The following is a 51203-nucleotide window of genomic DNA, read 5'->3' as shown; positions in this document are numbered from 1 at the left end:
GCACAGTCACTGGAATGCGAATAAAAGAGGCTGCGAGATGTCCTTATACGTACAGAGCACCGAGGCTAAACATGACGTGACTGTGAGCGTCTGCGCTAAATATGATGTGCCGTGTGACGGCCTCGGGAACTCTGCCTGGGCTTGTGTGTGTGTTGTCCTACGTCATTGCAGGTTTCCTGCCTGGCTTAAGTGAGACCTGCCTCACCCAGGTAGTCTGAAAGCACCCTCTTCCCTGGCACCACTTTAATATTCTGTCTGGATTTGCCGTATTGTTGGCATTATCATCATCCAGATTCACCAGGAAGAACGTTCTCCCACCAGTCTTGGCTATTATTGACCATTTTATTCAGTTCTGCTGTGTGAAATACATACATTTCTTTGTGACTGCTCCCCTAATTTGTTATGGTCTCAGAGTCAGGCCATGAGAACAGCTGGTAGTACAGAATATTTATGTAAAACATCAGCCGGTGACAAAGATCACGTTTGCGTTCCAACCTCATCTAATTAAGGAAGAACAAAAAGGCTCTCGGGACTTATTAGGCAGATGTTCAATTTCCTCTGACTGTTATGCTTCCTGCTAGTACGTCCTGCTAACCAAAGACAAAGTGTAATCAGGAGGTCCGCATGTGTACGGTTGCACCTGGGCTGGACGAGAGAGGTTGTCGGGATCTCGTGTGTCTCATGGTCGGGCTCTGCGTCACCCCAGCAGTGTCTCGGGCTGAATGAGCAAATCCCGGCGTCATGGTAGCATGACTGGGCTGCTTCAAAAGGCCGGGGCTTTGCAGCAACAACAAAGCAAGGGCCTCACTTGTGTTTGGGTGCTGGGACAGCAGAGAGAGAGAAAGAGAGAGAGCAGGTTTGGATAGCGAGTGTCGCTGCGCACCGTATAGTCAGAAGGAATGTCCTGTGTCATCCGTACTCTCGCTTTGAGTGGCGATGAGCCTCGGTAACCTCACAGGTGAAATGTTTGCAGTTGTTTTTTTGTTTTTTAATTTACAAGTGTTGAATGCACGTGTTTCCTTTAGAGAAGTCAAACATGACGCCTTAAGTCGAACAACGATTTTTCCCAGAAATGACATCAAGGCTCCTAAACAGAAGAAGGAAGTTGTATCGTAAGGCGGTAATCTTTCAGAAGACCTTGTGAGCCAGAGGCGCATTCCAGTTATGAGATGACTGAATACAGAAGTGCTGGTCGTAAGGGAAAATGGGGAGACCGCAGGAAATCCTGTCAACAATGGCTAAACAAACTTGAGCGTGAGATAATGTGGATGAGGGCAGGCCTCTCGCCAAGCCTGGTGATGATTTGAAAAGGCTGTTCCTACGGTGAAACACTGTACAGCATGTGTTGCGCTCTCTGGAGACTTCTGAGAGGCAGAAAAAGCCTAAAATAGCTCCATCCGGTTCCTTTCGGAAGTGAGCAGCTGTTTAACATTGCTTCTTATTTCATTCTTAAAAATGCTGGCGTACTTGAGAAGATAAAAGATCCAACTAAAAACTTCCAATATGAGTTTTGCTGAAAGCTTTTGGACTGTTTATATATAAGTGGTTCAAGGATGGTGGATTGGGTTCAAGGGTGGAGCACAGACTGGTGGACTGCACCACAGACGCCACTCTTATTCATTTTTGTCAACAGAGCTGTTCTCAGTCCCTCATTAGATGTGGATTCAAAAACCCCCCAGGCATCGGATTCGGTCATTTGCGCCACCTCTGCTATTTTGGACCAACACATTCACCATCAGTCCGTGTGTCCCAAGCACAGCCGAGCATCAGCACAACAGAGGTTCACACTTGTCCGTCTGCGGTCTCCATAGCAACTGCCTCCGTCTCTCTGCCCCCACGCTGCGTGTCCGTGAGCCCGACCCACGCGTCCGCCCGAGTCGCCGCATTATCTTCCAAGACCCACAGTTCATCAAAACCTTCGGCGGGGACAAATCTGAGTCCCTCTCTTATCCAACTGTTACACATAACAAGATCGACGGGCGGAGATTGGCGGGTGGCAGTCAGAGGAGTAAATGTCAGACTGGGACGGGAGAGGCAAGGAAAATGTCAGAATCTGTTTTGCTGCATTTGCGGAGCCGATATTTGGAAGGGGTATTGTTCAGCTGGCTTTCCATTAGAGCTCCAGCGGTTGTCAAGCTGATAGCAAAATGTGGCATTACAGCAGGCATCTGAAAAAGGAGTATGACCTCACCGTCTTCACATATATACAGCTTTGTACCAACAGAATGCGTGGTCTACGGCATCATAATTATTATTATGCCTTGAGGTTATTACTTAACCAACAACAGAGGGAGGCTTTGTCTCGACACAGACATCAGATTTAGGCCGGAAGGTATGGCGTTGCCGACACTTACACGTGGTTATCACTAGCTCTGAGGACGTCACTCTTTTCCTGAGGGCTGCTTTCTGTAAAGTAGTAGATCATTGCTCGAAAACACAAAATGTCTTCACATGCTGGACTGTTTTTTTTTTTGTTTTTTTTTCTTGCTTTGACTCAGGTTGAAGGCAATCTATCTTCTCCCAGCAGATGTTGAAGTCATGCACTGAGATAAATACATTACAGCAGCTGGATTATGGGCACGACTCTCGGAGTAATAACACGTTTATATTCAGCGAGGAGGCGGTTAATGGAGGTCAAGGAAGGGATTCGTTTGAGTTTATAAAATGCAACCTCCACTGTGTAAATAACCATACTATGCTTTACAAAAGGAATATTTAATAACAGTATGAATGATTACATGAGTGCAAGAGGGACTCGGGAGGAAAAACTAAATTGCAGTTCATATCGGCAGGCTGACTGGTGATTATGAGCTAAAGGGTACAGCTTTGTCCTTTCCTCACTTTTTATTTGAGTGTACTTTGTATTGCCTTGGTAACTAGCAGTGTGGAAGGCAAACGGCGAGCTGAACAGTGGGCATACTGTAGAAAACAGCTGGGCTGTGCCAATTGCCTGTACAACCCCCGCCGCAACCCGGCGTACCCTTGTCTGTGTCTAGGTCTCTCTCCTCAATGCTGAATCTGATACCACAGCAACCGTAGAACAAAATGTCCTTGCTCAGCCGTCATTGAAAAGTTCCCGTTGAGTGGAGGAAGAGTTGGATCAATATCAGGCAGTGTTTTCTCAACAGTCTAAGCCCGAATCACATGAAAAATGAATGCAGTTGCTGTGCTTCTGTGCCACTGCTACCTGTATAATCACCTCAGGTAATTCATGGTGTGAATTCGAATGTAGGAGGCCCATCTTGTAAATCATTTAATGCTGCACAAAGAAGAAAACCCATTATGTTTCTTTAGATTCTTCTCTTTTTTAAGTGCATTACTGCGACTGCCTCTATACTCTACCTTTAGAAGCTGCCCTTGTATTAATATGTAGTGCATTAAATGGAAAGAGAAAAAAAAAAAAAAAAACCTTTCCTTTTGCGACATCTTCTGCAATCTCCAAAAGAGACGAGAAGACCGTGCCTTCGCATATCTAGGACAAGCTCTGCCCGGCTGGTGCTGATACATATGTAAACATCTGTTCTGCCAAAGCATACAGCGAAGACAAACATCTGCTGGAAGATGTATCCTAACTGGCTTCTATGCAATTATTATCTCTTCGGATGCTATTCAAAGCAACACACACACACACACCCACACCCACACCCACACCCACACACCTTTGTGGTCTTGCTGGTAACTTTGCTACCTCACAACTGTAAAAAAAAAACGTGTTTTAATGAGACGCACAACAATCTGAAGGTTTAACGTGTTTTATTGGCATCTAAAGACACCGAAACCGATATTTGTTTTGTATACACGTGAACTTGAAGGGTGTGTTTTCACTGATGTAGTTTTAAATAAATTAAAACATATTAACAGGAACAATTCATTATTAATGACTTCACATTTGCAACAACAAGAAGTGCTTAACTTGGGTTTAACCTTACTGGATATTGCACTGTCTCTGATGTGCAGTAATAAATATGTTTGACAAATGCACATTGGGCGGTCTTACAGCAACATTTGTGTGTGTTCTAATAGTGAAAATGAAAAATAGTTCTTGGACTGGAATAAGCACTTTATATATATATATGTACACAACCCTGTGTGGTAGACCAACCACACATTTTACAACGTATGGGACACAGTTAGCTGTGTTATAAAACTTCTGTCTTGGTGATATTGGCACCACCGCTAGAATCCTCCACTGCTCTGGCAGACGCTCTCTTTAACTCCTCCATCACAAAGCCGCTTGCCACAAATTACAGTTTACATTATGTACATCACTACTTTGTAAGCCTTAATCTAGCCATGAATGGTAATTAATAAAAATTAAGAGCTCCTGGCTTCCAAAAGTCATGAGCTAGGGTTTATCACCTAGGGGTTTCTTACTGTGTCTTTTCAATCCCTTTCATAAAGCTATGGGTTTGGTTTTCAGGCCAGGGCCATGCGTTGCGGTCGTTCTAGGTTGGCACGGAATTTATCGAGAAACCGTGAGGCTAATTCGTCATCCACTAGGCGTCCGTCGCTGGACAATGTAACTGTCATCAGCTGCTGAGTGCGCAGGGTCTGGTCATCCTCGCACAGCCGCAGCTCAGCCCTGGAGGTCCCAACGGCAAGGATGCACGCCTGAGGAGGGTTGATCACGGCACTGAAACCGCTGATTCCGAACATCCCTAGGTTAGATATACTGTCGCCGGGAGAAATGCACCAGGGAGGTAGGGAGGGGAGGAGGTGAGGGAAGAAGACGGTACACGTATTCCAACATTAGTCAAGTTTAGCAGGGAGTAAAAATGCATAGAAATGAACTAAGCATACGTAATGGTGGTACTAAAGCCAACTCCTTGATGCAAAACACTATCATTTAGAGTGATTGAATAAAAACAAAGAGGGTGAATTAGGTATTTAAATATCACTTTCTGTCAACATTTTACTGGTGGTAAAGATTAACACGGCAGCACCAGCCTCCCAAAGTCTCCCTAAATGTTGTGTATGGTAAGTAAGACTGACCCGAGGGCAGTGAGCTCTTTGCCTTAATGAGACTTGTAGCTCAGGGAGCTCAGACGAATAGAGGAAGGGTGTACACATATATCCTCAGGAGGACAAAGAGGGCTGCATCTCCATAGGAATTCATTGCTCCTGTCTGACACAGAAACCTCATTTATGTCTAAATGACACCATTAATTCTAATGAGTTAAAAGGGCCTCCTTTCCGCTTTTCTGCTATTGATGGCGTAGTAACGGATGGCGCTTGTCGCCCCAGACCACGTCGAGTTCAGGCTCACGTGAAATGTAGAAAATGTATAATGCATTGACTATCTGTGAAACTGGAGTTGAGACATAATAGAGGAAATTTGTGGTGCCGTTCTTATTAAAGACTTGCAAAAGAAATTGAGACAGAATGTGAATCAGAGGTGAAAGGGCCATTCCTCATGCGCTGACAAAAATTAAATCAGAGAATTGAGAATAAAGACGCAGCTACACTTACAATTGAAGAGAAAAAACAAAAAGGAAAATAACATTAAATTTGAAGACTTTTCATTGATGAATGTTCAGCACTAAGTTTACCTGAATGAGCCTCCCTGGTACTCCTCAGGCAGAAGTTTCCCATCCCGAGCTTTCTGTGCCAGTGCCTATGAAGAAAATGACAGTTTCTTTTGAGAAAAGAAAACGTACACATATCTTATAAACAAATACTAACATTCTTGTGGCATACAGTATTATGACAAAGCAAACATCCAAATCCAAATGCCACCCACTTAGACCAAACCAGGCACCCCCACCCCATAGCAATGACATTCCTTGATGGCAGCAGCCATCCCCAGCAGGATGCAGAAAATAAATACACAGAAATGGTTTAGGAACAACTCAAAACACACAAAACTGGTGTTGACCTGGCCTCCATATTCCCTAGATCCCAAACTGATCAACTACCTGTGGGATGATCCACAGAGGACCCTCCTCTCAACTCATAGGACCCAAAGCCCCCTACTAACAACATTTTGTTCCCAGACACCACAGGACGCCCTCAGAAGGCCCATGTCCATTCACAACTGTTCTGGAGGTACAGAGGAGACCTACACAGCGTCATAATGTTATGCTTGATCAGTGTACACTATATCTCCTGGTTTGTTTATATGGTTTACAGTAGTCCACTAAATTCAGTGTGAAAAGGGTGCAGTCTTGTAGCCTTGTGAGATCGTGCTAAGCCACATTAACGTTCAGAGCTAAATGCTAAAATTAACATTCCTGAAACTGATTAAGGGGAACTGACCCCACCCAAAAGAGAAAAAAAAATCCCAACACATAACTTCATTACTTCACATTACAAGATTCTTTGAACCATTGTTCCACTACATCATGAATAAGAATGACCAAATGTAACACAACATTCAAAACATAGTGTGAGGTTTGGTAACAATTCTAGTGAATGTCCTTATGATACAAGAAACAGTCACACTGAGTATTAACTCATTAGTTTCTTAAAAAAACCCCGGCTCTATATTATTATGTGAAGAAATAACAAATAGGCTCTTGTTGAAAATGTACAATTAAACTTATCTTTTTCCAAGCTCTCAGTAAGGTCGAACTTTATGAATGTGAACTTTACTCTAATGGAAATGTACCTAAAGGTTAATGCAGGGACACGACCGACTCAGAAAGTCGAGAATGACTCACACGATCATGAGACACAGCGGGACATGGTGGGCACATTTACGATAAGAGCTCTTAGTAGAAAAAACAGTGATATTCAACTCCATCACATCAATAGCCGGCAGCAGGCTCTCTGCGCTTCGGTCAAACCACATGTTGATTTTAATTTGAGACCAATAAGGAGCGGCAAATGGAGATTTAACTCAAGGCAGCAAAAACGGAGCTGAATGTCAGGGGGCGGCAAAGAACACTGTAATGGTTTTAAGTGGGATGAATTGTGCGCTGTGTTGTTACGCATGCTTTAAAGAATCTTTTGTGTGTGTACATGTTAACAATGTTACATTTAATTCACTAATTTCATATGTTGCATATTTCAGTATTTATATTAAAGTTATCAAAAGAGAAGTAAGACAGCATACTGTACAGAAAATGCGGGTCAGGATAGGGGAACGCTAACGTTTAGTGACAGACAAGGATTGCGAAAAGAAGAAGTTCAGTTTTGACTGAAAGAGGAAAGAGTGTAGGAAAAAAAGTAACATCTCATGACCCCACATACGCCCTTTGTTAAAAAGATGGTGGTTCTCTTATAGCTTTTCTCTTATAGCTTTTGTAAGTCAAAAGTCATCACTAAAGAGATTTTTGAGGGTGTATATGTGGAACATTCTTCACTGGCCAAGTCAGCGGGTCAGACCTGAAGACAGAATCAAAAGGGAAGATACAGCGTGTCTGGGTGCAAGACCTCTAACAAGATTATAAATATGATTATTTTGCATTACTTGATGTGCATCTGTCAGCATGATTCATATAAAACATTTAGCTACTTACTACTAAGATCCTGTATAAATGGAGAAGACCCTGATATGATCAGGATCCTATCAGGCAGTCTATAATAATTAAGAGTCATGGAAAACATGTGTACATTTCTCAAGGTGTGTTGAAATATTGCAAAACCATTCCTTTGTGCAATCGCTTGTTTGAGAGGAAGCATCATATCCAACACATATATCATAAGCTACAGTAGCATTAGTGAGTCTGTCCAGACACATTTAGGCTGATGCAACCACACACATCTTGTGCAAGATCTGACCACATGGATTTCATTTTTTTTTTACTAATACAATGCGGTAATTTTGCAAATAATGAAATCCAGTAAAAGTGCGTCTTCAATTTAACCTAAGAGCCCACGTCCTCCCCTACATCACCGCTCCTCGCCCATCAACAACTCTCACTGACACATCAACATGGCTGCGTGGCTGGACTCCTCCAAAACTCCAACAAATTTTAGATTATTTTTTTTTTTATTTCTATTTTTGATGGGGGTACTAAGATATGATGATTAAACAGTGTTTAAGTATAAATGTGCCATTAGGTTGATTGGCCTTCTAGCCATCTGACAATAATTTTCCTCATGGCAGCTGTTTATTTAACTTTTATATATTTGCAGAGCCATAAACACAAGCACTGACCATGTAGGAATCATAGCACTCCTGGTGTTAATTATTTTCAACTTGAGAAATGCATCTGTTTGATTTGTCTGTCTCTTTAATGAGAAGCACTCTTATCATGTGTTTTTCCCGTACGTGCATATCAGACTGTGAGGGAACAGTTGTCAGAAGCTGCTGACTATGATCAGAGTAAAGAGCCGACCATTTGAAACCAGTAAACAAACAAGACAAACAAAATCTAACTACCTTAAATCTACATATCCCTACAGTTGATGGAAATGTTGTATCTACTCAATATACTCCAAATACACTAAAAGCAAACAAAACCCCACTATTTGAATAAAATTGAATGTTAACCAGTAGGCAACCACAACGCTACAGATGTGCACACAGTTTGTTTTCTCATGCAGTCGGGCTGAAGTCAAGGCTTAACTCGCATATCTATCTCCATGTACAAATCAACAAAACACTTCACCTGAAGCAATAAACTGATAGTCAGCCAGCCAGCCAGCCAGCATAAGGTTAGAAAATACTAACCAGCAAATAAATCCAGAGAAAATTATTTTTATGAGAAGGTTTAAGAAGACAAGACACTAGGGCTGAACGATTTTGGAAAATAATCTAATTGCGATTTTTCATGCCAATATTGCGATTGCGATGCGATATGCGATTTTAAAGGTCTTTGTCTTCTGTATTATTAAGCAAAGACAAGCAATACATCATATAGTATGGCCAACACTGTATTAGATTAAAAAGAAACGGTTCTTTCCTGGAAGCCAGACCTGTTATGATGACATGAGGTGATGCAAGAATTGATGACTGACATTTTTATTTGACTAATTCAATCACAATAGTATTTTGAACATACACAATAGTATACTGTCACGTGACCAGAGTGCAGCCTCTGTGATTAGACAATCTCGTTTGCTCACACGTTTTACACGCGCATGTCACGCGCATGTCACGTTGTAGCGGGTTTGACTCGTTTTAATGTTGGGGTGCCAGTCAGAGTCAAGTCTGACAACGTAAAATAAAACAGAACAAAAAAATAATTAGTCAACCCACACAAAATAATAACCACAATTATGATCATCAGTGCCAAAACAAACAAACAAAAAAGGGTGCGCCTTAGTCCGTCTCTTAATTTCAGTTCAGTCCGGTTGGAAAAGTCTGTTTCAGTGTTCCGCAAAATCACAGTTCAGTCCAGTACCTGCGCCCCCACAAAACAACAACTCAAAACTCCGCTCCGGGTTTTACCGCGGGCTCCGACACAAAATAAGGAAATAACTCAAAATAACGAGCGCCTCTCGTCGCGGTGCAGCAAACGGCACATACAAAACAAAAATGCACACCGAGTACTCACGGTACCGAAGTTTTTTAACGTAGTCAGTCAGTCAGTCAGAGTCGGACTTGCTCCACTGGAACGGTATCGGCGGGGGCTCACCGGTGACTTGCACTCATCATAAATGTCCTTCCTGGAGGACGGATTCAAACTACGCGGGAATCGGTGGATTATCTCCATTGGAGTAGGAGATGAATGTGGGTGGATGACGGAGGAAGCCATGAATGGAGGTGTGTTTTGTGATTATGACTTTGCGGGCGCTACAACGTGAGCAAGGTATAATCGCAGCCTTAATCGCAGCCTTTGCGGTTAGAAAATTGCACTTGATCATATCGCGATATTATTGCAAATGCAATATATCGTTCAGCCCTACAAGACACTCACAAACGGTGCAATTTATAGTATATTATAACTTATTAATAAATAATGAACTAGTGTTGTTGGGTTATCCCTGTGATCTTTACCTTGGCACTGGCTGAGATCTCCTGGACTCCTTTGGTTGCAGCATCCTTGATGATTGGAGTAATGAGGCCTTTGTCAGTTGCCACAGCAATTGCGATATGGACTGAATCGAGTGCACGGGGTCCATCGCCAGACCAGGTCACATTCACTTCTGGCATTTCCTAGGATAAAGAGTCAGGGGTCAGTGAGGGTCATGTTTGGTGTTAACAGTGGGAAATGATAAGACAAAGAGGGATAAAATAAAAAGAATAAAGTGGCGTGGTCACGTAGCATTTTGGCCTGATATGACAACCTGGTGACAGAGTGATTTCTGACGTACCTCTGTACTGCTGCCTGTCCTGTCAATTCTTGGATGCTATGGCATTACATAAGAGACTCACATATCTTATTCTGAGTCCATGTGGGATGTTGTACTAGCAGTAAAACAGAGCCCTTGGACTATGAGAGAGACTGTGAATGTGGTGATTTGACATTTTATACTCACATTAAGTGTAAAACCTACAAGCATGTCCCGCATTCCTTGAATTTACTGTAACACATGCACCAAATCACCACTTTTCCCAGATGCTGCTTCATACACCTGTGTTTTTATGAATATCTTCCTACCATCTCTAGGAGCAACGCTAAGCACCCATGATTGTTGGGTAGATGCAAATGCTTGCATTGAAACAGCTTCAGTGTTTCCTGATAACAGACTAAATAACTAAGTGAGTGGACATTATGTTCTTATGAGATGCTGCTGAGACATTCCTGGCTGGAATAACCAAATTACCAGAGGCCGGCGTCTATTTTTAACCCCAAATGCCTTCTACACATTCCTCAAATCTAGCAACAGTATCTTTCCTTGTAACATCTCTATAGCAGAAAACATTAAATGCGATGCAATTTTGCAATTCTAAGATTATTATCCCCCGCAGTGTTTTTAAGAGGCTTAGTGTTGCCTAAGAAATCATTAAGAGTCTGTGTCCACATGCTTTGTGATTCACTGAAGGACATAAAAGATCAGATACTTGAAGGTAAATGCTACATAAAACATACACAAAAACACTGACTTGAAAATAAATAAATAAAAAAAAAGGTTCAAGGGACAAATTACAACAATACTTTGTACAATACTTACTTTAAGTGCAACAGCAGCTGCCTTGATAATGAAATCATTAACGGACACCTTGATCTGTTCTGAAAAGACAAAGAAGAAACGTTTGTGAGCCTGATTCAAGTTCTGACACAAATCTAAAATTTCTGCTTACTGACATGACTGAGACAGAGAGATGACTGAGAAGAGGTGGTCCTAAATTCCTAGGTAGGGTCAAAGATAGATGTGGGGTGACAAAACATTAACATAGGGGAACAAGACCTGCAAAGTGTCATGTTGCACAAAGCAGCTGGTTAAAAAAAAATTAGGAATGACATTATCCTAATTGTCTAACTTAAAGAACTGATACTAAATGTGCAATGAGGCAGGAAAATAAAACACTATGTATGCACTCATCAGAGTTTGCCTTTCTCTGTAGGATTCAGTCTCCAGCATTTGTTCTACTCCCCTCTCCATGTGTAATGTCGACAGGCCAGAGCGGGCTTGGACTGGCATTACTGCCAACTCTTACCAGTGTCCAATAGTGCAGTACCAGACAGTTATGAATGCTGTGAGCGGGATGATTAATGAGCTAACCGTGAAATCGCACTGCCCCTGAACAAAGAGAGCCCGCAAAAACAACCAGAGAGAGAATCCCTCAGCACACACACACAACCTCGCTAATAGGTCTGGAATGGCCATCCCATTTTCCTCCACAGAGACAGAACCCAGAGGGATTCACAGTTTGTTTGACACTAAGGCAAAGTTAAGCTAAATAAAGCCAATTACGTGATAGCATGTTGAACTAAATGTTTTAAAATAGGAAACTGGCAAGGGACTTTTGCTATGTCAACATTAAAAATGGCTTAAAGTAAGCATAGGCTGCAATTCGGCCGTTGAGGATAAATACACTGCTCTTGATAACAAATACTAAGATTGCGAATGCTTGATCGCGAATACTGTGATTTAACAAAGAGATGAACGAGCGATAAATAATTACTTTAGTACGTTACTGCACAAAATGAGCAAATGTTTTGAATGAAAACAGAACATTTTTCTGAACTGGAATGAGCCATTTCAAGCTTGCACAGGCAGTCACCCAGTTAGTCCAACATGAGAAAACCTAAATAGAGTCTAAACTTAAACGAAGGTGTCTTATCAAGACATGACCATGCTCATGCTGTGGTGTAAAATGTGAAGATTAAAATCAAACAGGACATTTTCTGAGACACCATTCAGCACTGTGGAGGTGTTGGTCCCATCTTCAGCCATTTATGAATAATGTCAACCCACTTCAAAACTCATACAGCATGTGAAGTCTCACCTACCCACCCACCTGTACCATGTTTGGTAATTCTTAGAAACCAGGGTTATATTTAGAGTAGTGGGCAAAACGTAATGTGACAGATGCTTTCAAAATAATGAATACCACTTACACCGATCAGACATAACATTATGACCACTGAGAGGAGAAATGAATAACATTGACCATCTTGTGACAATGCAATATTCTGCTGGGAAACTTCTGGATCTGGCATTCATGTGGATGTTACTTGGATGTGGACCACCCACTTAGACCAGACGAGATACCCCCATCCCATAGTAATGACACAATTTAGGAACAACTCAAAAAATCATGAAGATGTTGACCTGGCCTCCTAATTCACTGCATCCCCATACTGGTCAAGTATCTGTGGGATGATACAGAGGCAACTCCCCTCAACCCATAGGACCCAAAAGGCCCCCACTAACAACATTCTGTTGCCAGACACCACAGGGCACCCTCAGAAGGCTCATGTCCATTCACTGATGAGTCACAACTGTTTTGGAGGCACAAGAGAGACCTGCACAATATTAGGCAGGTGGTCATAATGTTATGCCTGATCGGTGTATGTATCAATTAGCTAAATGAAAAGTGGAGTGATGTGAAAGAAATGAGGTCAATACTTGAGGTAGATAAGCATAATACTCGACACATTTCTTTGGATTTAGACTATATCAGTTATTTCTCTCTCTTCATGTTGGCAAGAAAGCTCCCCGTGGCTCATACTATCTGCTTCATGCATTGTTAATGATATTGAATCTAAACATATAGTGGGTAAAACGCTGGCATATTACTGTACATAGACATCAATTTCCATGAGAAAAGCCACACGCTCTGTGGGACAGAGATGTGTATGCTGGTGGGAACCTGAGGAACATGAGGACATGTACCATAGGTTCTCTAAATGCATGAATGAACAGTCATGTGAAAACCCTGAAATCCACATCTTCATGGAAAAATTGCCTTCCGAAGCTTACCGACATTCACTAAAGGACACATGAAGAGTAGAGCCAACTATGCAAGCTCACATTCAGTCTCTTTTTTTTTTTTTTTTTTACCTTTGGCCAGATCTTTGCGGAGCTGCATGACAGCAGCCATGTCACAGTCAATAGAGGCATACGAGTGGGGGATGGTGGTCTTGGACTGGGTTAGCCTTTGAGCAATGACACGACGGACATTTGAGGCTGGGATCTCTGAGAAAGTTCCCTGAGGAGGACAAGTGAAGGATAGTGGAGGCAAATCATTAAATGGAAAGAACAAAATGGCACAAGCTTGTTACAGTGAATTAATGATTGGTTAAACTGGAATAACATCTCATGGTTGTATGCATCCACCAAGATGCAGTTTACATCCATGTCTGTCTAGACATATATATGTAGTAAAGACGAAATTAAAAACTTGGTTCTTCACAGTGAAGGTGACGTCCTTCATGTTCCTTGTGAGGAACCCATGAATGCCAAATTCTGTCAATTAATCTTTGAGCCCAAGTGATCATGTGCATGTTTCTTAGCGTTACCCCAAATAGAGATTATCATTTGTAGAAATGTTTTCAAGAGTGAGTGCTAAGGATGCTCACTGGTGCTCCTGGTTTCCCGGGGACAGAGAGAGGCGGTATATTGGGTCTGCTGCCCGGTGGTGGAGGGGCAGCTGCTGGGGTGGGGACAGAAATCGGGGCAGCTGAGGCAACCGTGGCTGGTGCTGCTTTGGCGGCTGGAGTCTTCTTCAAAAGATTCAATGCGTCTCTGTTCAAGTAAAAAAAACAAAAACAAACAACCATGAGACCGATAAATGAATGAATAGGATAATTTAATATTACTTGAAAGAAGCTGGCAATAAGCTATAAATATATCTGAACCAGTGTGACAGTCAATGCAAACGCACAAGTTTCAATACGACACACATTTAAGGACTGGCTCAGAGCTTGGGCAAATATATTTGGATGAAATATATCCGGATGTAACAGATTATTTGCATCCATTTTTATTAAATTGAGATTGATTCCCAGTCTCAGGCTATAAATAACTTTCCCCTGCATGAAAAGTGCGGTCATTTCTTTATGTTGCTTGGACCATTACAAATGAATTTATAACTGTGTGAAACAAGGCTCCCGTAGCTAATGATGGTAGCATAATGCATTATTCACCCATATGCTTTCACTAGGCTTATAAGCAGCACTCTGATCAAGGTATTTTTATTTAGTTTTACAAGTTATAGTTTACAGTATAACATAAGTCCAAACGAACCGTAAATCCCATCCACCCCCCACAAATACCAGACATACAGAGTTCACAGTATGAAATACATAGTTCAATATACAGAACTCACATAGCCGGATAACAAAAAAACAAACAACAACAACAAAAAAAGAAATACAATAATAAAGATGACTGAGGACAACAACAGAGGTTTACAGTGCTATATTGTCTGCCTCCATATCTTCAACAAACATTAAGAAAGGCTGCCATATGTTATAAAATTTTCTAGTAAACCCCCTGATTGTGTATCTGATCTTCTCCAACTTGATATGGTACATGATTTCCCTAACCCAATGACTGTATGTTGGAGGTGCTGGGTCTTTCCATTTCAATAATATCAGTCTCCTAGCTAGGAGAGAGCAGAAAGCCACCATTATTCTTTCCCACATCTCTAGATGGGAGTCTATCTGAGTTACACCAAAAAGTGCAATGAATGGAGACGGTGCAAGCCTTTTCGCAAAGATTTTAGAAAAGGTCTCAAAGATGGGCTGCCAGAAAGCGCAAAGCTTTGGACATGTCCAGAACATGTGTAGGAGAGTGGCTGGATCTCGCCCGCATCTATCACAAGTGGGGTCTATATCAGCATTGATCTTAGAGAGTTTAACTTTAGACCAGTGCAGACGATGTACAATTTTAAACTGAATGACAGCATGTCTAAGACAGATGGAAGATGAAAAAATTCCCTGTATTATTTTGTGCCAAGTGTCGTCTGTGATTTGCTCATTTAAATCTGTCTCCCATTTATTTTTGAGGAGGTCCAAAGGCATCAAGTTATGAGAATATAATATTTCGTATATTGTGCTAATAGTTCGTTTTCTGACTAGTTTACAATAAGCAGCACTCTACTAGTTGAACATTTTTCTTTGTTTTTGTCAGCCTTGTAGGAAGGTAACTTTCGGTTATCTGCCAGTGGATGGGTGTCATGAGAATGATATATTAGTTACAAACATCATCAGGCCAGACAGGATCTGGTGTGAACCGCAGCAACTTTATTTAAACAGCGGCTTCATGAACCTTCCTGCTGGCACGGTGAGTCAGGGACATCTCCACTCTTTTTATCAGACGCAACCATAAAATACGTAACAGCAAACTGATTCACATCGTGGAAAGCTGCATACTTCTAAGAATTCCCCACATGCAGATTGATCCACATCTAACTCTAGGATTTATATTAATCAAAGAAACTAACCTTACAATTAAATATTAACTTGTTACGCATGACAGGAATTGTATAACGTTTCAAAAAGGCTGTAGAGAAAGTGACAATATCAGCTTGAAAAGGATAGACATAGAGCATCGACAAACAGGGAATAAAGAAGGCAGAGGAAAGATGGTGTAATGAGAAATCTGCCCTGGACTTTTTTCTTTCACCCATTAATTTTGGTCTTAGCAGGAAAAGAGCTGGAAGGGGCAGGTATCAGGTGTGCATGCTTTAAGCTCTCTGGTTCCAGCCCAGTGCACTGGGGTCCACCTACCCACATGCATCTCGTCTTTTGTCTAGACCAGCTGCCCCCGACCCTACCATGCAGCTAGAAACAGTCCGGGCCCCACAGCTATGATCTCCTTGTCCCTCTGTAAGCAGCATTTTTTTTCCCCCCTCTAGCTCCTCCCTCTCACTGATACCAGTTTTTGTTTGCAGAGGGACTGAGGCAACTTGGAAATCCCCCAGCTAACCTGAGAGGACCACATAGAGCGTTTACATATTACAAAATCGAACCAAATCCACCACTAAATCTTATCCCAGATATAAACTGACAAAATATTTCCATTATGATACAAATGCACATCGACAGCAACCTACAGGCCTCTTGACAACGACAACACAGACACTTTTTGTGTAGCTGGCTGAAATGGGATTTTCACAACGGCTATTTACACCCCTACTGACAGCAAAGAAGCTCCCAAAGGGCTAAGAGAAGGTGACTAGAATATTAAAAAGGGGCCAAGGCAGGAAACTAAGACCCAACTGTGCACAGGCACACGAATACTTTGTATTCTACTGCCACCTAGGACAAGCTAAAATTAGATAAAGGACTTTTAAAAAGCATAATATGTGAAAGAGCTCAACTTTAGAGGCAATTTAAAAAACCTGTATTGCTGAAATTTCATCCAGTTTACAACAGGAACAGGATATAGTCTATTTTTTCTAAAAGGTAATCATTTAAATAACAACACTAGAGAAGCATCCCACATTAAAATCCAAACACTGAGTTTAAGCTAATAAAATACTACTAATATGATTACATATAACACATTGTATGGTGGTAAGAAAATAGTATAGTTTGATTAAGTGAATACTGTGAAGTTGCAGCTTCAGTGAAAGCACAGCTCAGGTGTTTTACTTGCCAGAGAGCCAGAGAACAAAAAAAGCCTTTCACTGTTAAAGAATCCCTGTGTTGGTCAAGGTCACTTGTGTCATTATAAAAAGCTTTTTGGCCGGTCCCCCTTGCTATTTCCTTTAACAGTACCAAGATGCTGTGCATTTGGAACAAAAAGTGAAGAACACAACCAGTACAAAATAAAAATAACCCATTTATTTTAGTTTTGTTGCCTAGAAAGGAACAACACACCACATAACTGGATAAAATAAAGGAATCATCCACTACATATCAATATTAATGCTTCTCATGCATTTACACAGTGCAGTCATGCATTCAATTGTGTCTATATGAAAAGTAAAACTATAAAGACGTGGCTTAAGGAAGAAAAAATCACTGAAAACATTGGCCATCTCTACGTTCTTGGCTAACGCATCTCAATGACTTACGATAGAAAACAGGAATGCTTTTGTTAGTAACTTGTCCATTTTCGGTTATGTAACATGCAATGATCTCACTCCTGGGTTGCGTGACCTCTGTTATTCATGCCCGATATAGAGGGGCCACACTAGAGGAGAAGGTGGAAAAGGAAGGGGGGTACGTATTCCCTGGTTTCAGGCTTATCTGATGTGCCAAAGGACAAAGAAAGGGAAATTGGGTATGTTATGCTCTCTTACAAGCCTATGTGAAACTATTCTCAGACGGATATCCGGTTTCTTACTCAGCCTGTTTGGTATCTCAACAAACAGCTATTTATGCTAGCCTATACATAGCATAAGCCATTCTGTGACAGAATATTGCACATCCACTTTGTAAATATCAAAAAGACACTGATTAAATGGTAAATGTGAAAATGCGCATGTAAAGGGTTTGGAATAACTTGGCTAATGAATCTTAGTCCTTAAAGAGTTTTGGTAAATACATGCCTTCGGTAGAGTCACTGGGAGCATACTTTTTAGAGGTTTGGTGCACACATCCCACAAGTTCAAGTGATAATAGTCACAGTAGCAAATGATGTTGTTTCTTTTTAAGTACAATGGACATCGTTAATATTATTGGGTTATTATCATGATTTGCAGAAGAAAATTATGTTTTTTTCCTTTAGCATCGCCATTGCGTCTATTGACTTTCTGAGTCAATTACGTAGCTTATGTGTCATTATGTGTCAAATCATGGTTATATAATTAGAACTGCATTACTAATAAAACAATTTAAACTTCAAACACTATAAATCCCACTGACACCCATAAAGCACACAGTGCACTTTAATTTCTGGACCTTGAGAATTAATTACAGCTTTGTACACAGACAATATAAATATTTACAAACTGCCATGAATACCCCTTGCTCCCTTCCTGCAATTTAAGAAAATTTGGTAAACTCAGTTTTTAACAATCAAGGGCTACATACGTAACACTGGACTCTGGACTGAATAAACCTCTCTAGCTTAATTGGCTAAATCGGTCGGCATTTGAGGCATGTTCACAGCAGTAATACTATTTAATGAGACTCACAGAGCTTTTAAGCATACAAATCAAAGCAGTGAGGCTATAAATCAGTTATATTTACAAGAAGCGATGAACGAAGAGGGAAGACATTGCTGAATTCATATTAAATTTAATTCTTCACACTGTAGTTTGTAAACTTTATATAGACACTCTCCTTTTGCCTATACTGTACGGTCTGCGTTTCTATGGTCACCAGTGGGTCTTAGGGACTGGGTTGCCATGGCGACAGTAGTTTCTTAATGAGATTCCCCAGCAGGGAAGGAGGTGGGTAACGAGAGCATTCAATCAGGTCCCCAGTGACAGCAGGTAGCCATTAAAGCTGCGTGTGTGCGTCCACAGCTTTCTGTAGTGTGAATTCACCACTTAACAGGATGACATGTAAAATCTGCTTGTTCACTCTTTATTTTTTTTTTTCACTTACCTGATCTCTCCCACATTTTTGTTCACACTGCCTACTCTATGACCTGCTTTCCACTGACTGACATCTTTCCTTGAGAGATACAGCAGAGTTGCGTTGGCCCTATTACCACACTAAACACCTACTGCTGACACATCACTTCCCATGTAAACAAATGAGAGGGTGTTGGAAACAAATCATGAATTCTTGATGTATACAGTGTCGATAAAAAGTTTTTGACTTAAACACAAGTCCTAAAAATAGACAAAGAGAACCCAACCACATGAAACGGAAATATTATACTTTAAATGGAGGAGGTAGTCATTTATTCATTCAAGAAAGTGTACGTGGAGGGTAACAGTTGTCACAAATCTCCTTCATTTGGTCATAATCTGTCCGAGTCTGGATTCCAAACTCTTTAGAGATGAGTTTGTAACCTATTTCAGGCCGATGATCAGCAACAACTCTTTGCTGAAGTCCTCGGAAAGTTTCTATGTCCATGTCATCATGAACTTCCGCAAACATATGTTGCTAAGATCAGACTGTGACAAATCCCAGCTATTACTTAAAGAAACCTGAACAGACAAACTCTAATGTAATCCTAGAAGTGCACATACTTTTGCTACTCGCGTGTTTCATTTCTTTAATAAATTCCTTTTGTCTACTTTCAGGACTTGGTTCGATACATTTTTATGCAGATATATAGAAAGTTCTGCAGCACTGTAGGTGTTATTTTTCATCTCTTTGCTTTGGGTCTGATGTACAAAGTTTTTTTTTATTTTATTTGAATATGCTTTCCATGCAGTTTGTCTTAAAGATAACCCATTAAATCACTTACTCCTTGGTGATAAGTCCTCTTGGTCCAGTGGGTGTGGCCAATTTTGGATTCAACCCATGGGTGCCCAGAATGTGTCTCGCTGCTGGACTCAGACGTAACCTGGACAAGACAAAGAGATTGCACCTCAATTTAATTCCAATGCATTGATTAAAAAAAAAAAAAAAAAAAAAAAAGAGTCAAATTTCCTGGAAAGAACAAGATACACTACCTGTCCAAAAAAAAAGTCACCACCTGGATTTAACTAAGCAAATAGGTACGAGCCTCCTACTGGATAATTACTACATGGGCGATTATCTGTCTGCTGGCAACAAGTTATTTAACCCCAACTGATGCAATGAGTAGCTTCTCATTTCTTAAACAACCATGTCGAAAGACACATCCTGTGGTTGTGGGAAAGATGTTAGTCTGTTTGAGAAAGCGTCAAATCATTGGCATGCATCAAGGAGAGGAAACATCTAAGGAGATTGCAGAAACTACTAATATTGGGTTATGAGCTGTCCAACGTATTATTAAAAACTGGAAGCATAGTGGGGAACCATTGCCTTCCAGGAAGAAATGTGGTCGGAAAAAAATCCTGATTGATACCGTGTGAACTGTTATGGCTAATATAATAATTTTATTCATGTATACAGTAAAATGGAACCTGCACACATTTGGCTTTTTCCTCTTTAACTGTCGCTATTGTTTCTTTTCCACTCTAGGGTAAACAAAGTTGGTGTGAAATGTTTATTAGTGGCATGGCATGGGGGTTGACTGCCTATGTACACGTCCTGTTCCTATCTCTGAATAATCTTGTTTACTGCACAACACATCTACCTGTCAACTTTCACCCCTGTCTAGCTGATGTTGCCAAGGAGCAAATCTGAATTTGCGTTAAATGTTTGCATAACAAATAGCAGCTCCTTTAGTTTCCACAAGAGTATTTATTGTGTCAACAGGACTAGGTAGCATCTCACACATTTTGGAATGTGAACAGAGAAAAATATCTGGTTCAGCATGTTAGAGGGTGGAAAATACGGTCAAAATGGAAATGGCAAGGTTGAACACAAAAAAAACATCTCTTTCTCTTCACATATAGTATGTTTATACTACAAAATCAGTGTCTAAAATGTGTCTGTTCATGTCTATCGCACATCTATGAGACATAACCACAACAGCTTCAGCTCTTCACATACACTGATTGGGCATAACATTATGACCACCTGCCTAATATTGTGTAGGTCTCCATTTTGCTGCCAAAACAGTTCTGACTCATCAGAGAATGGACATGGACAATATTGGGATTTTTTTTTCACTTTTGGGTGGTGTCAGTTCCCTTTAACTAGTTTCACTTTGAGGAATGTTAATTTTAGCATTTAGCTCTAAACGCTAAAGTGGCTTAGCATGATCTCACAAGGCTACACAATTGCAGCCTTTTCACACTGAATTAAGTGGACTACTGTAAACCACATAAACAAACTAGGAGCTGTAGTGTACACTGATGAAGCATAACATTATGACCATCTTCTTAACACTGTGTAAGTCTCCCTTGTGCCTCCAGAACAGTTGTGACTTGTCAGCGAATGGATACGGGCCTTCTGAGGGTGTCCTGTGGTGTTTGGCAACACAGTGTTGTTAGTGGGGGCCCTTGTGTCCTATGGGTTGAGGGGAGGGGTCTCTGTGAATCAGGCTTGTTCCACTGCATCCCACAGATACTTCATCAGTTTGGGATCTAGTGAATTTGGAGGCCAGGTCAGCACCTTGTGCTGTTTTTCATGTGTTTTTGAGTTGTTCCTAAACTGTTTTTGTGTGTGTGTCTGTGTCAGGCTGCATCCTGCTGGGGATGGCTGCTGTCATCAAGGAGTGTCATTGCTATGGGGTGGGGGTGTCTGGTCTGGTCTAGGTGGGAGGTTCATGCCTGAGTAACACCAACACAAATGCCAGGTCCAAAGGTTTCCCAGGAGAACATTGCATTGTTAGAAGATGGTCAATGTTATCTACTTCGTCTGTAAGTGGTCATAATGTTACGCCTGATCGGTGTATTTCCCAGAGCAACCTAATGTTATCACTGCAGAAGTCCTGGTATTAACTCAACATTTTAACACCACTATGACAACGAGCTAACTCATTGTGTCAGTGTGAACAACAGGCTGCCAAACAAAATCAAGCTTATTTAGGGGAGAATTGTCTTTAAGCTGAAACCTCAATCTTTCAAATCTTAATTTGGTTGAGATGGTTGGCTCTCCGGTCACTCTCAATGTAATATAAACCTACTAACCTATACACTGGGACTATTTGAGCAATTAAAAAGAAGGAAAGTAGCACTCACGGCCCTGATGTGACTGGTTTAGGTGGCGGAGGTGGGGAGGAAGCAGCAGGGGCCACAACTGGGGCAGCGGCTGCATGTGTAGCAGGTGGAGCTGCAGCATCTGGAGGGGGGATCTCAACCTGCTTCCAGTCCTGCCCTTCCTCCACCATGAGGGCGATGAGAGTGCCAAGCCGCACGTTGCGACTGCCCTCCTCCATCTGTAAAGAGGTAGAGAGAGCCACTTACACAGTGAGGGGGCAACGTTTGCAAAAACAGGTTGAATCACTTTAGAAATGCAAATGAATGAAGGTGAAGGACTCCTGTTGTATGATTTCGAAGCAAATGCTAAAAATAGAAGGTGAAGCGATGCTGAAGCTGCTTAATTAGCTAGTGGTCACTGAGCAGATAAACTGCTAGTCAGCCAATATGAGGAAACCGCCTGGAAAATGACACTGCCCTCTCACTGACATCATTATTTCCTACCTCTCTTGACAAATCTGATTGTGCCAGAACACGTTCTTGGAGTGCACTGTTCAAAGCTGTCAAGCATTGATTCACCATCTTGTTACAGAGTAATCTAAATCCACTGCAAGCCTTTTGTGACTCTCCTCAAGCTGTCATAGGCTCTGATCCTCACATATTGATCACGTTAAATGAAAGGCCAGGCGCAACACTGACGGTGGGACTGCTGCACTTCATCACTTTTTGAAAGGTATCCCCTTAGTGAGCAGCCTCTTAAGGTGTAGCTTGATATGGCGAGGAGGAGAAGGAGAAGGAAACGCGGCGACGTCGTATTCGACCATCACTGATCATCACTCATCCTTCAACGGACCAAAGGAAAACAAAATCAATTAAATGATTTTGTTTTAAAAGGAATAAACGTAACACCAGAGTTGCAAGCATACTCCACCTCTACCCCTCTGTCTAGCAGGCTTGAAAAATCAAAGGCAGCACTCTAATAACCGCATCCGCCAAAGTGGAAAGAACAGCAGAAAATCTGAACACCTGCGCTCAACAGTGAAAAAAAAAAAGAAAATAAAAAGAGCTGTGCGTCCACGCTGTGCCGGTTTAATTCAGTGTGGGGCTAAGAGTTCAGCAGCGAGGTTATGGAGATAAACACAAAAAGATGAACCTGCAAATCGATTAAAACACTGAGTTTACCCAGTCTATTTAATGTATGATAAAATGACTGCCTCTGGCATTTGAGGCTCACAGGACTTTGCTCATAAGTAAATCCAGCATAGTGCTTCTATTAACACACCTCATGAGGAATTTACCTTACTTTTACTTTCACATTCCCCTTTAAAGATACTAGGTCAGATGAGCTATTTTGTGCATGTTTAGCTTGTCTTCTGTCTTGTTCTTCACATGTAATGTCTCTACCGCACACCTCTTGGGATAATGGGAGAAGATGGATGAGGTAAAGTGTAATGGGCTCTCAGGGAAATCCAGTTCTATAAAAGAGATCCCTCTTTTCAATCCCAAAAGGATTTTTTTCTTTTTTCTTTTTTTTCCATGGTAGAGAATAGAGATTTTTCCCACAACAACTGTGTTATGGAAACAGAACCAACTTATATGTGATATGTTAAGGAACCCAAACAGAAAATGTGACCCTGAAGAGACCAAATAGCCAAAAGCTGAAAGATACTTATGAAAAAGGAATAATAATACTGGATATTAAGCCAGTTACACTAAAATACACTGCCTGGCCAAAAGAAAAAAAGTCGCCACACTCTAATATTTCGTTGGACCGCCTTTAGGTTTGATTACAGCACATATTCGCTGTGGCATTGTTTTGATAAGCTTCTCTAATGTCACAAGATTTATTTCCATCCACTGTTGCATTCATTTTTCACCAAGATCTTGTATTGATGATGGGAGAATCTGACCACTGCTCAAAGCCTTCTCCAGCACATCCCAAAGATTCTCAATGGGGTTGAGGTCTGGACTCTGTGGTGGCCAATCCATGTGTGAAAATTATGTCTCATGCTCCCTGAACCACAATCTGAGCCCGATGAATCCCGGCATTGTCATCTTGGAATATGGCCGTGCCATCAGGGAAGAAAAAATCCATTGATGGAATAACCTGGTCATTCAGTATATTCAGGTAGTCAGCTGACCTCATTCTTTGGGCACATAATGTTGCTGAACCTAGACCTGACCAACTGCAGCAACCCCAGATCATAGCACTGCCCCCACAGGCTTGTACAGTAAGCACTATGCATGATGGGTGCATCGCTTCATCTGCTTCTCTTCTTACTCTGATGATCCCATCACTCTGGAACGTTGGGATATCCTTCCAGTTTTTAATAACGCGTTGGACAGTTCTTAATCCAGTATTAGTAGTTTCTGCAATCTCCTTAAATGTTTTCTCTGCTTGATGCATGCCAATGATTTGACCCTTCTCAAACAGACTAACATCTTTCCCACGACCACAGGATGTGTCTTTAGACATGGTTGTTTAAAGCTACTCATTGCATCAGTTGGGGTCAAATAACTTGTTGCCAGCTGAAAGATAATCACCCATGCAGTAATTATCCAATAGGAGGCTCGTACCTATTTGCTTAGTTAAATCCAGGTGGTGACTTTTTTTTGGCCAGGCACTGTAATATAAACAAATATTCATAGAGTAGTACATAATCACATATTTTTGGTGCTCATCAGCTCAAAATAGATTTTCACTCACAAAAAATGTTATTTGCATAGTTTGTTTGGGAAGAAAAAGAACTAAAAAGGATTAACATATTACAGAATTCAATTCTGGTTTCTAGCATTATGTAGCAGACTTTCTATGTTCAGCACAATTTGTAGCCACTTCCTTACCTACAAGGAACAACCACCACATAGCATGATATCTTTTTAACTTGTGGTTTATACTGTCAAATATTTAGTCACCACCTGCTGTAGTAAAGATCTACCAAAATGTATACCGATGTGGTGCACATAAAGCAGTAATTTCTAAAGCATTTTATGATGAAGAATAGTCAGTATTGGCTTTAAAATAGAACTGATGCTCAGTGGAACCACTACACTCATGCCTTTAAGGGAAGCTCATGTCACACAAAAGCAGAAGTTTTAAAGACCAGAAAGAAACATCTACCACAATTTATAGATGTATGAAACCGCTCGCGTGTTTCTGCATACGAAACACACAGAGTGGTTTCATGCTTAGCCTCGACACTTAGGTAGTCACACACACACACACACACACACACACACACACACAACGTAGCCATAACGGTTCACACAGCATAAATCACATAATGTACATACAGTGTACATTGTGGGCAGTTGCCTAAACAGATGGTGAGTACCTTAGTTTGTATACTGCAGTGGTGTGGGGCGCAACACTGCCATCAAATGGTTACAAAAGACATAAAAACCTATGGGAAGTATAAATTATGTTCACACCTCACTGTTTGCAGAATGTTGAACTGAAAAAGGCGCCATTGTCGGACAAAAGAAACTAGCAATGTGACTTCATCTTCACTGTGGACACGTCAAACGATAAATATTTTAGTATTTCAATCCCTGATGTAGTTGTAGATGTAGATGTATGAAAATCTTCAGAAACAAGCTACACAATCACTGTAAGCACGTTACATGTTTGTCTAACGTGTTAAAAGATTTGCCTGCATATGGTCAAAGTGCACATGGAGGTGCAAACGTTTTAACTACTATTTTTATTTTGTACTTAAATTATACATTAATGGGTGGTAAGGTGTGTGGACGCTCTTCCAATCTAAGCAGGCTTTTCTGTAGAGCGACATTTTCACTGTGGAAAAAAGCCTAACAAATCTCAGATGGGGCTCTTAAGGGAACTCTCTGGAGCCCATCAGCAAAGCTAATGATATTACAAAGCCATTTATGTAGTTTAACCTACTTATCACTATAGTGTTATCATACAGCAATATAAGCCCCATGAGAGTCTCAACAGCTCCGTTACAATAAGCTTAGCCTAGACACTTAAATTTCCTTTAACCAGCTGCTGGATCCTGTAAAGCTTTTGATTTACATTCCCTGATCAGTTTGGGTTTCAGTCAGTTGTTTTTAGGATATCATGATCAGTGTATGCAGCAGAAGGTGAACATAGAGATCTGCACAGATCAGCATCTGATTCCATAGTGTACGAAAAGGTCTATTTGTAAAAGGAAGATGGATTTTAGACTAGACGTGCACATAAACACAGGAGAAAATGACAGAGCTCTTGTTTAGCGAGACAACGCTCGTCTCTGATCAATAGAGCATGACAGATATTGCACAAAGAGGATTGCAGCTGAAGCCTCCGTTCTTAGCAACAGCAGCCTGTCAGTCCAATGTAGTCTCTCACGAATAAAATCACACAGTTTAAGCTCACAAGTCAACATGTTCCTTTTGGACGTCATTAGCTTTCTAACCACAGACCCCAACCCTCTAACCGTCAATGAATCTAAATCATGGATCACTTCCCTTTTTCGTTTCTCATATTTTATACCAACCCTTTATTTCCTCTAAATCCTAGGTGCCATATAAAAAAAGAATGTGGTACCTCAATTCCAAACCCTGTTTCCCTGATGCTCGTCTTTCCAGAAGAAAAAATATGGATCGCAAACTAATTCTCTTCTGCTTAATGCCCACGGGCTATATACTCCACATTAAAATTCATTTGGTGAGAAATCCTGGAGTGGACATGTGGTACATTTTTTTTTGGGCCATTTTGAAAACAAGGTTAGAAAGTGATTTATACTAACAATTGATTTAGAGGACACAGAGATGGTGTTTAGGTGTTTAAATTGATCCATTGGGTGACAGTGTGTGGAGATTGAAAAGAGGAGGTGGGAAAGGGTATGACAAATGGGGGAGAGGCAGGATAGCACTGCACAATGTCCTGGAAAAGCACACCAGTGTATCTACACATATATCTTTGTAATAATCTTCTCTGTCATTTACTTATGATTTCAATCATCATGTAATCTGCTTTTAGCTACCGTCTGACACTTATTAATCCATTCCCACTGACTGCATGGCCATTTCTAGATCACCGTTTCTGATTTCATGCTCAGCAGCTGTCACATTTGCATACACCTGGGCACAAAGGACCAATGGGCATCTATCTGCAAACATGTGTGTTATTTTCTCACATGTGTGACTGATTGTACTTGGAGTAGATTTTCAGATTGAAGTCCACGGGTCACGAGAGGAAAGCTGTAAGTGTATCATTAGATAAAGTAATCCTCTATACTGCACTACCGAGCAGCATCTATCCCCCTGTTCTCCTGCCCCCAAGAGCAATGGTTGGAAATTGGTCGAGGGCCACGGTAGTACTTGACCCCCCATAAATAACCCCTGTGGAGCACAAGTTCCACGTCTCCACTAGCCCGTCAAAGCATTTGGCCACAGGCAGGTAATTATAGTAGCCTCTAAATTAGAAACCTACTGGGTGCCTGGAGAGCAGCAATTACGCCACTATGGGCTAATGTACTCAGGCAAAGCTGATGCCACATTGTAAGGGGAGTGTAGAAATCTGTGAAATACAGCCAATGTCTGCCGTTTTTCCTATTAACGATACACATACTCTGCATCACACAGAGTGGGAGAGAGAGAGAGGGAGAGCGAGAGAGAGAGCTGGGGGGCTTATCTAATGCAGACCATCTTTCTCTGCCAGCTAAAGCCCCTACCCCCAATTCTAGTGTAGTTGCTATGGAAACTACCTCATCCCCACAGTAGCTAAGACAAGGATGGAGTAAGGGTGTGAGAGAATGGAAGTAAGTGAAGTGAAAGACATGAAAAATGAGATGCAAGTCCATGGTTTACAACTGACAGCTGAAGCTGGAGGAGGTATCTGGGTGTGTATTCGTGAGTGTGCGTACGTGCTGGTGCATAACTGGCTCTCTGTATTTATTTTTTCGTTAATGTTTCACAAACAAACACATCGTCTAATTAAACCCTGCTCCACTCAGGCGTTTCTGCGACATGAGCACATCCACAACCATGCGGCCGAGGAACATGTCTAATTAAATAAGGTCCTCTTTGTGACTGGCGTGCTGGTTTTGTCTTCCGCAAGCACAGCAACAAATGCAAACCCCCTGACTGTTATCGCTCAGTTTTTAAAATGTAGAGTCCGAGAAAGTGCATTTATCTTGCTTAATTACTCGGAAATACTGAGCTCCACTTCATATCCTGTAATCAGATTTTAGAAAGCAAAAGAAGATAAAGGAGCTTTATCTTTTTGCTGAAGGTGACAAACATGTGGTGGAGGTCTGACAAAAAACAACTGATCAATCTGTCTTTGGCAGCCTATTAAGTATTCAAACAACAAACACCGGGGGGTGGGTGGGGGGTGGAAAGAGAGAAATATTTCCCAGTGAAGACACCTCGTCAAAGCTTTGCTGTCACTGTATAGGGAGAGCAGATTTAACAAGCGTAGCCAATTAGTGCAGGCAAGGAAGGAACACTGAAAGACTTAGACATATTAACGACCATACCCTGTGTGAATTTAAACAGGCTTCCCAAAAACATAAGCACGCTGCTAAATAGTGCGCACCTTTCAATGCACAGCATATAAACCTTCATGTTTATAAATGCAACAAAACCTCACTCAAGGTTTACGTAAAAGGCTTGCCAATGGCAGACAAATTCTAATCATTGACATGTTCGTGTGCGTCTTAGCTCTCTCACCAAGATCTTTGCCAAGATACCATCATCGTTGGATTCCATGGTAACCACGGCTTTGTCCGTCTCAATCTCACAGAGGGCGTCGCCCGCTGCCACTGCCTCACCTGTTGAAGTAAAGAAAAACATCTGACAACTTGCAAAATTAAATCAACATTTATTTGGCGACTTTGAAGCACCTAACTGTCAAACAGTCTTTTCACTGGCCTTGGTTTAAGTGGAAATTATTCATTTGTGGAAACACATGAACCATAATCATCAGGGGTATTTCCAGACTCTTGTGTCACTGGGGCTTTGGAAGCACAAAGAACAAATGATTTGCCACTGAAGTGGCAAAAGGACTATGCAGCAAAACATCTGATCTGACTATGGCTTATATATCAAAAAAACAGCCTAATCAATGTTTCATGGGAAAGAATGTGAGATAGGGAAACGGAGCGACAGAACGCAAGCTTTTTGCCTATAGATTCCCAGTAGACTCCCACCAGTTCACCCCATGAAAGAGTTGGAATATATCATCATCTGATTAACAATGAAACAGGGTGGCAATTACGAACCACTGGTTCAGTTCTCCCGCGCTCATACATCCCACATCACTTGAAGTTAGTCTTTTTCATGAAGACAGTGAAGCCCAGGCACACTATGATTTAATCCTCTTCATGACGTATGTCCATGTGTTATGAAAAGAGGAGGCAAGGTAGACGAGACAAAGGTCAAGGGTTACACAGATAATGACATCTGGTCACATTTCTTTTGGCAAAAAAAAAAAAAAGCTGTAAAGAGGTACATCATCTGTACCTAAGCAAAGCCTAGGAAAATCAAGGACAGCGCTGGGACCTTACCTACATTTAAAAAACACGTGAATTTGATGGGTTTGTTTGAGGTACAAACCCAGGATGTAAAAAAGGAAAGGGGTGGGTCAAGGGAAGAATAGATAGCATAGGTGGGGGAAGGTTGAAAGAGCATAGGGAGTATTGACGTTGGAAGCCCCTTGAGAGCAAGTAAAGATTGGATTCGTATGAGGCTTTAATACCGTATGACCTCAGGGGTTAGGTGAGATGTGCAATATTAAAGATTAAACAGATGACCTCAGGCCTTTTCACCTCTGCGCTATCAAAATGCAATGGACATAACACCAAAAAACAAAGCAGATCAGGCATGAGGTTCCATAATATAGCTTGTTTAAATAAATCTCCTAAATTTAGAGTTCACTATTCTTGCTATTTCTAAATGTGTTGATTTGACCACTTCACATAAATGCCTAAACCCCTTGAATCGTAATTCAAGAAGAATTTAATTTCTATTCATGTTACTTCAGACTAATTCAATGAATCTATCTAAAAAATTAAGGGGTTTTTAGTTCATCTCTTTATCGTTTAATTAACTTATCAGCACCGACACGTCGTGCAAAATGCAATAAACCCACATTCTGGATTGTTTTTCTCATCACTGAGAAATTATCTTTCCTTCCTCCCCTTTCTCACTTACACACACATGTACATTTCTCACCCCGAGTCACAGAAGCACATGGCAACACAGCAAAGCAGCCAATCAGAATTCAGCGCCGCTGCCTCCTGATAAACGAGTGTGGCTGAGGCGAGTTTGCCTGAGCAGAGTTGCTAAGCAGTGATGAATAGTGACTGCTGTGATCCTTGAGCCAATTAGCCACCAGGGGCCCTCAGGTGATCCACTGCTCAGGTCTCTGTCTTACAAAGCAATGGGGTGCCATCATGTTAATGATTGGTGCTGATGTGGGACTATCATTGTGGGGAAAAAGAAATGTGGAGCTTTTGATTTTGATGTTTGGACTGCAAGTGAGCATTCACATTTACATAGCCATAGCAAGAAGGAGAAATTGCGAGTACACATAAAGAGAGGTTTTAGACAGCACAGTATAACACAGATAGATTTACAATTAAAATATGTCAAATAGAAAGGTGAGGTTATGAGAGCGATCCGATATCATCATTTACCTTCCTTTTTCAGCCATTTGACAAGGTTTCCCTCCTCCATGGTAGGAGAAAGAGCTGGCATTTGCACTTTGAGTGGGGTGACACCTAGAGGACAGAAAGAGAATATCATCCAGTTTATTCAGGCAGTAGTAATGGCAAGGCTCATTAGGCTTATAAGGCAAAATATTAAAAGATAACCAAGATATGCTAGTGTCAACATGAATCAAGTGACAGGCCCTGTTGAAGCAGTGTTTAGCTACAACAAGGCCTCAGGGGGTCAACATGTCCAACTCGTAGCCGCAAAGCACAAGGAGACACAGTGCCACACTGAAAAAACAATACAGGCAGGTCACTTGTGTAATTGTGATCCTTGCTGACACTGCACCGGAGGCTGTAGAGTCACTCGTACTGTCCCAAGCCTTTGAGCCACCACCAAAGCCTGCTATGCTGTCACCAGTTATAGTCACTCAGAAGGCCAGAGTTCAACTGGCTCACAGCACTGCGCTGGACACTGGGTCTCCAGGCTGCCATAAAAAAAAAAAAAAAAAAAGAAGCACAAATCCAAGCAGCACAGGCATCACTGCCTCATTACAACTAGCCTGCAGTGCTGCAGATAAAAGGAGAATCAGGTTTATTGTTCAGACATGGCACAGCTCAGAAAGATGCAAGCTTATCGCAGCTGTTTATAAAATACTGAAGTGTATACCATGTGTAACAGAGGTTGGGGATTTTTGTTAATATAATTTGAGCATTTTTCAAGATATGACCTAAATAGTTGAAATAGAACTAACAAGATTATGGCCTTGACATATGATGCTGCTTCCACAGCACAGGCTTCTTAATTATTCACCATAGAAATTAAAAATCAGAGGTGGAAGTATAAAACTATAGGCAATTTTAAGCTATTTTCATGCATCCCATTTTTTCAGTGCAAATTGCTTTTAATCCAATACAATAAATGAAGCGTCAAAAATCCTTCCTCCAGCAGTGTCTCCATAAAATGTGCAATCCATGTGTGGTCTCTGTCTAATCTATGAGCTGCTGCCATCTGCTGGATATTTGGCAACATCACAACTAGTATTCAGAGAAAGTCCATCACCACTTATAATTGTGTAACTGTAGTCTGCAAAAATGAGGCATATGGCAGCATTTATTACAATTTTCACCAGATAAGACTGACACTGGTAGATACGATGCACACGCTCAAATGGAAGCCACAAAGAAAGAGTGTTTTCAATTAGAGGTGATAAACTAAAGCTTCTAATAACAGTCCAACCATTAATGTTGCATTTACAAAAAACAGTGATGTAAAACTTGCAAATAATCTCTTTGGAGTATATGAGAGCAACTGTAATTAGTTACATTTCCTACACTTTTTAATTAAAAAGTAATGTTTGAACACAAGTGTAGTACATTGCTTAAAAATGTTTTTCTTCACTATCTGAAATATCAACTCTGGTCATCTGTCTATTTGATGGTTTTATGTCTAACTCTTCTCATAAGCAGGTTAACATCTTAAAGTCGCCGCCACTCTAAAACATGTTTTTGTCAGTGAGATTTCTTATTTGAGGTTCACTGCATGAAATAATGACTTGAAAACTGTTTTCAAATTATTGTGCTGATAGTGGAAATTGGTTTATTCGTGCCCACCTTAAATCTGAGTTTAAGACTGACCTCAAATAGTTTCGGAACAAATACTTGTTGAAAAATTGTGTGATGTGGAAACCGAACGCAGACATCAGAGGATTCTAAAGATATTGTGAATGTCCTTTCAGTTGTGGAGACATGAAACAATCTCTGTCTATTCACAGATTGTGGATTTATTTTCTCTTAGGCAATTTCCCTTGTGGATGAATAAAGTTTGTCTAAGTCTAAGTCTATTAGAGTTTGTATTTTATAACGAGGCAAACAAACATGTTAAAAGGAAAAATCATTTCAGACAAAAACTACCAACGAGCACATTCATATCTCATCAACGTGCTTGGAAGGAATCTTTTACATGTAGCCAAACAAAAGCAAAAAATATATATATTTACTTCAGCACAATTCCTGCATTTTCACACCTGGACCCTATATTTTCCTCTTTTCCCTCTGAATGTCCCATGGACATGACTGATGTCATGCTTTCGTTTGTACAGATGCCAGGTCAAAACAAAAATGTCATTAGTTAAAGTTTAATCAGTACCGGGTCTTTACTCTGAACAAGTAAAAGCACACTGTTTGATTACATTGTCGCCGTTTTGCTGGTGCTGGTTCGAGAATTCTCGCTCAGTAGCGGACCGATTCCACACATTTTAATCACACAGAGCCGAAAAGAAGAGGAAATATCATCATCCATTCAGGACACTTATCAGAAACAGTGCCTGTGGAAGGCACACAGACAGCATAGTCAGGAACCCCAGCCACCCAACACGCAGCCTGCCTGCATGCATTATGAGACTGAAGTTCAGTTTCTACCACCAGGCCATCAACTCACAATAAAATAATGTCTGGACACTAAACACACACCCTATCTGCCGGTACTCTACTAAAATGCGATATGACTGCTATATTTACCACTTGTCATCTTTTGTAAATGTGCCATAAAGCTTGTAAATTTTAGTAATCCATGCTGTTGTGCTGAATCTGAAATGTGACATGTGCATATCTTTTATTTCTATTATGCACGTCTGTATAGCCGTTTTTTTTTTTTTCCATAAAATGCCATCACTGTGGGCGACACTTTGACATATCATAAACAGGAGTGCGGGTTTAATTAAACTCTGAAATGGCAGTCACAATAAATTTTATTGTGCCAGTTACGGAAGGTTGCTGTCAGACTTGATTGCACGCTTCTTTACCGGCATAGTTTGGAACGGAGCCATTGGCAACATGACAAGTTATACCTGTTCTTTTACTGCTATGACACATCAAAATATTAGTGATTTAAAAGACTTATAACAACGTCCTTAGTTTCTTTTTTTTTTTAATGTAAATTATTGTTTAATATTTGCTATTATGTGGTGAATACTGGCTACTCTGTGCAATAACCATTACCTGGTGGATTCTCCTGACTTTTAATTAACTGCTTTAGTTGCAGTTTCCTGGTATTATGTGGATCTTTGTCAAACTGCCATCAGTTAATAGGGAACTAGAGTAGAATCGAGGCATCCTTACTGTTATTAAAAACACCTGCCAAATAATAATTGGTGAGCAGCCAGTCCAAGTGTATCTGATTCAGATACAGCTGTCCCACATCTAAACTGATTACACTATTAACTGTTTAAAGTTGGAAAAGCGTAGTTCACACACGCCGTTAACCGTTAACTAACGCTGTTTTTTTTAATCAGTCTAGACTGTGGTTTTCAGAGACATTTCTAAATTAATTTAGCGAGAAGTCAGAAGTATGCATTTCACTTGAGGCACAAGTGACCAAAAGCTTTTTCTTGTCATACAAGCCCTTACAATTAACTTCTGCAAGTGCTCATATCATAACAAAAAGACGCTAAAGTAACTAAATTACACCAATAACGGGGGGGAAACAGGCAAAAGACGGTAGCTAATGTCAACGGCTGTCAGTGCAGATACGACAACAGTTATCCTCCTGTCACGCTGTCAACACTCACCGAATACCCACGGTGACTGGAAGAAATGTCTGACATGATCCTGCCACGAGTGGGTGGCCCATAAACATTTATTAACATTAGATAATCTAAGGCCGAATAAAACTCCCCGACGACCCAGACGCAAGGAGGCCGCCATGTTCTCGTCCTCCGTCGGTGAGAGGTGTCTACGCGAATGCCTGACCATAAACGGACGCGGACGCGGGGAGGAGGGCGTATTTCCCCAAATAATTATTTTCTTTGAAGGAATACGAAGCCCGGGAGACTTTAAGACATATGCACCTTACTGCGGCAACTTTGATTGCTAAAGAAAATAGATACGTATTTTTTTTAAGAGATTAACGATCAGGCAACGGGGAACTACCTCCTTTGGCCCTTTAAGGGACTTTACAGTTTTGTTCTGTTGTATTTTAATAGTGGAAATAATCAGGAGTCGGTGTTTTACCGCCCTCTAGTGGGGCGTAGGTCATAGGAGCCACTAAAAAAAGGCTTGCAAACATTTAAACAATATATGTTTAAAGCATTGCTCATATTTAAAACCTATTATTAGTACTATTGTCCTTATTTGTCTATACAACAGATGGCACTGGAATTCTGTTTTTGCAATTTTGCACATGGGTTGTAAATTCATTTAATTTCATTGCAATTAAATCTTTTAATATTTTATGATTCTTGTAAATATTGTGTATTTTGATTTTTGTTTTTATTTTTCTATTTTTTTTATTGTTTATTTTTGTTTATTTGTTATATATCATGTATGGTGTCGAGTGCCTGTACATTGCTGCTGCAACTGTGAAATTTCCAAGTTCGGGATTAATAAAGCATCTATCTATCCGTCTATTTAGTGAACGCCAATTTCTCAGTGGAAGAGATTTCAATATGTCATAGGAGGAAAAAGCAGAAGGATAAATAACAACTATAAATAACAAAACCATCTTTCCACCGTTTTTAATTAAGGATGATGGAAAATTCCACTTTGGATAGGAAAAAACAACAACATACTGTGTGAATGTGGGTGGGGGAAGTTTTTACATCTTTATTCAAGAGACGTCAAAATCCAGTGTGAATGTGTAAATGTATCCTCTGATGTCACACTGTCTTTATTTATTTTTCCCTTTCTTTTCCTTTAAACACCCCAAATATATATATAAATAAATAATATTTCAGGCGGAAAAGTGCACGTCAAAAAAAACAACAACCTACAAGGCAATTTCTTTGTCGTGGTTGTGCGCAAACAAGGAAATTACAGGGTGAATTACTGGTTGAAGGCAAGTGGGGAAGCAGCCCATTAATGGAAAGTCCAAAAATCTGAGAAGGAAACTGGCTTAAAAATATGATGGCATAACAAAACATCTTTGCATTGTCACAAAGACTTCCTCATGCTTTGGCGTAATCCAAAAAACAAAACAAAACCTGGTCGTAAATCACACCGTATCATCAGTTTACTCTTAACGCCACTGTACTTTCACGTGTGTTCATTTTCATATTTTTTCATAATAATATAAAAGTGAGTGCGAATGGTTGTCTGTCTCTCTGTGTTACCCCTGCGATAGACTGGCGACCTGCCCGGGGTGTACCCGGCCTCTCGCCTGATGCCAGCCGGGATAAGAGGACTTGATCCACAGGACCAAGTGGTTACAGAAAACGAATGAATGAATGAATATTAACAAAGTATTGTGCTGTTTCATAGCGGAATCCAAGAAAACCTAACTCACCCCCAACAAAAGCAAAGCCGCGCCGGTGACGCAGCTCTAATCTGTCCGGCTCACAGTTTGGACTGAATGCCTCACGGGTTCATTTGAGTGTGAAGAGAAAACGATAAGGGCCCGTGATAAGCTGGGACAGTGCATCCGCTGAGAGAATACAATAGCCCCAGTGAGCAGGCATGGGACACAGACATAAAATCCATCAGGCTCTCTTCATGCCCATGCTCGGGCTATCTGTTATCACTTCCCTGTTCTTCCCTTTGACATCTATCTGATTGAATTAATGTTCCCCCGTTTTAAATAATAAAACAGCCCTTTGCGTAGCTCATTCAAATCTGAAATAATTTTCTGACAATAAGAGATAAAGGCACTTGTGGGCAGGTATTGCGTATTGTTTTAGGCCTAACAAAGGAAGCCATTGTATCATCTGTGCAGTCTAGTGTGACAGCCTCAGACAACAGATAATTTTTGCTTGTAGCCTACATACATTTTTTTTTGTCACCCGCAGTCGTCTGTTGCATTATATCGTCGGTGTGCCATGACTGCTGAAGTGAGTCACGGATTGAATATCTCTTTATACAGGTGCCTATGTGTGTTTTTCTTCCTTCCCAGATCTATTACAACCGGTTTGGGTGCATGCTTGCATGTGTGCCACCGCTGCCTGCTGCGGATGCCCTTGGAGCGTAAATACGTGTTTTGCTGGTTTAACGGCGACTTTTAGAGGTTTCTCAGCCGGCTCTTTCCGAACATTTGAGCAGCAGGCATCGGAAAAATCAAGCCCGTCACGTACATTTAAGGTATCGTGATTTGAATGCGATCTCAGCGGCCTCCATGCATCCTCGCGCCGTAAAGCCGTATGTAAAGCCGGGGCGGCGAGTGGCCTGTTAGGAAAATACAGCTCCTGTGTGCAGAGGTTAGATGTGTCTAGCTCATTTGCCTAACTGTTCATTTATCTTGAGTCCCCCCCACCCCCTCCCCCACATGCACACACACACACACAGCAGCATCCACAAAGTGCAAATGAGTTCAGATTTGAGTTCATGTCTGTTTGTGCTTCTTATGACCAGACACGAGCTGGTTATGAGTTTCCCCACATCATCTCTTTGTTCTTCAATATTTTAATCTCCCTGCACGGTGCATAGAGTTGCTTTACAGATGCATATGTTTTACAGATCTAAAACACATGCATCATGTAATCATAACTTTCATGTTAGCGAAACATTAGTCGCAGCTACGCCTTGCAAATTAGAAGCATATATGTATCAGCAGAAGTGTGTCTCTGGAGAAACTACAAAGTGTGATTGCTCCATATAACAACACGGAACAGAAACAATGTGATGTGATGGATTCACACTTCAGCCTGAATTGCCTCGCTCGCCCGTTTCATGTCGCGCAACAATACGGCAATCAGGGGCTATTATTTCAATCCAATCAGGCGCAATCTCCGGCTCCTACGCGCGCCCGTGCGCAATTTTCTTTATTTCATCCGATCTTGAAGGAATTACAGAATTATTGCAAACTCCCCCAATCAATGGTGGTTTCCTGCGAACGGGGAAGAGAAACCATTTGTTTACGTTCGAGGTATTCAAAACACAGACGACACGTTTTCAGTTCGCAGCAACAACCTGCAATTTACGTCAGTCCGCACCGAGGGCTGAAAGGGAGGCGTCAGTGCAGCGGAGCCGTCAGGAAAGATAACGCCAGAATGTGGTGTCAATCAATGCCACGCTATGTAAAGAGGGATTGCAGAAGACAGATAAATCAGAGCGGAGATTAGACATGGATTTGGTTGTGAACACAGGCCAAGCAAAGGGGGCCTTTTATTGACGCTGCTTTTATCTTGCGGGCCATCGAGGATCAGTCGTTTGTCTGTTGCCTTGCGGGAACGAGCAATGCACCTGTGGCACGCACTGGCAAACTACTAAGTGTGTGACATTTCCATTTGGCACAGGGACGACCGGCACCGCCTCCGAGGCCTTCACCTCCAGGTCAATTTTGCTCAAGTTTGAGCAAGAGCTGCTGCAAATTAGACTGATGCCTAATGATAAAATCCACTACCATCTTAGGAATGGTCCTTCTCTTAACCCAAATCGTACAACTCCGAAAAAATGACTTGACATGACGTAAAAACCATCACAAACTTTATTTGTATTGAACATCGACAAACATTTACACACTTCCGTGACAGCTCAATGAATGCAAAGTATCAAATAAAACAAACTTTTTGGTTATTTTGCTGTACACATATTGCTTATGCATTCTTTTACTTCATTGCCGCATCATTCTCATTGAATGTTATTTTAGCACTGTTTACTTCCTCGCAGTGATCAAGCATCCTCCCCCAAAGGACACTTCACAGTATTAGCGTCAAAACACTCAACATACATCTGTGTGCCGCACGTGCTTTGAATCCTACATCAACTTGCACCCCTTTGGGATTTGCAGAAAGGATCAGATTTAGAAAAAATATATATATAAACTCAGAAAAACAGCATGGGTTGTGTTACATTTATTATTTTTTTTTTGTCAGTTTTGCCATTGTTTTCTTCAGTAGGAGCTTCCGTAAACACACGTTTAGGTTGGACCGCTAACAAGTAAAGAAGGTCTCAGTGCAGTAAAACAACAAATAGATAAAAAAAAAAGAAAAAAAAAGTAGATAGAAAAAACACACGTGTACAAATATATCTTTATCAAAAAAAGGTCAGTGAAAACTTTAATAAAACATCACATTTTTCATACAACGCCAAACATAAATTAAATGAAATTGTCACTTCTCTGACTCCCTCCATCCCCTCGCGTTCCTTCCAAACTTGTAAACCAGCCTGCGTCCGTCCACTCGCTCAAGGATTTCTCTTTTGTAGTAATATCTGCAAAACAGGACGGACAAAAAAAAAAAAAAAAAACGGGTGAATTCCTTCTGCATGACTGGAAAAAAAAAAAAAAAAAACTCAAGTGACAGTTAACTGCATTAAGTTGTTATCTGTCAATGCCAGGGCACAGTCACTGACAAATCAGGTGTTTCAGGTGCGGACAGTTTGCCGTTGTTTTAGTCCATCTACTTTCTGTTCACATACATGCTTGGCAAGTCACCTTCGAACATTGTTTATGATTCATATTAAAATGTGAATGGCTTCCAGGAGTTGCTCTCAGACCACAAGGAGTTTGCCAGCACTGCCATTTAAATAAAACAGCTGCTTTATTCATTGTCAAATGGCAAACGGACGTATAGTTGCCCTTTTATGTCGTATAGGCCCCGAAACGATCGTACTATCGTATATTTGGCAACGCCGGTTTGCACGCACAAAAAAGGGACGCAAAAGTGACGTAACCCCACTGCTGGTTGTAGGTTTATGGGCGAGCTTTATAAGGTGATGGATAAGAGAGCAACAGCGACACAGTCATACGCGTAATCTGGGTTGATTTTCTTAACAACAAAACGACTCTGATTGGTTCAGTGTTGCCAGATATGCGAAAATCATCGTATCTGTACGATAGTTTCGCGCCCGATACGTTATAAAGGGACAAATGTACGATAGTATACGTTATTGCAGTTATGTGCACATATAATAGCTTTGATTTTAAATGCACTGTCCTTGTGCGTGATTAGTTTTAGTACGTACGATAGTTTGGGTCAAAGTACGATCATTTTAAAGCGACAGTACGATATTTCTTCATTTCCCATCTAGCAACACTGGATCGGTTGAAGCACTATCCAGTTGCAAGGTATTTTTTTTTGAATGAAGCGCACCTCATGATGAAATCCAAAGAAAGTTTTACCAGTAAGAACTGAGTGTTGATGCTGCACTGGTTTGCATGACCAACTGACCACATCATCACTGTAAGCAGGGTCTGAAAATGCTCCTAAAAAATTATCGTTCTCAGTCCCTACACAGTATGGTTCTACAACAGCACGTACCGGTTAAATGTGAGGGAACAGCTCTTAACATTAGCTTTAAAAAACGGACCAAACCACACGACGTGTGCTGTCGTATGTTGCTCTGAACTAAGTGATGCTACCTTACCAGCCGCCAGCCGGCTACTATGTCACTTCGGGGGTTTCTACTGCCAGTGCAAAGGCAAAAAAAACAAAAAAGCACTTGAAGGTATTAAACTCTCAGGAGAGCTCCCTAATATGTCTCCCTGAAGTAGCCCTCAGAATGGTTAGGTCTCCATTACAGCCCAGTTGATTTCATCAGCTTTTACTATTGGACATCAAACCACGTCAGTTTCAACAGTGACTTTAGCTTTGTCAAACTTGTTGTCCAAGTTCAACCCCTATAACTCCCGTTCTAATCTGTTAACACTAATCTGTGTCTTTCTGCAGTTGCCTATGTACCAAGCGCATTTTCTTCAATCAAGTTAAGCTTTTTAGATCAGCACTGTTGTTTCAGATGTATCAGATTCAAGTTATTGCTTTCATCATATTACTGGTGTCCTGGGACGTGGATCCAAATAATTACGAAATGAAAGTCTGAAGGAGAAGATGCCTACATACCGCATTATTCTTAACTGTTACTAAAAATAAAAAATAATATAATCTCTAAATTATTCAATTCACTGAACTGACTGATAGAATGTATGAGGAAATGGAAGACAAAAAATACTTGTCAGGGCAGAGGATCAGTTTCTTAGAACATCTGTTCTATCAAAATGTGTTTTCAATTTTCAAATAATGCACTCGGAATAATAGAGGATCTGTAACGTAATCAAAGATATCTGAATGTAAGGAAGACTTTAAACTGATTTTGGCTGCTGCTCATTCGCCCTTTGTTTTCCACAACCGAGAGCACCGATCTGTTTGGCGATGCCATCGAGCTCCGAATCCTTCGGAGGCACGGCAGTAAATGGGAAATCAGCTTCGTGGTCACAGTGACAATACCTGCAGGTGCATTTTGAAGTACCCACTGGTTCGCGTCACAATGAAATTAAGCACATTAGATTAGCTCATTCGAATGTAAAGCTGTGACTGCTGCAGCAGCCGGGGAGATTTTCTGAGCAGACGGCCGTTTCTGTTCATCTGGGGGGAAAAAAAACTGACGCACGACGCAGTTCAGAAGTGAGCAATGGAAGATGGTGAATATTTGTTTTGAGGTCACGAGCCTCTGATGTTTCAAAGTAAATTCCTTAGCTGTAACAGTGGTTAGATTCTTTTCAGTAGACAGTGTATTATACGCTTTTCGAGAAGCTGGATTAGAAACAGGACAGTGTTACATTTCTTCCTCTGAACAGATTTTTTCAAGCTGAGGCCAAACCGAGGAAAGCACCTGTGCACACGTGGTCCCTTTGTTTAACCCGAACAACCTACACGACGACATAGTTGCCAAAGCCAAATAACCCACAGTTATTGCAGTAATTTGCTGATGTCTACCCACATCTAACTAATGTACAATATACTATGTGAGCATGCAGTGTGTGTTTACAGCATGCAGAATGGATTTTTTTGTATTTGGGTAATGCACAGTAATGTCGTGCACCTCCCCAGAAATGTAACTACCACGGCGATGCAGACCGCAAGAGCTGAGATTGGTCCGCTTGGTAGAAGCATGTTTCCGGCTGCTTCTCAATCTCTGCACTTTTCGAATTGATTGTTTTGGATCAATGAAGATGGAACGCATCGAGGTTAACCGAGGACGTTCGGAGGTACAAGCATTTGCACGACTCATCTTCGGTGAAATTCCGGCGAATGTTTCAGTCGACGTTGTTGAATGTGAAGCAGGAAGTAGACGCAAAAAAATAACCCGACTGGCAGAAAAGACACACCGCTGACAAGTATAAATGGCTCGCACCGGCGTAGGCTATACGCGTAGATTACGCCGTCTATGACCCTCAAAGGCATAAATCGCTCTTAAGTGCACATATGGAAGCTGCGCGGGCGTACCTCATTGCGCGACTTAGTTTCTCGTAAGTCATGCTGCTGTTATTCTTCTTCTTGCCCCATAGCTGCGCCACGGCCTCCGACTTCAGGAAGCGGAAAACCCCCTCCGTCCGATCCTCCCACTTGATCAGGCCCGGGTTTCGCTCCGGGTTCAGTAGAATGTCCCTGATGAACTCCCACAAGTGAGTACCCCTGGGGTCTTTTGTGAAAATAAATGGAGACAGGAGTACAGTATTAAACACAACAGGACAATTCAAAAATAAAAGATCATAAAAGGTCATATGCAAAGATGTGTTTCCATCACTTACTGTGTTTTTTGACTGGATGAGGACGAATGAACCGTTTGATGTCTGAGAGGGAGACAAAAGCATTGTTTTTAGCCCTTTTATCAGGGTGTCATACGTGCACACGTTATGTTGCATGACATGCGAAATCCTCACCAGGACTAGAAGGGGTGGGAGAGACGGCCGGAGCGATCGTTTGAGGCTCAAACATTTCTAAGATAGAAGAGATAACAATAAAAGTCAATGTTTAACTTACTGAGCAGGTGACATTTCAATGTGAATTAGTAATGGCGATATATTTATAGTACCTCCAGGTGGATAGCTGGCATCAGGAAATGGACAGGAATAGTCTACTGTAAGAGGGCAAAAAAAAAAGTAAGGAATTTACTAGGAAATGATAAAACAACCATGGAATGACGGGATGTTACACTGACTGCTAAGACTCTTACATTCTGGTTTGAGTTCCAGTTGCCCAATTTCCACATGGCACTGCCCTGTGCAGGAATGAAAAAGAATGTAAATTAAATACCACCTACTAAAATTCTTGAGTAATACTTGATAACCGAGTAGTCACATTCACTACATTTATGGTGAGACGTTAGAAATTCACGGACCAAATCGTTGCTGTAAGCATCGAAACTCTCTTCAGGGCCCTAAATTCTGGGCCAGGTGGTTTGAGTTTCCAATCAGACATAGCCAAGATTCTATCGAGTTGCTTTATGGCATGTTCAGGCGTGGTTTTACAGCCCAAAACAGGAGCACCGTGCTGTATTCTCAGTGCAAACAGAACGTTTACTGTATTTAAAATTGCAGACAATAAACGGAGTGGAAGATGAGTTTCTCGACTCCTTGTCTTTTTTTTTTTTTTTTTTAGTCTTCAGAGTGAAACCAACCTCAATATGTCCAAAATTGTGATCACCACATTGTGTTACGGTTTTTAAACCCAGTTTGCGAATAAAACTTGATTTGAATGTAACACCTTCACACCTGAAACCGAGCTAGTCTCTCACAGGCAGGGACAACAATAGCAGGACTGTGTGATAGGTTTGAATTTCTCTGCAGCCTGGAGGTTAAACCTGTTGTGCCAGGTCTCCTGGCACTGCTCTTGTTTTGAAAAGCTGTTGTAGTTCCGATGCTAGATAAAATATAATGTGCTGATGTCATTTACCCCATAATGTTACACAAGAATTGTTTAGGATGCCTAATGAGCCACGTTCTAGAGATAATGATTCTAGCTACAAGCCAAAAGGTGTCTTTCCAAAAGCTAATTAAAAAAAAATAACACAAAAATGTGGATGTGCCAGTTCTCAGCTTGTTTCTCAGCTTCACACCCCCCTCGGTGCTTTGTTAGTAGACCCACTATAGCAAGGGAAAACAACAAATCCATCATCTCCCTCGTTTTAAGCTCTCCTTCACCCCTCTACAGCACCATGCAGCGCGACCCCTGACCGGCTCAGCGATCCCTTCTCGGCAACACTTCATCAAGACTCTGTTCCAGACACAACTCAGATCACACAGCTTCTCTTTTATTAGGGCTAATCATCTTCCCTCTTTTCTCCCTCCCTCAACCCCCGCTCTCAGACTTTCAGACGCACCGCCCCACTTGAGCTCTGTGATGCTGTGGTAGAGGATGGGTCCGACGCTGCCGGCAGCACGGACGAAGTCCTGGTAGTTCAGGCTGCAGAGCTGATGGCCGTCTATGTCGAAGTTTTGGAAGGGAATGCTGGAGGCATCGATCTGGTGCATGTCCATGACCTGCTGGAGCCACTCCCACACCTGGTACTTGCTCCAGAACTGAGGGTGAGAGTCATGAGGCCACAGGCGACTTGTGTAACCAGGCATCAGCAATGAAACTAGGGACAGACAGCAGTGCTTAAAGTTATGAAGTGATTTAAAAAAAACACATTAGCTTCATATGAATACATTTTTGTGAATTAATTAGGTATTAATGTAAAGATGCGTCTGATGAGGGAAACTGTCGGTAATTAATTGGAGAGCAGTTTACTGAAAGAGATGTTGAGCTGTTTCTCAGTCGGGGATCCTTAATTCATGCCTCGTGTTTCAGAGCTCTGGGCTCACCAGGTACACAATACATCAATTGTTAATTGTCGGATGATTTATTTTTTTGTGATTTTTTTAACTTTGGATTGCAGTTTCATAACCAGTGTTTAATAGAGAGCAATCAAAATCGTTGAGCGGAACATTTTAGCATATTGTCTTGAGGCATTTTAGGATATGTTTCAGACAATTTAATTAACTGATTTAGTGAAGAGTGCATGCGTAATGCCAGGAAAGCATACAGGAGGCTTCATTACAACAGTCTTAGTGCAGGAAACAGTCCTCACCATCAGGGTAGGAGTTAGTAGGAACCCAGGAAGTGGTCAGCTGGCTGTCCAGGGTGGTGGATGGAGTTACGCTCATATTGCAGCTTCTACACTCTGATGTACCATGGCCCGGGGCTTGAGGCAGGAGAGTAGGGATTTACGCTACGGATAGATTAAAAGTGAAACAATCTTTATGGTAACACACATACGCAGCATATATCTTTCTTTCTTGCACCATAGAAATTCAGTGTGTTGTAATTCGGTAATTGTTCCTCTTTGACATAGAGTCTATGTAGTGGCGTTGATTGCTTCACCCTGCAGGATCCACACCTCCATCCTACGTGCAACATGGCTCACAGGAAAACAATGCATACATGCCTTCACGCTGCATCACACCTGTATTGGGTTGGCTGCTGCTTCACATCGCTGGAGTTCAACAGTTATTGTGTAGCAGCCACATGAAATCCAATGTGTCTTGTCACCGCAGTATCGGCAGATAAGCCAGACTTGAAGTCTTAACACTGAACAGCGTGATACATTTAATACACCTATACAATCACCTTTATAAGCTATCGAAGGCTACTAAAAAGTTGTGACGCAAAGTAATTCATTGTTAACATAGATTATAGGTTGGATAATCGGTGCACTGGACCAGTTACAGATTGTGATTGCAATCATATGTATTTTGGACTTTGTGCAGCACTTTCACCTCAATTGTCCAAAAGGAGTCGGGTAACAGGAACGTATGCACGCTTTCCTTATTTCCCCTGGAGCTGGTTCTGCATTTTGTATCAACTCCCGTAACGCTCATCCTTGACAGGTGCTGATACTTATTTTTATTTTTTTTATTTTTTATTTTTTTGCTGTATACATGCAAAAGGCAAATAATGCCATGTTTCAGATGCAACCACAAGTATATTTGCATCCTATGTAAATAAAGCCTGGCCAGAAATTCACCAGCTCCACTGTTTTTGGTACAGAAGTGCTACACAGTATCTGTTACGGAATTGCATTCTGGATGTTTGAGCCATGGCATGACTATTACTTATTAGTTTAGTTAATGATACTGCTGGAATGAGCAACTGCCTCACATTCCACAGCCTGCGCTGAGGGTTTTGTTTGCATATGTTTCTTTATTAACGGGTAATATCTCGCCACATTTAAAGGTTCGTTTATTTATTTATTTATTTTTTAAATCGGCCTGTCTAAGATGAGAAATGTAAAAAAAAAAGCCACTGTTATTGATTTACATATATCTATATTTATCTATAATGAAACTAATAAAGGTTGGCATGAGGAGTGGCCTGACACAATACAGCAAATTGTTCACACAGTGACCCACATACCCCACCTGTTCCCTGGACTAACTCGCTCACACTTTTATGGCAGGCCATAAACAAAATTAAAACCGAGCCCTGTCACACATTTTAGCAGTAAATGCGCTGCTACCGATCTGAAACGTGTGTGTGACAAACGCTGAGGCGAATTAGTCTCCTGAAGGATCTGTCAGATCCATTTTACAGCAATCTGCAGTCAAGATCTCTGAAGGAGATCTCCCCACGAGATAGCTATGAATGCCGTCATGCCAAAGTAGATCATCTCCTCAGTTGACAGTCCGCCAAGTGCACTCAAACGACTTATGCTATGCGTTAACCCCCACCGAATGCCTCTGCCAAGCACACAGCCGATCTTATAAACAAGAGTAGTTTCTGTCAATATGACATTCGTGTAGCATTACTTATGAGTCATGGCTACTGTATGGATCAGTATACCGTTAGCTGAGTTATAGTAAAAAGAAACTGCCCACTGCATTTGTCGTGATGTGAGGAGACAAGCAAAACTTATCTAAAGCAATTCCTTTGAGAATTGTGCCAGCACTGTTAACAAGAGAGTTTGCTTTCACTTTAGTCGTAGCGTCACGTTGGCACTGACACTAAGTAACCTGTTGCTTTTTGTAGCTTAAGTTTCCTCGTTTTTGGTTCATCTGTTATTTTATAAACCTACTGCAAACAACATTAAATGTGAACACTTTCTCCAACAGCAGCAGAAATAGAGCAGAGTTTGTAGCCAAAGTGTTGAGAATGTTCACAGACGACGACGGCGACGTCGACAGACGAATATGTTAAATTGATTGCAATATTGTGCACAGAATTACCTATTTTTATTAGCTTTTTTTTTTGTTTCTCAGTTTTTTTTAAATTGCAGATTAGGTTGTGGCAATCCTTCCCTGGTCACTCTAAAACTGAACACCGTTGTAAGCGTGGAAAATCAAAGACAACACATGCACAGGAATTCTGATTAGAGTAGGTTGCTTGAGATAAGATCACCTTAAACTTAATTATAATTGTAGAACAATTTACAATAACGACAGCATTGCTGTGTCCAGCACCAGCACAGCGGCCTACCAGAGCAGTAGAAGGAGGGTCCCACCAGACCTGATAGAGGTCTCGCGTAGATCCAGCCTCAGCACGCCTGAATCGATGAACACAGTTTCTGGAGATTCCAACACTGTGCCAAACTAGAGTGCTGCGAGCCAGACAAGCTGAGTCCTATTGCTTCCCAAATCTTTGAATTAACAGAGGTGTGTTGACACTGCAGGTGCTGCCCCACCACAATGGGTTTTTTATCCTTCCAACTTCCTTATACCGCTCCAATTGGTTACCTGTTGAGTCTCATACCAGGTAGGTATTTGCATAATTCACACCCACACACACACACGGTGAAACGTAAAACACATCCACAGACAGACACCCACACACACCTGACATGACTTTTGTCTCTCCCGTCACATGGTCGCACACACAAACACGCGCTCACTCAAGCAGAAAAGCACACACTTGTGAGGAGACGCACAACAGGCATGGATCCGCACCCACTCAAGAGTTAAACTGCTGCACATACTACTTTAAAATAATCTTTAAAGTTAGAGAACTCCCCCCCCTCCCCTGCGTTATTATGTAGAACAGCATTTGCTTTTCTTATTTCATCGTGATGAATGAGGCGCTGACAGCTTGGGTAGGAGGACCGGAGAGAATTAGTTCTTTATGAGTGCTGCTGGAACTGCATGGGAGGGGAAGCACTTGCAGCAGTGCGCCTGAAGAGAGTGTAGGAAAACGGCTTCACCGAGGTTACACATTTACAAATGCCTCTAACTTTCTGTGCTGCCGCTTTCGGTTTTGAATTTGCAAATTAAATTCTTGTTTGCGTGGCGATCACCATGCAGGGCGAGCTTGTTTTATTGTACCTCGGAGCTGCGCGGGTGACCTCACGGCTCTGCAATCACACCAGACTTTGATCGGGTTTTCAGATCAGCTCCTGGCAGCGTGCGGTGAGCCGCAGGAGTCTGAGTAAAGACTGACAGTTGACAATTAGATGTGGAACGCATCCAGCAAATTCCAGGGAGCATCACACAACAATGACGGGAGTGGAAAGCCCGACGTGCCTTCAGTACTTGCGATTTCTATGCCATTGTTCACGTAGTCTGAACCATGTTCCTGTCAAGGCATTCAACATCCAGACGCTTTGATGTATTTGGGGAAAATCTGAGTACAGTAAATGTCATGTTACACTGAGCTGAGACGGAAAGCACACTGTTCCTGACAGCGTGTAAAATCTTGTTGCAGTCAACCGCAAGGCTGCAAGGCTGTGACCTTTAAAGTGATTACTTTTTCAAATTCCTCAAAACATATTTGCCCCGTTTAATTGTTTTGTTTTTTTTTACCCCGCCCCCCCCAGCTTCCCAGCCAAGAACAGAGAACGTACTCCCAAATGAAAACTGTACAGATATCCTTGCAGAAGTCTCAAAAAAAAAAAAGAAAGAAGTCGCTTCGCTGATCTTTGTCGCCCCTTATATCCGCCGTTGCCCCGCGCTGACAGCGAACACAGAGAGTTCAAGCATTCTATTTTTGCTTGACGCCAATTAGGGTTTGGGCAAATTGTAACGTCTTTGATCTGAGATCTAAATATGAGCCGTAGCGTCGTGCCACTACAATACCTCTTGGGACCAGAGGCTCTGACGGTATCGTGTTGATAGCTGAAGTGACTTTGAGCAGGGTTGAACTGTATATAATAGGCTGAAACAGAAGAGAAGTCTGCGAGGAAAGTGTGTCAGGTTCCTCTCGGAGCTCCTTTCGGAAGGGGAAACGGGAGGGGGGCGCTGAATAAACACACCCGGCTAATTTACTCCTGTACAATATTGATCTGTTGAGCGCTGTAATCAGATAAAATCACTTTCAAGTCTTAATATTTAATCATCTTAAGAAAACTAGAATAAAACACGCGCTGTGCTATTAAGCCGCATATTTTATTAGCCCAAGAGGCCGAAATTAATAGCCTTTCCTCGTCCCATAGATCCTTATGATCAGCACACTTGCCTCCGTGTGCTCCACAGTTCATACTGAGCTCTCACTCTCTCTAAGTGTGTGTGACTTGGACTCTTGCCCTCAGCTCAGCCTCGGAGGTAATGAGGGAATTCAGTGTTAGCATGATTATCTCTGAGAGTTCCTCTCATCTCCCCATGCACGCCCGACCGCTACAGTCCTAATGGCAAAGCCCACCGCTCCTGATCTCCCTGCGACTCCCCGACACTGCCCTACCTGCGGTGGTTGCAGATAAGTCGACTCTTGCCCTCCCCTACACCCTGTCTGCTGCCTCTTTTGTAACACAGGTGCTATGTTCTGGATTTTTTTATTTTTTTTTTTTGCAGCAGTTTCCCAACCTATTTCTAAAGGGTAAAGTGCCTCCAGGGTGTAATTTGGATACCTAAGCCGAATTTCGGAGCCCACTGTGAATGCCCAACCGGATTTTTATTGCAGTGAGATTAATAGGGACATCAGCAGTGAACAGGACTTCTCATTATGGCCAGAGGTTTGGCCCGCTCCTCGCCTTCTTCTTCTTCTTCTTCTTCTTCTTGTTCTTTCTCTATCGCACTTTTCCCCGGCCGTGCCACAGGGGGAGCCTAGTATTCTGCGCTTCATTTCACGCATCTTCGTTCTGCTTTTGCGGGGCGGATGTGGGTCGACATATGTAAAAGTCCACCGGGGGGGAGGGCGGAATAGCAAAAAAAAAAAAAAAAGAGAGAGACGGAGTGGGAGAGATCAAAGTCGTGTGAGTCAGCCTGCCGACTCTGTGAGAGGCAGCGAAGACATCCACTCAGGCCCAAGAAAATGTCATCAAAACGCTGGCATTATAGACAGTGTCATCTATTTTTAAAAAGAGTCAAGTAGAGGCTTATGTCACCCTCCAATATTAGTACACTGCTGATCCATTCATGAAGAGACTTATAACTTGCTTAGTGGCGCCGTGAAATATTAATGCTTTATATGAGGACGCGGTCAAAAGTTTCCCTTTGATGGGAGAGGCTGTCAGAGCTGTCAGTCAGGAGAAGGAGACAAGACAGGAGAACGGTATAGTCGCATGCTCTAATGAACAGGAACTTATTAGCTGGAGTATGTCTATTACTGTCCCGCTTGCCTCCCCTCTTTCATTAACTGCTTATCACGCCTGTTAGTGTCATCTTTAATACTTCACATTTTGATTAGCATATGATCCACCGGGTAAGAAGGAAAAATCATTTTATTAGCGTCAATTACTGCTACAAATGACAATTTCACTGCCTAAATCGTAATTTTACGTTTACTCCCCGCCAAATAACAATGCCTGCGTAATTGCAGTAATGAGTGGTGCAACGGAAATATGAATTATTCACCATCCCCCTTCCTGTGCCGTGTACTTTTGAACTCCACCGTGTCGATTTGCTTGGCTTCCGTCCGGCCGGAGAACACGGGTTCTGCGTGTCTCACAAGCGATATGTTTCGAGGTGTGAGAGTGCTACGGTGCTTCTTGGAGGATGTAAAAGTGCATTTTCACCTGCTCTCTGTCCACGAGCACTTGGCACGGGAAGGGGTGTAGAGCTCTCCTTGCACCCGTAGGTGACACTGTTGTCTCATGAACTGCTGGGCAAAAAAAGAAAAAAAAAAGGGGTTTATGTGATGAGTGAACAACAGAAATGATATGTGAGAGAGTGTCTGATAGTTGTAGACCGGGATGCCTATGGATGCTGCTGCTCATATAGGTTACTGTAACCTACATGCATTATTAGCCGGGATGCAGAGGCGTGGGATACCTGAGGAAGAAAGGAGACATCAGTAATGAGAAGGAAGGGAAGAAAAGACTCGGATGGGGTGCGTGGCCAGTTTGTTGTGACATACAGTAGCTGTACTGTAACGTGGGTTTGACACAGCTAGTGGCAGGCTCAAATGTGTTTCAATTAACACCTCTCCGAGATGAACCACCAACACAGTTCTTCCTGAGCGAACGTGATTGCTTTTCTCCAACCACCACCAGGTACAATACATCAGGATACACCAGACCCTGAAAACCCACAATGTGATGCTATAACCTCCGGTATGTAACAAGCATGAATGTACAGTGCATCCACAGAACCATGGTCATACCTGAAATCCCTCATTTTCTAAGAATATTTCCTTGTTGTCTGGAAAAACAAAATCACATTACATTAGCAGCACAGGAGATGTACATACTGGCATGTTTAGAATTAGCCAAGGTTTGGGCCCCCTTGATTTAAGAAAAAAAAATAAATGAATAAGAGAAGGGGGCACCAGATGGTAATTTTTGCATATTTTGCAATGAAAACCACAAACCCCTATTAAAAGGGAATTACCATTTTTTACAACCTGGACGTTATTTCTGGTATAAAATACTATCGTTTACTCACCCATATAACTTTGGTGTAATTTGGAGTCGTTCGGACGATATTTAGATCCGTGTATATCCATATAGTGGGAGTGACTGGGGCACCCAAACGTAGCCTATTTTGTTATGATACGCTAGCGCTGTTCCCCGTTGAGTCCGGAGTTGTGGAGTTCTGTCAATGCACTGTATAGTCCCCTCTTCTATCTACC

General features: G+C 41.6%; 2 protein-coding genes across 2 annotated transcripts; both read right to left on the bottom strand.

Annotated features, from left to right (window-relative positions):
- Positions 1-3457: 3457 nt before the first annotated feature.
- Positions 3458-34359, bottom strand: pdhx (pyruvate dehydrogenase complex component X). Its single transcript, XM_084555872.1, has 11 exons — positions 34095-34359; positions 30511-30594; positions 28544-28644; positions 21908-22104; positions 19600-19698; positions 13860-14025; positions 13342-13489; positions 11005-11063; positions 9887-10045; positions 5550-5614; positions 3458-4672 (listed from the first exon to the last, which is right to left on the bottom strand). Exons 1-11 carry the CDS (start codon positions 34276-34278, stop codon positions 4417-4419), a joined length of 1518 nt encoding a protein of 505 aa, XP_084411998.1. The 5' UTR covers positions 34279-34359; the 3' UTR covers positions 3458-4416.
- A 3541-nt stretch (positions 34360-37900) lies between these two features.
- ehf (ets homologous factor) lies at positions 37901-46882 on the bottom strand. The gene is made up of 9 exons (XM_084555490.1): positions 46686-46882; positions 44302-44442; positions 43552-43809; positions 42406-42450; positions 42265-42309; positions 42113-42169; positions 41981-42022; positions 41676-41871; positions 37901-38664 (listed from the first exon to the last, which is right to left on the bottom strand). Exons 2-9 carry the CDS (start codon positions 44375-44377, stop codon positions 38565-38567), a joined length of 819 nt encoding a protein of 272 aa, XP_084411616.1. The 5' UTR covers positions 44378-44442; positions 46686-46882; the 3' UTR covers positions 37901-38564.
- Positions 46883-51203: the final 4321 nt, after the last annotated feature.

This window comes from Chelon labrosus (genome assembly GCF_963514085.1).
Source record: "Chelon labrosus genome assembly, chromosome: 11".
Lineage (NCBI taxonomy): Eukaryota > Metazoa > Chordata > Actinopteri > Mugiliformes > Mugilidae > Chelon > Chelon labrosus.
This window is presented reverse-complemented; position numbering and strand designations above follow the sequence as displayed.

Coding starts and splice junctions, on each gene's coding strand:
- pdhx (XM_084555872.1), bottom strand. CDS start 34,278: ATGGTCAGGCATTCGCGTAGACACCTCTCACCGACGGAGGACGAGAAC. Junction 19,699..21,907: donor AAACCAGTCACATCAGGGCC/GTGAGTGCTACT, acceptor TGTCTTGTCCAG/GTTACGTCTGAGTCCAGCAG. Junction 5,615..9,886: donor AGATCTCAGCCAGTGCCAAG/GTAAAGATCACA, acceptor TTTTCTTCATAG/GCACTGGCACAGAAAGCTCG.
- ehf (XM_084555490.1), bottom strand. CDS start 44,377: ATGAGCGTAACTCCATCCACCACCCTGGACAGCCAGCTGACCACTTCC. Junction 42,170..42,264: donor TGCCAGCTATCCACCTGGAG/GTACTATAAATA, acceptor CTTCTATCTTAG/AAATGTTTGAGCCTCAAACG. Junction 38,665..41,675: donor AAACTAAGTCGCGCAATGAG/GTACGCCCGCGC, acceptor CCTGTTTTGCAG/ATATTACTACAAAAGAGAAA.